This window comes from Bombina bombina, chromosome 1 (genome assembly GCF_027579735.1).
Source record: "Bombina bombina isolate aBomBom1 chromosome 1, aBomBom1.pri, whole genome shotgun sequence".
Lineage (NCBI taxonomy): Eukaryota > Metazoa > Chordata > Amphibia > Anura > Bombinatoridae > Bombina > Bombina bombina.
In genome coordinates this window covers 234,163,634-234,235,722 of record NC_069499.1, presented here as the reverse complement: position 1 = coordinate 234,235,722, position 72,089 = coordinate 234,163,634, and the positions used below count along the sequence as shown (strand labels likewise).

Below are 72,089 nucleotides of genomic sequence, written 5' to 3'. Positions count from 1 at the left end.
CCTTTAATGGACACAAAGCCCAGCTTTTAAGCAAGAGGCAAGTCTGTCCTTTGGGTAAAGTGGAAGTAATTTATTAATACAGCAGTTAAAGGGAGATAACGTGCAAAAAAGGCAGTATATTGTTTAATTTTATTATTGCACAGTCACTTGCATATAGCTGTGTTTAACCCCTGCAAATGTGTTAAACACATAGTTAAAGTCAGTTCAGCAATACACTATTGGGACCTAACTGAACACACCTGGTGAACTAATGACAAGGGACATATATGTGTAGCCACTAACCTACCTAGGTAATAGGTATGCTATTTTAACAAAAGATAGCAAGACAATTAAGTACATTTGCTAATAGAAGTAAATTGAAATGCCTCTTAAAACTGCAGGCTTTATCTGAATCAAGTTTAATTCTGACTTCCACACCCCTTTAACATTACATTCAGTGAATGAACCGATCTGTCCAATTTTTTACTTTGTCTTTATCTTCATTAGTATTATGCAATATCTTGGGAATTATTGCCTCTATATCCTGCCTCTTATATTTTGTATGTTTTGTTCAATTGTATTTTTTTCCTTGGTTCTGTTTTTTCATCGTTACATAAAATATGGATTGTCACATAACTTTCAAAAATACATTAGGAGTGTCATACAAAAAAATAAGAATTAGATCTTAGAATAAAACTTAAAGAGACAGTAAAGTCATAATTCTAAATTCATGATTTAGACAGATCATACAATTTTAAACAACTTTCTAATTTACTTCTATTATTTAATTTGCCTCCTTCTCTCATTATCCTTTGCTGAAAGGTTTATCTAGGTTAGCTCAGGAGCAGCAAAAAACTTAGGCCTAGATTTAGAGTTTGGCGGTAGCCGTCAAAACCAGCGTTAGAGGCTCCTAACGCTGGTTTTTACCGCCCGCTGGTATTTGGAGTCAGTCAGGAAAGGGTCTAACGCTCACTTTGCAGCCGCGACTTTTCCATACCGCAGATCCCCCTACACCATTTGCGTATCCTATATTTTCAATGGGATCTTCCTAACGCCGGTATTTAGAGTCGTGGCTGAAGTGAGCGTTAGAAATCTAACGACAAAACTCCAGCCGCAGAAAAAAGTCAGTAGTTAAGAGCTTTCTGGGCTAACGCCGGTTTATAAAGCTCTTAACTACTGTGCTCTAAAGTACACTAACACCCATAAACTACCTATGTACCCCTAAACCGAGGCCCCCCCACATCGCCGCCACTCTATTAAAAAATTTTAACCCCTAATCTGCCGCTCCGTACACCGCCACCACCTACGTTATCCCTATGTACCCCTAATCTGCTGCCCCTAATACCGCCGACCCCTATATTTATTAACCCCTAATATGCCGCCCCCAACGTCGCCGCCACCTACCTACACTTATTAACCCCTAATCTGCCGACCGGACCGCACCGCTACTATAATAAATGTATTAACCCCTAATACGCCTCACTCCCGCCTCAATAACCCTATAATAAATAGTATTAACCCCTAATCTACCCTCCCTAACATCGCCGACACCTAACTTCAAGCATTAACCCCTAATCTGCCGACCGGCGCTCACCGCTACTCTAATAAATTTTTTAACCCCTAAAGCTAATTCTAACCCTAACCCTAACACCCCCCCTAAGTTAAATATAATTTTTATCTAACGAAATAAATTAACTCTTATTAAATAAATTATTCCTATTTAAAGCTAAATACTTACCTGTAAAATAAACCCTAATATAGCTACAATATAAAAAATAATTATATTGTAGCTATTTTAGGATTAATATTTATTTTACAGGCAACTTTGTATTTATTTTAACCAGGCACAATAGCTATTAAATAGTTAATAACTATTTAATAGTTACCTAGTTAAAATAATTACAAAATTACCTGTAAAATAAATCCTAACTTAAGTTACAATTAAACCTAACACTACACTATCAATAAATTAATTAAATAAAATACCTACAATTATCTACAATTAAACCTAACACTACACTATAAATAAATTAATTAAATACAATACCTACAAATAAATACAATTAAATAAACTAACTAAAGTACAAAAATAAAAAAGAACTAAGTTACAAAAAATAAAAAAATATTTACAAACATTAGAAAAATATTACAACAATTTTAAACTAATTACACCTACTCTAAGCCCCCTAATAAAATAACAAAGACCCCCAAAATAAAAAAAATGCCCTACCCTATTCTAAAATTAAAATAGAAAAGCTCTTTTACCTTACCAGCCTGAAAAGGGGCCTTTGCGGGGCATGCCCCAAAGAATTCAGCTCTTTTGCCTGTAAAAAAAAACATACAATACCCCCCCAACATTACAACCCACCACCCACATACCCCTAATCTAACCCAAACCCCCCTTAAATAAACCTAACACTAAGCCCCTGAAGATCTCCCTACCTTGTCTTCACCACGCCGGGTTCACCGATCGATCCAGAAGAGCTCCTCCGATGTCTTGATCCAAGCCCAAGCGGGGGGCTGAAGATGTCCATGATCCGACTGAAGTCTTCATCCAAGCAGGAGCTGAAGAGGTCCATCATCGGGCTGAAGTCTTCATCCAAGCGGGAGCTGAAGAGGTCCATGATCGGGCTGAAGTCTTCTATCAAGCGGCATCTTCAATCTTCTTTCTTCCGGATCCATGTTCATCCCGCCGACGCGGAACATCCATCTTCACCGACGACCTCCCGACGAATGACGGTTCCTTTAAGGGACGTCATCCAAGATGGCGTCCCTCGAATCCGATTGGCTGATAGGATTCTATCAGCCAATCGGAATTAAGGTAAGAAAATTCTGATTGGCTGATGGAATCAGCCAATCAGAATCAAGTTCAATCCGATTGGCTGATCCGATCAGCCAATCAGATTGAGCTCGCATTCTATTGGCTGATCGGAACTTTTCTATTTTAATTTTAGAATAGGGTAGGTCATTTTTTTATTTTTGGGGTCTTTCTTATTTTATTAGGGGGCTTAGAGTAGGTGTAATTAGTTTAACATTGTTGTAATATTTTTCTAATGTTTGTAAATATTTTTTTATTTTTTGTAACTTAGTTCTTTTTTATTTTTTGTACTTTAGTTAGTTTATTTCATTGTATTTATTTGTAGGTATTGTATTTAATTAATTTATTGATAGTGTAGTGTTAGGTTTAATTGTAGATAATTGTAGGTATTTTATTTAATTTATTTATTGATAGTGTAGTGTTAGGTTTAATTGTAACTTAGGTTAGGATTTATTTTACAGGTAATTTTGTAATTATTTTAACTAGGTAACTATTAAATAGTTATTAACTATTTAATAGCTATTGTACCTGGTTAAAATAATTACAAAGTTGCCTGTAAAATAAATATTAATCCTAAAATAGCTACAATATAATTATAATTTATATTGTAGCTATATTAGGGTTTATTTTACAGGTAAGTATTTAGCTTTAAATAGGAATAATTGATTTAATAAGAGTTAATTTATTTCGTTAGATTTAAATTATATTTAACATAGGGGGGTGTTAGACTTAGCTTTAGGGGTTAATACATTTATTAGAGTAGCGGTGAGATCTGGTCGGCAGATTAGGGGTTAATTATTGTAGGTAGGTGGAGGCGACGTTGGGGGCGGCAGATTAGGGGTTAATAAATATAGGGGTCGGCGGTGTTAGGGGCAGCAGATTAGGGGTACATAGGGATAATGTAGGTTGCGGCGGTGTACGGAGCGGCAGATTAGGGGTTAATAATAATATGCAGGGGTCAGCGATAGCGGGGGCGGCAGATTAGGGGTTAATAAATATAACATAGGGGACGGCGGTGTTAGGGGCAGCAGATTAGGGGTACATAGGGATAACGTAGGTTGCGGCAGTGTACGGAGCGGCAGATTAGGGGTTAATTGTATAATGCAGGTGTCAGCGATAGCGGGGGCTGCAGATTAGGGGTTAATAAGTGTAAGGTTAGGTGTGTTTAGACTCGGGGTTCATGTTAGGGTGTTAGGTGCAGACTTAGGAACAATGGGGCTGCGTTAGGAGCTGAACACTGTTTTTTTGCAGGTGTTAGGTTTTTTTTCAGCTCAAACAGCCCCATTGCTTTCTATGGGGGAATCGTGCACGAGCACGTTTTTGAAGCTGGCCGCGTCCATAAGCAACGCTGGTATTTAGAGTTGCAGTGGCGGTAAATATGCTCTACGCTCCCTTTTTTGGAGCCTAACGCAGCCCTTCTGTGAACTCTAAATACCAGCGGTATTTAAAAGGTGCGGGGGAAAAAAAGCATGCGTAGCTAACGCACCCCTTTTGGCCGCAGAACTCTAAATCTAGCCGTTAGGTTCTAGCTGCTGATTGGTGGCTGCATATATATATGTGTATATATATATATATATATATATATACCGATTTTCATTGGCTCACCCATGTATTCAGTTAGAAACCAGTAGTGCATTGCTTTTCCTTCAACAAATGATACCAAAAGAATAAAGCAAATTTGATAATAGAAGTCAACTAGAAAGTTGTATAAAATTGTATGTTCTGCCTAAATAATGAAAGAAATGTTTTGGGTTTCATGTCCCTTTAAATTATAATTCTAACTGATCTATGACATGGTAAATAAATAATAATGAGTTTTTCTAATGATTTTCCTACATAATTCACTATTATAGTTTATTAGAGTACAGTTTATCTGAATGCATTTAAGAAATTAGAGTCTTCTGGTACTGAAATGGTTAATGATAAAGGAAATAAATGATAGATTGTTAGTTTATGTGCCTAAACTATATATAAATTTGCTAATCATGAGAACATGTACTCTGTATGTTAATATAAGTAATACCAAACAAAAATACCTGCTCCAAAAATATATATAACCAAGCAGTTATATCAATAGCTATTATTGCATGCAGAATTAATGTTAGGTTCTACAACAAACCTGCACAAGTTAAACAGTATGTTTTGTATTACATATTAAAATGAGTTATACACCTGAGACATGATCAAATAATATTTAACTCAGGCAGCAGCAATAGATATAATTGGTTAATTTGGTTAAAATGAACATGAAGGCAGCAGGATATCCAGCTAATCTATTGAGAACTGTTCATACAATCTAAAATCATGAAGTGCTTTAGAACACACTGCTTTACTTTTCATTAGTGAGAGGTGACTAAGAGATATTCAGCTGGTGCAGTGGCATCTGGCGCTAGGAATCTGCACTATTGAGCAGTTACATGAAATTGTAAAATCGATTTATTGAATGGCAGGTGTTATAACTAGAGGCAGATGGGAAGCATCACCGTGTCTAAAAAAATACAATCGATTTACAGTCAAACATTTCATCTGGATCGTTATCTTGTTTGATCACAATGTTATCTCTGTATTGGCTAACTTGTAAATGATTAGTAAGGGTGAATAGCTCCCGGCATGTGGCTATTATACAAACTAAATAGATAACTGCTGTAATTAACCCCTTGCAGCTCTGACCCCTCTAGCACTTTGTTAAGGTTTAGAAGTAAATTGCTGCTTGATTACACTGTTAATGTCGTTAGGATTAACTATTTCCTTTTCATAACCTTTTGCGAGTGAATTTAAAGGGACACTGTACCCAAAAATTTTCTTTTGTGATTCAGATTGAGCATGAAATTTTAAGCAACTTTCCAATTTACTCCTATTATCAAATTTTCTTCATTCTCTTGGTATCTTTATTTGAAATGCAAGAATGTAAGTTTAGATGCCGGCCCATTTTTGGTGAACAACCTGGGTTGTCCTTGCTGATTGGTGGATAAATTCATCCACCAATAAAAAAGTGCTGTCCAGAGTACTGAAACCAAAAAAAAGCTTAGATGCCTTCTTTTTCAAATAATGATAGCAAGAGAACGAAGAAAAATTGATAATAGGAGTAAATTAGAAAGTTGCTTAACATTGCATGCTCTTTCTGAATTACAAAAGAAAAAAATTGGGTTCAGTGTCCCTTTAAGCAATGGTCTCCTCTCCACTATAGCAGCTTTACTTACAGATCGATGCAAGCATTTGATGGTCAGAGGTTATGTCTGCATTGTAAATAGCGCAATGCTTTTGGTATAATATAAATAAATGGGTAGACTAATGAATGTCTAGCAATTCATATCCATGTGATACTGACTTTCACTAGTATGTGATAATGTGTGCAGAGCATGATTACAAGTCCTTATTATGCTAAATGTAATAAAGTGTCGCATTACCCTCTAGCACACAAGCTGTTAATTATCGTTGAAGGTTGCAGAACTGGTTAGCAGAGGTCACCTTATAGACCCAGCTGTGTCCTCACCCTTTTGTGCAAGGTGCCAAGTTCGGCTTCTTTGCAGTGTTATCCTTACAGGCACGTGGCTGTTCTCCCCCCACCACCACTCCTGTGATTGAGGCACACGCCATGCTCATTAAAATATCAATGGGAGAGCCATGTGTCAGCAACAGTTTGCTTAGGCCATCCTTTCCAATTCTCTTCTCCAGTGCAATCAGGAAACATTTCCTAACATTTGTGCCCCAGATCATCCCTGTTATCTTCCTTACCAATAGAGCTTGCTGCATATCAGTAATATCAGTAATTCATTAAAGGGACATTAAACACTTTGATATGGTAATATACAATTATAAATTGTATATATAAGCCAAATTTGCAATATACTTTAATTATTTATTTTGTCCTCTTTTCCTGAAATTCCATTCTGAAATTGTGAGCTTTTCCGTTCCTGTTAGAAATGGAAGTGCAGAACACTGTTATATTTCACATAACCATTGGCTGCACACTCTAGTGACCTATTTATAACTGTCCCTAATTGGCCACAGGAGAGAAGGCAACCTAAGTTACAACATGGCAGCTTCCATTGTTTTATTAGACACTTAAACTTTACACTTATTTTGTCAATATTTAATCAGCTAATGAAACTTTAAAAATACATCTACATGTTATTCTCGGACTAATCTTTTATTTGAATGCATCATTCTATCTAGCATTTATGTAGTGTTTATTGTCCCTTTAAAAAAATCCCTACATCTTCTGGTATGCACAGTTAATGGAAATAATTAATACTTTTAATAGACTACTCTTTTGATGTACCTTATCTTTTTTTGGTGCAATTGTTAGCTGGTTCTGATAACTTATCTATCATTTATTGATCAACATAAAACATTTAGAGATATATGATGGCCATATGCTTAAACTGATCTGAAACACAAATTAACTGACTAAAATGTGCTCTAGTGTCCTGTAAACAGTTATCATAAAGTTACTCTTTTGTTTTCCTGTCATCCACATGCTGAGATTCTGCCAATCTGCATCATCAGTGTTGAGGTCACTTGTGCACATGACACATGCTCACTTCCTTGAAAGATCTGGGAGGAGCATCTTTACTGGATGCTTACAACATGTAGACAAGTATGTTCCTTTTTTTTACATAGGTATGTTTATGTGGTATTTCTAATCAGCTTTTTACAAACATGTTGCCTCATTTTCAAGTGATTCAGCATTTGAATAAGCTGTCCCTTTAATTATTATATTAATACCTATGTTTCTAGCCCATCAGTTTGCATGAACATGGTTCCCATCCGGCAATTTATATGCATTTTAATATTATAGTGTAAATATGGAATATGTTTATATGGAACTAAGTAGTTTATTGTTGTTGTTTTTTTTGGGGGGGTGTTAAAATGCTTTTTCAAATATATAGTAACAATTATGTTTTTTTTTCTAACAAAGGTAGGAATACTCAGAATTAATCAATAACCTTTTTTATATAAATAATTATCAGGGCGGGTCAAGTTCTACTAAAAAAAGTGTGGGAACTCACCAAGACTTCCACCCCCAAAACAAATTATATTGTTTTATACACATACACATACACACACTATATTTATATGTTTATAATCTATACACTTTGGTTAATGAAAGCAAAGCAAATCCAATTAAGAGTTGAATGGTTGCCTTTGGGCCTGAGACTCCTCCCCTGTCACAGAGTCTCACCCACTTAAGGTGCAATAGTCCTATTTCTGCTGAGGGGAGCTAAATAACCCCAGAGCAAGCCACACAGAAATGTAAGCACAGTGCAGGGTGATCACACAGCAGGATTGCTGACAGGCTTGCATTTAGTGTATAGTAGGAAGTTTTACTGCCCATTACTACAGGATCTCACTATCCCTCTAATCCAGCTCCTCCCATCAGCAGCAGCAGTGTTTACTTAAGCATTTCTGTTCTCTGTCCAGGGGAACTTAGTTCAACCTGCAAAAATAGTGCAGGAACTCCGTTCCCATGCGTTCCTGCTCGACTTGACCCCTGATTATCACTAACTTTGACAAAATATCAAAGGTAAGTAATTCATTCAGAATAAAAGACTTAGGTGCTGGGAGAGCAGGGGGTTTGCAATCAAGGATCTTGCTTAGTAAACCTCACATCTCATCAGCTCTTTATTGGTCTCTCTATGGATATGCCAGTAATAGTTCCCTAACTTGTCTCACCACCACTGCTGCTTCCTCAAGTCTAAACCAAGGCAAGAGAACTCAATCACAAAACAGCTACTCAGTGGTGTGAAGGGAAAGGAAACCTAGATGCTGCTGTGAACAAGTGGTTCAGTGTTTAATCAAGGTTGATCTGTATATTTTTGGTCAACAGTAAAGTTTATGTTGTCTTATTGGCAGCCAGAGGATCATCACTGCAATAGGTTGTACAGACAACACACAGTTATGAATGTTAAGTGTTACCAGCAGCCAGAGGATCTATTATCATTTTGCTGTGTATTACTAGTAGACAAGGGATTAATTAAAACTATACTGTATGTTACTGGTTGATCTAGGCTTACTTATAACTATGTTATGAGTTATATTGTTAATTAGGGTCAAATACTATTCAGGATCACATGATAAGATTGGGTGACCAAGAGGGACATTACCAAAGTCATTGCTGGGGGTAGCAGCAGCTAACATCCTAAATCAGAGAGTAAAGACAAGAATATTCATCTATTATGGACCCTTGTGTTGTACTGCCCCCTCCCACAAACACATGCCTTCTCATGGCTCTAGGTCCAATAAGGAAATACATTGCAACAAATCCTTTCACATTTTACATAAAATTAAACAGAGGATGTTTGTAATAAAGTAGTACTTCCATATCTATTGTGATATCTTCTGACATTATCACTGATGACAGGGTAGTACCTTGTGCTTTCCCTATTTTTTAGACGTACAAAGCAGAAGAATTTTAGCTACATAAGTTGGTCACTCATGGAGTAAAACAAAAGAATAACTAAAAATCATATAAATCAGTAGTTAGCATATGGGTCATTCTTGGACCATAATGTGTGTACATATATAAGAAAGAAAGATAACTACATTGTGCCATAAACTAAACATTGATTATTATAGTACATTGTAGACATTGGAAAGATACTACAGACTCAAATTCACACTACACAAGTGGCTTTAAGAAAGGCTATTTTTTATTCTCTCTAGAGGCTAGCATCTTGACTATCTAGCTATATATTTATGCATAATCTACTCCCCAATGCTTGTAACATAACATCATGTGTAACTAAGAATGCACTCTTGGACAGTACATACAACATAAGATCCTTAATAAAGATAACATTGCTCCAACAAATCTCTGACATTACTCATCAGGAGCTTAGGATATGCAACCCAAAATTTTTCTTTCATGATTCAGATAGAACATACAATTTTAAACATTCCATTGTACTTCTATTATTTAATTTGCTTCATTCTTCAGATATCCTTTGATGAAGAAATAGCAATGCACATGGGTTAACCAATCACACGAGGCATGAGCAGGCACCAATCAGCAGCTACTGGGCCTATTTAAATAGGCTTTTTAACAAAGGATATCAAGAGAATGAAGCAAATAAGATTATAGACGTAAACTGGAAATTTGTTAAAAATGACATGCTCTTGCTTAATCATGAAAGAAAAATGTTTGCGTTTCATGTCCCTTTAACCCCTTAAGGACCGTGCATTTCAGACAAAAAACTTCCCCAAAAGACCAGAGCATTTTTAGCATTTTTTGCCATCACTACATTTAAACAGAAATAGAGCCTTTTTATGTATTTATCTATCAAAAATATATATATATATATTTTAGTAGACAACCCAAGGTATTGATCTAGGCCCATTTTGGTATATTTCATTCCACCATTTCACCGCCAAATGCGATCAAATAAAAAAAAAACTTTCACTTTTTCACAAATTTAGGTTTCTCACTGAAATTATTTACAAACAGCTTGTGCAATCATGGCACACATGGTTGTAAATGCTTCTCTGGGATAACCTTTGTTCAGAAATAGCAGACATTTATGGCTTTTGCATTGCTTTTTGGTAATTAGAAGGCCGCTAAGCACCACAGTAAGGGGTTAATTAGGTATCTTGTAGGGTTAATTTTAGCTTTAGTGTAGAGATCAGCCTCCCACCTGACACATCCCATCCCCTGATCCCTCCCCGATCCCCCTCAAACAGCTCTCTTCCCTCCCCCACCTCACAATTGTCACTACCATCTTAAGTACTGGCAGAAGGTCTCAGTTTGCTGCAAATTTGGCTAATTTTCATAAAAAAATAAATACCTATTTTTTCTGTAGTGTAGCTGCCCCCCCCCCTTAATACCCCCCTCCCAGATCCCTTTCCGTTAAGGGATCCCCCTCATCGCCCCTACTCCCTCCTTCCCCCTCAATGACACAGTTTTTAAACAAAAATGTATATTTCCTGTAGCGTAGCCAAGCGGTCCCACCCACTCCTACCCTCCTTCCGCCTCCTCCGGCGATGGGCTGCCCACCCGCCTCCTTCCTTAACCTCCCACCCACCAACGATCGGCATCACTGCTATCCAATTCTGCATTGGTAACTCTGCAAATCTATTTCTGCAGTGCCCTACTTGTGGGTCATGCAGAAATAGCGCGATCTTGCTATTTTGCGCTAGATCGCGGCAGAGAGAAGCCCAGGACTGCAGTGACGTACAGGGTACGTCGCTGGTCCTTAAGGGCATGACAACCAGCGTTGTACAGGATACCGCGCTGGTCGTTAAGTTGTTAAGCCAAGTAGACAACCCCTTTATATGTTAATATAAAATCTTTATGTATAGTAAAACAACTTATACTTCCAATATTTATGTTGGCTCCTTTTAATATAGTTTAACCATGAAAATTGTGAGTTTTTCAATTCTCAGAACTAAAAATGTACCATGCATACTTCACAGTGCTAACCCTGCCACATACCTTTTCCTAATTGGTTTTTAAATATAACTGCAAACCAGATCACTTGATATTAACATTATGACCATGTTGCAGCAGACTCAAGCCCAGATTGTCTCCTCCAAATAAAGCAAGTGGTGGACAGAGTTTGACTACTGAAAAAAAAGTGCAGCAAATAAGAAGGGTTTATTTTTGTGTGTTATTGTGTAGACTTGGCTGATATGATATTCCATAGTAGCATGTACATGAAATAGAAAACTTGAAGATTAAAGGGACATTTAAGTGTTAAAGGAATACTGAACCCAATGCTTCTTAATATTGGTTAAAAATACAGCTTATTGCTAAGCACTTTGTGTCCTTATTGCCAGCAACACAGGGGCAGTGATTTTACCCTCATATTTCCAATAACCCATACAGTGAAATGATCTGATCCTCTTACAGACAGACACTCATACAATACAGCAATGTGACAAACTTATTGCTAATAATAAGTAAGGATAAGGATTTAACCCTGATAAATTGAAGTATTTTAACCTCATTGCTGTCAGTAACACACATAGTAGATTTAACGCTTATATTACCAGTAATACAATGTGTATAGTTATTTAATTTTCTTGTGGACAGTAGCACACACTCAGAAGGAATTTTCCTCTTTACTGCCAAGAATATCCAATTACCCCAATAACCTCTTCAGCAGTTGGCCTCTGGAGATCCCGTGTCTAAAAAATGCAGTGGTTCTTCATCTACCCCTGATGCTTTGCTGGGCTGCTCATATCTAGCTGGCAAATGGATGTCTGTAATGGACATAAGTAAACTGGACCTAGTCTTGAAGTTTAAGCTGAGCATGACGCCAGTTTCCCAGTAACTAGGGCAGCATATTTATGCTGAGGGGCACAAGTCTAAACTGTGGAGTGCTGTTTAGTATTCAGGGGCTCAGAATTTGACACTCTAGGCCTGATTTTCTAGATCAAGGTGCAATTATTTATTCAAATGTATTACATCTTTTAGCATGTTCAGCATAATTGCTTGATATACAATCATGTATTATTTCATATCTACTATTTTAAAACTAAAACAATTAAAAATTAATGTTGATCATGTTTTTTTTTATTTTTGGGTGTGCTGACATTTATAATAGATACATATGTATTAGTAACACACATGCTAAACAGGCAGCTGATACAACAAAATTACAAACCTTGCTTTTGAGTGGTTTGATCAAATTATCAATTTAACCCAAGAGATCTAGTTTGGCTAGAAAAAAAAACACCCTACCAAAATATACCCTAAAATGAAGCTTACTGACACGGGGCACTATGATCTAAAGCTCTCCTCTTTTGCAATATTATCTAAGAAGTCTCATCAGTACTGCGCAGTTCATAAAATAATTTCAGAAAGGCATATGTTACTGTAAGAGCTATTTATCTAGCTATGCAGGGTTCTGAATATGAAGGTGAGACACAGACATTACAATATAATGCTCCAAAAAAAGCCCCCAAAGATTTGGCATGATTACTCTCCATGCCGGAATTTTTTTGGTCAGTCCATATAACTTAAAAACCATCTTGGATTTCTTTGAGTTGGGTCTAGAGCAGTTCAGGTTGGAAAATGACGTTAATATCACGCACAAATCTTCCTTTCAAATGAAGAAAATAGTTTAATATTGTTATGAAAAGATATCTGACCACATCACACTTTAAAAACAAAATAAAATGAATACATTTCTGTTATGCATAATGCAGGGCTGTTAACTTGTTATTTTTGTGGACTAATGAGGCAGAATAAAATTATGTGTGTGTTACATATGCACTTTTTAATACATTGCCAGGGATGGATTTCTCAGAAGAAGAGTTGTTAGCTACCTGGGGCATATTGAAAACAGGGGCCCTATATTCCTCAGGATTCAGAATTTTAATCTGATTAGCTGTCATTTTTCTTACCAATCTACATTGCTTTGCGTTGATGCCAATGTCATGTGGGAAGATGGGCTTCAGGGAAACGTCTGCACAGGTACTCGTACATTATCATGTATATTTTAAGACATTAAATTCACTTTAAGGTATGAAGTTTATATTAGATGCCTGAATATGAGAATGATAATGTCTTTACAATTTGTTCCTCACAGAATGTTGGAGGGATTCTGTGTCACTATTGCTCTCTATTAGTAAAATGGCAAGCAGTATATTTATAAAACACTAGTGACTACATTACAAATAGTCTGACAGTCCATTTAGTTGTCTCATTTAATGAATTATTAGAAATATATATATATATATATATATACATACACAATAATTATAATAATCACATACTGTTTCATGTTTTGTTTGTTTTGTTTACAGAAAACATGTTTCATACATATATGCATCTATACATTTCTTGTCTATATACAATTTGCTCTTTTAGAAAATATGAGCCTAAATGTGCCTCCTCGAATGTAAAATTACAGATGTCTGTGCTATTTTATTGCAAGTATTAGAATGATGTTGTTAACAAATTTTCTGTTTTGTTTTTTTATTAGTTTTAATTTGACTCCACCACACACTCCAGTTAAAGTTAAGTTAAAGGGACACTGAACCCAATTTTTTTCTTTTGTGATTCAGATAGAACATGCAATTTTAAGCAACTTTCTAATTTACTCCTATTATCAAATTTGCTTCATTCTCTTAGTATGTTTATTTGAAAAGCAAGAATGTAAGTTTAGATGCCGGCCCATAATTGGTGAACAACCTGGGTTGTGCTTGATGATTGGACAGCACCAATAAACAAGTGCTATCCATGGTTCTGAATCAAACATTTGCTGGCTCCTTAGCTTAGATGCCTTCTTTTTCAATTAAAGATAACAAGAGAACGAAGAAAATTTGATAATAGGAGTAAATTAGAAAGTTGCTTAAAATTGCATGCTCTTTCTGAATCATGAAAGAAAAAATGTGGGTTTAGTGTCCCCTTAAGTATACAATTGTAGTTAAAGGAACAGTAAAGTCATTAGTCATTCATGATTTAGACAGAGCATACAATTTTAAACTACTTTCTAATTTACTTCTATTATTTAATTAGCTTTATTCTCTTGTTATCCTTTGCTGAAAGGTTTATCTAGGTAATTTTAGGAGCAGCAAAGAACCTAGGTTCTAGCTGCTGATTGGTAGCTGCATATATATACCGATTGTCATTGGCTCACCCATGTGTTCAGTTAGAAACCAGCAGTGCATTGCTGCTCCTTCAACAAAGCATAGCAAGAGAATGAAGCAAATTTGATAATAGAAGTAAACTGGAAAGTTGTTTAAAATTCTATGTTCTGTCTAAATCATGAAAGAAAAATGTTGGGTTTCATGTACCTTTAATGTTGAATACAATAACAATATTCACCATCATCCTTATTATTAGTAAGTATTAATAGGTGATAATATACATATAGTGCACATATATAAACAAGTTATAAATCACCAAGCCAATTTGTTTGCTGCTTATTGTGTTATTTAACCCCTTGCTTGCAACATATTGCAGCCCCCATGGCAGCCAGTGGGTTAAACATGGAAGGCCTTGATAGAATTTCCAACATCACTGCTCGAGTCCATCTGTCTGATATTGTATGTGGTTCTCCAGTACTGAAGCCATACCCCTGATCTCTATGGCTGTGCCAGATGGCGTCTCCGGCTACATCACCCTGCTTGGGGTGGCTTTGCTTAGTGCAGTAAACCTGCAGTACAAGTCAAAAAATCAAAACACACATATATATGAACATCTGTTGAAGTCAATATTACCTAGTTTGTCTCTCAATGGTGAATTAAAGAGCCCCTGACCCTTCTGCTCCATTATATACAGATTTTAAATTATTATGAAGCTCTGATGCTATCTCGCCACTACAGAGAGTGCAGGATATTACAATTGACCATGAATAGCAACTAATGGTTATCTACAATATGTTGGGTCTGCTATGTAAATTTAGTGCAAAATTAGTTTCTTTATTTTATATAGATTGCACTTTTTATAGGTATAGTATATATTCCTGGATTCTTATCAATGATCTGTGATTACTAAATGACCTAATATCCATATTTATGTTTAATTGCAAGCTCCTTTGTCCACCACCATTATTATTCTTTGTCTGCTACAACAAATGCCATTTCTATGATTGATGATACAACATTGTGCAATGGTAGGTTATAGTGTGCTTTGTAAATAAAAATATATAATGCTAAAGGAGATGCTTTGTTGATAGTAGCCTATTGCAAAATATGTATTAAATGTGTACCAATTAGAATAGAATATGTTAAGTCCAAATGTACAGCTGATTTTATACCATTGTCATAAACTAGAGAACAATGTCAGTGCTAGAGTTCTAGAGTGAAAAGGCCAGATTAAAATAAGAACGTTTTTTTATGTTCATGTTCCAGACATATAAAAATGTATTAGATTATAGTAGTAAAAATGACTATTTTTCCCTGTCTGTAAGTCACAATCTTCTCTGCCTGGGTCTTTAGTTTGGTTTCTGTATTATAAAATGCAAATATTAGTCTATATTCATTTAAAACAACAAATATTACCTTTCTGTTTACAGTACTGTACTATCTTTCTGAGGGTGTTATGTATACAAAAGTATTAAACATGATTAAAAAAACTACCTTTAGATTGCATGCATGTGCTGTATATGCCATGTAAATATTGCCTAAATGACTTAAGATACTGTTGTTTACACTTGGTCCCATCCCTTCTCCAAACTGTCCCATTTTACAGATGAACATATTCCAAAAGCCAAACTATTCCGTAATCCAAACTTTTTCAAGTCCCAAGCAGTTTGGATAAAGTGTTTTCTACGTGTAGTACCTGCAGTTCATGGTAAAGATATAAATCCTGTAAACATTACCGTAATATAGGCTTTGTATATTCCATTGCTTGTATAACCATTGTCTTGCTCACATGTTTTGCAAAGGGCTCTTTTAAGAGTTAATCGTGTCTTAAAATCCTACAAAATCAGCAGGTATTTCAGAGAACTTTCACAAAATGTAAAGGTTTTCTGTAGTAGTAGAAGATATACATTAATTAAATATGAAACATATAATTCACACAGATTTTCAAAAACATTCCATAGCTTGTGGACAAAACAATAACATTTATTGTTGATGATTATATACATATAGTTGCTATGCCATAATACATAGAGGCTTAATTCCCTGTATGTGTAAAAAAGAGTTTTCAACATTTGCTAAAATGTGTATTCATTTGCAGCTGAGTTAAAGGGCCACTGTAAGTAAATATTTTCTATGCCTGTTACTAACTACCCCAAATACGCTTTTTATCAATAGCATTTCATTAACATATCTCTACCGTATATCAGAAATCTTGTCTGCAAATTTAATTGTTTTCCAAACCCACTCCATGGGTATCCTTTGCTCTGTACCAATCCGCTTACAATACCTAGGTTTCAAAATGGCGCTTAAACACAAAGTTATTGGTTTAAGTATTTTGAACATGCAGTGCTGAAAATAGTGGGCAGGATAACGTGACATCATCGGCGAATAAGATATAACTTTTAGAACGTTATGAAACTTTGTTTTGGAGAAAATATAGGTCAGTAGGTTTTAATTAATGTTTATTAACTTTAATATGTTAGTTGTTTAGCTTAAAAATTATAACAGAAAGTAATCCTTTAATTTGGTCTACAATAGTAAATGTATAGACTACGTTTGCATTATTTTTATGTAGGACATAATAATAATTTCCAGATAAATACCATTTTTATGTACTTTCTACATTTATTCCCATCACACAAATAGACTGCTGGCACCCCTAGGTTAAATTGACAATACTTTCTGACTGTGCAACCCACTTCCTGTCATGATCATGGCACCACTAACATGCCCACTGACTACTGCAAGACCATAAGCATATCTGTTTAAGAAGACCTTGTATAATGTTTTGTATATAACTAAAATGTTTCTGATTGTCTGTGCTGGACAGCCTAAAGTACAAAACACAGATTGTATGATGCGACAGTATAATGCAGTGTTATCACGACCAACCTGGATGGTTCCCCTTTGAAAGAAAGTGCATTGCATAATAAAAAATCTAACCTTGAATATCCCTACTAATGCATTAGACAGTGAAAGGATGGACATGTTTATTTCCTTTGTAGCATAAGTTAGAAATGTATTAAGCAATGAATATAATTATTTTTTATCATCTTTGATATTAAGAGGGATCAATTTAAGGTGACATATAAAGTGAAATTAAGCATCACTTACAACATAAAGTTAATCAGTGGCTAATAGGCTTGTCATTGCATTAGTAACTCTTACCTAATGTAGGTCCAAGAGTCATGATCCTACTGTTCTACATTAACATCTCCTGGTCTGTTAACTATTTAAAGCTCTGAAGGAATACAAGTCTGGTCATGTGAAGCACACTATACATTAACTGATATATAATTTCTGTGTATTACCATACTTTGGAATATATTTTACTGCACTGTGCTGCACATCAAAAGTCCATACAAATCTAGTGTTTTTTCAGCATATTTCTTTCAAACCTTTGTTTTCTAACCCTGACCCTAGTGTGTTTTAGTTTGTATTTCTCTTACCATTGGGTAGGAAATGAAGGCTGGAAAAAAGCAAGACATATAATAAATGATGAATGATTTTATGGCAGTGTGTAAGGGTGTTTATTTTTCTTGATGGAAATTAAGTGTAAATAAATCAGCAAGTGTAAAACTGTTTAATGGGGCAGAATAATCCCTTAAGGGCTGCCTGAAGTAGAGTGAACACAAATGCTACATGTACTGATTTGAAAACTGTATGACATCATGCTTAATATTTCACATAAACATGCACTGATATGATACATGTCATAAACGCAAAATCTAGTTGAATCAAGCTCTCCAGATAAATGTGTTGTTTTCTGATATGAGACATGGTTTAGTGTAATAGAGGAGTTGCTGTTTTGTACAGGTGAATCAATAGGTTTACTGCTTTATGAGCTAAGGGATAGATAGTAGAAGGCAAGCGTGCACTCATTAACATACAGCTGAAGCTTTATCTGCCCAACTACCCCCTCCTCTCCCCCCTTTTAACAAGCACATGAAAGGCCCTCTATGTGCCTGGATTTAATGAGAGACACGCGACTCAACAATAAGCCCATATTGCAATCAGACAGGAGTTTTACTGGCACACGCCATGCCAGAGTCCTCCTACAGCAATATTAGTACGTGAAAACCTAGATCTACAAAAGTATATGAGGAATTGACATAACCCACTAGTGTAAGATTACATTATTGTTTGTTTGAAACACAAATTTATATATTAAACAACATATACATTTGACTGTTTTTAAGTAAAAGCTCCCTAACGTTTTAATAATATTTATATTTTCATCATGATTAAATATCCTATTACTGGAAAGAACAACATTATGCAATCTGAAAACAGAGACAAATCGTGCAAGTGCAATGGTTGCTGCTTGGAAATATAACTATGATTCTCCCTTTTAGGAAGCAGCTTGCTTTTAGGAAATATTCTCATATGAGTGTTGTAAATATCCCAACAGATGCTTGGCTTTGTCATAATCAGATAGGCTTGTTGGTGGTCGCTGCAGCAGCAGAAGGGTATTAATTCTGGGTATGAGTTCTCTTATGGAAGATGAAAGGGGGCGGGCCGTGTGTGACAGGCGCATAATGAGCTTTCAATAGAAAAGCAACACTATATAAGTAGCTTCTGGGACTACAAGTTCTCCATTTGCTGAGCGCGATACAGTAGTAGATGAACAATATCATAACCTCAGGCTTCAGATTAAAAGCGATTCAGGAGTTTAACATTATTGGTGGGACCTTTACTTCTGAAACAACTCCACAAAGTGGGATACTGTATGTGCTTCCAGAACGGCATGTTTAACCAGCTGGATTACACCTCTCTAGCTTTGTTGGTGCTCCAGACGACGTTTGTTTGCTATTTCATCCGCAAACCGTGATTTCGTTGAATATTTTTGTGGAGTATTATTTTTCTTTATTTTATTTTTTTTTAATATATTTTTTTATTTTTTCATTTTTAACAAATTATCGAAGGATTTCAGGATTAAGCTCCATTGTGGAAAATACTGATCAGTATCTACTGATCTACTGGGTTTGTTGGAAGCAGGGAAGAGATGAAGATGGAACCCAGGAGCATCTTTGGCATGACGTTACTATTAATAATTTTGCATCAGGTAATAGCCGTTGAAAGATTCTTTTTTCTGTACCTTGGTGGTCTGATGGGTTTTGTTGATTGAGTGATGGGAACTTATGTTGCCAGGGAGATCTGATTAGGGGTGTTGTGTATTTTTCCTCCAAGGTGTCTAGCTCCGGCGTCTTCCAGTTGGAGCTTCATGAGTTTATCAATAGCAACGGGATCTTGGCGAATGGCGAGTCGTGTTTGCCAAACTGCAGGACCTACTTCAAGATTTGCTTGAAACATTATCAGTCGGTGCCCTCTCCCGGATCCTGTACCTTCGGCAGTTTGGATACAACGGTTCTTGGATCCAACTCATTCAGCATTAAAAACGTTGACGGGTTTACCAACCCCATCAGGTTACCCTTCAACTTCTCATGGCCGGTGAGACTTTTACTTTTATCAATACTGAACCATTAGATTATTCTGCAGTGATAACAAATGCAACACTCGTTTGTATTAGCAGTGCTGGTCTAAGACTAAACTATGAATCCATTAGCTATTAAAGAGGGCTATGTGATACATTGGAGCCCCCTCTGACAGGGGTGTGCTGACTTCAGATGTCAGATAACATGCGCTGGTGTATTCTATTGAAAGAACGTCTTAATCATTATAATTATAGTAATGGCTTTGTGTGGATCATGTAAGAGGACACTGCACAGCCTATAGGTTAAGGAGCAAATGGTTTGTTATGTTTGCTTGTCTAGTCAAGGATGGGTCCATGAATTAATAACAAGCACGAAATATTTATGGGCAATAGTAAAGTAATCCATCCCTGTATATGTAAGGGAGCATATGTCAACAACTCAGTCTTTATTGTCGTTAACTACATCACCGCATACTATTAATCTTCTGTTAAAATTAACTTAAATAGCTTAATTTTTATTATGATTTGTGAAAAGTAAACAAGCACAGCTGTATTTAAAAAAACACAGTGAACTTGTTAACATTAGACATTTCAAAACTGTGAGTGTATATAAAAAATGTTTTGTGTGATCTGCATATAATACTATACTGCAGTATTATTTCTTTAGCATCATGTATTAAGTATGCTTTATGCTTTCTATTTCAGAAAACTTTTTCCCTGATTATCGAAGCTGTTCATTCTCCTACAGGTAAATACTTAATAACTACTGCAGCCACTAGGGGGCGGCAGTACTCCACAAAAGGAAAGCTAATTGGCAAAATTAAATTGTTAGGAGAAGTCTAAATAAACTGTACTGACCTTATTTTATTTATGTTTGTAAAATGATTTAAATGTTAACTTGAGCCTAAATCAAAAAGTAATTCCTTTAAAGATAGAAATCAGTTACTGCTTTGATATATATACATATTTTTTCATGTCCCCCCTACTTAATCTCCAACACAATTGCGTTTCCTCCAGTTTATTTTTGGCGTGGGAAAGAAATCCGCTCTTTGGTGAGAAAACTAAAAGTCTGCCAAATTGTCCTGACTGCCTTTTCCTGTATTTTACACCTTTTTCAAATTCCGCCCATTGGAAAAGAAATAATGACTTTTGGATGTTTTGCTGACATAAAGGAAGAGAATATTTCAACAAAACAATTCTCACATTCAACATTTTATACAAAGTGCAAGCTTATATGCCTTAATCATTATACGATATATGTGCATCCAATTATTTTATAACTACTTCATATTTTGAATTATTGTTTTTATATTATTTTTCTTATTTTAATATTGGCAGCTCACAGGTTTGCAAAAAAACAAACAAACCATGATCTGGGCTAAAATATACAATCAAAATTCTGAGTACTTTCCTATCAATATATTAAATACATTTTGGTTATATACCTGTGTTGAGCAAATTGTACTTGTGTGTAGCAAATTGCAAGACAATGACAGTCATAATAAACAATGAGAATGCTGTGTTTTGGTTGGTTGGCTCTTTTTAACATTTTTGCTCTTGTAATACTGTAAAGTACAACAGACTTATGTGTAACAGATCCAAGCACACAAAAATATCCCCTTGCATGACTAGTTTCTGTAAAATGAGGTGTTTGCAGCTGGTTCACCCTCAGATCATCACATCTTAAGACTTACTGCAAATATTTGTTATTACAAAATCAGCTGGTACATGAGTAGAAAAATTCCACACTGGAGTTTCGCACACAACTTCCTCAAAATGATTTGTAGTATTCTCTGCAATTTGTATAATTTACAGCGGTTATTTTATTTTCATTTGTTTACATGCTATTAACATTAAACTTTTTTTTATTTTTCAGCCAAAGGACCAAATTCAGAGGACATGCTGATTAGCAAATTTGCAATCCAGACACAGCTTAATGTGGGAGAAGAATGGTTACATGATGTCCAAACGTCAAGGTCACAAACTCAGTTGAGATATTCCTATAGAGTAGTTTGCAGTGAACACTATTACGGAGAAAGCTGCTCAAGGATTTGTAAGAGCCGCGATGATCATTTTGGGCATTATGTCTGTGAATCCGATGGCACGATAACCTGCCTGAAAGGATGGAAAGGAGAATACTGCTCTAAAGGTAAGTGTAAGATTTTGTTTTAATGTATATAAAAAAAAAAGATTACAAAATGTCTTTGAAACTCAAAATTGAACTCGATGAATTTACCTATCACAAAATACATATAAGAGTATTTTTACTTTCAATGAGTATTTAATGATGTGCCACAGTGACAAGTAATACTTACTATAATGATATATTTAATGGCACATACATAGTTATAACTCTGTATTGGGAGTTGTTAAATCGTTTATTTCTTTTTTAACTATAACTAAACAGTAGGTTGCCAAATAAACAATTTTGCTGTATACTCTGGCACCAAAAAGCAAATGTATTTGCCCATTATTTACCTAGCTCCAAATAAACACACACAGTTTAGCATCTTTTATGCTCTGGAACACCTGCCAGTTTGTGAAAATTGTCATTAATCCCATGATACATGTTCAATCTGTGTCTCATTCAGCTGTTCATTAACAAAACCAAACACAAATGAAAGGATGATATCCATAGCACAGAAAAAGAAATAGTTTGTGTGATCACACATTCTGCTCAAGGCTTTACAGTTGTAAGAAAAAAGAGAGCTTCCTAATTAGTCTAATGAAGTAGCAGTAATCATTTTGTGCAGAGTGCGATGTAGCACAATGTTTTATAAAAAGCATTCCTTTTCCACCTTAGCCCCTCTTTTAAGGGGATCATTTATGAGAGACAGACAACGTATAGGAACAAGATGCCCATTGTTTATAGTTCAATGGAAAATCATTTTTTTTTTACATAAAAGTTTGTATACAGCCATGTCCAGCATACTAAACAGAACAATACTGGACGTGAAATCCTGTTTTACAGATATTACAATCTAATCTGGTGTCTAGGGAAAAGGATGTGTCTTGGCAAAGGTCACACGGAGACCGGTCTGGTGGGGGTCTGACTCACACTAGCCATATAATATAGCAACCTCTTGCTTAAAGTGATGGTAAACTCAGAACAATTGCTCAATGAAATCAGATTTCAAATAAAAAAATAATATTAGTTTCATTCATCAAACACTTACTTTTGCATTCTAATGTTTTTTTTCTTTTCTAACTGCTACTATTCTAATGATCGCTCCGGCAGCCCCGACATTTACATTTTTATTTTTTTGGGGCTTGATTTCCGTCAGCCAATCAAATATCTGGCATTTTGGCATGTTTCTTGAAAAAAAAATATATGTTCTTCTGAGCAATCATAACGTCATTCTTAACATTAGCATTAGTTGAACGCATGACGTTATGAACGCTTGCGCAGAAGAATATATCTTTTTTTTTTTTTCAAGAAACATGCCAAAATGACAGATATTTGATTGGCTGAAGGAAAACAAGTCCAAAAAAAAAGATAAAGATTAAATGTCGGGGCTGCTGGAGCAATCATTAGAATAGTAGCAGTTAGAAAAGAAAAACGCTGGAATTCAAAAGTGTTTGATTAATGAAACTAATATTATTCTATTTGAAATCTGATTTGATTGAGCAATCGTTCTAAGTTTACCATCACTGTAAATATAAAGCATTTCTATGAGTCTTTTTAAAGGGACGGTATACTATAAAATTAACATTGTATTACCTTATATCCTCTATAACCCACTGGGAGTGTATTTGCTTCTACTGGCTGTGTTTACACAGCTTGGCTTTTAGGCCAAAAACTTTCATGATGGGTGGGGATACCACAGGCTAAATAAACTATTTCAAATGCCAATATAAGGCTAATGGAGATACCTGTAACCAATTTAATAAACTCAGGTAAAGTGGATCATTGGAAACACAATTAAGGGGAGAACATTTTTGAGTAAACTGTCGCTTTAAATATTTAGGGATCTCCACAATTCTGTCTTAGCCACCTAGGAATTTTCATTTAAATATAATAATTTGTTTAGGCCCCTATGTTACTGCTGGTTACTTAAAGGGACATTAAACACCTTTAGCTTTTATGTAAAAATTGTGCTTGCCCCAATCTTCCCAAAGAGAAAAAAAGTGAAACAGCTGTAAACCAGGTTTTCAAACCAGCTATTTAATTTGCAGAATTTGCTATTGGACTTCCCTAGAAAGCTTGGGACAAGAACAATTTATATGAAAGCAAAGGGTTTAATGTCCTTTTAATATACAGACCTTTCCTAGCTGTCTTTCTTAAAATCTATAACTTTCGAAGTAACCTACAACATACTCTACTTTCTTAATTGATATTCGGGGCTAATTGCTTAAGCTATGTATAACTCAAATCTATGTACAGCGTTTTTAGTAGTTCTTTGTTTGTTGACCAGATACATACCCTGTCCTTGCTAATGTTCATTAAAAAGAGCATGTTTTTATATATAGTGTACTATTATGCTTCATGATGTTTCTTTTAAAATAATTTGGTATCACTTATGAAGCACAAAGAACTTTGCATACGCATGTATCACTTCTGTTAGTGGCTTTTGATTGCTTTGTCGCCAAACACTGGTATAAATTCACATTCTTAGTGTTTGTGCTAGTTTAAACGATCTGTGGGGAAAGCCCACTGGCCTTTACATTATGTATGGAATTAGCTCTGAAACTGGTGTCTAGGATATGTGAATGTGTCTGTGACGTTATACGTAATTATTTATCGAATACTCGTAGTATATTTTTATTTTTTTTCATATAGTTTTCTAGTATTTTCAAGCTGGAAACCACACATGGAGTTGATTGGTTGGTTTATCCCCTCACAGTAAACAAACACACGAGGAATGGCACGCGCGGCTCTAGAAATAGGCGCCAAAATAGAGGCGTGGGCGGTCTTCCAGCGTGCTGCACGAGCTACATTTTGTGACGCGGGTTGTCAATATTATCCACCCCGGGGTCAAGTGCAGCAGCTGCGCGCGATCCTTCTCCACGGTGGCGGACTTGTGCCGCGCGCCACGCGCTGTTATTGTTGTAGTTGGCTTTAGCCCGAGGGGATGAAGCTGCCTAACAGCTGTAGCGATGAGGGGAGGGTTTCGGTGGCTTAAACCAGTAGCAGCTGTTATCTCATTGAGATGGGGTGGGAGGGATAAAATGCCTTGTTCAGAGGCAACCAGGCATTAAACGAGGCCCTTGTAAGCGTGCAAAATCAATGTCACACGAGCACAGTATGGTAAAAGAGTGGTAAATTAACTGGCTGCTTGCTTCAATTTAACAGATTTGCTTTATGTTGGGAGGGGTGAAATAGGACATCCCCTTTACATTTTTTTTCTTGCACAAAAAGAACGTTTTACTACAAATATACCTCGTATGCAGACGGTAGTGATTTTAAGTCTGATTTATACAGAGACAAAAATAGGTATTTAAGAGGGCAAACAAATGAAAATAATGTTAGGACAGTATGTTAAACAGATATAAAAGGAAAGACTGGGCATAAGTAGCATCTGGTCCGTAAAAAGAAAATCCACATTCAAATGCATTTCTGTATTAATGAATAAATGTATTTCCCATGAGACAATATCTAGAGGGCTGGCTAAATCCAAAGTTTAATATGCAATGTGACCATTAAATAGTCAATTTAATGTACAAGTTACATTGGATTTGTGAAACTTGTGGTCCATTTGATATGTGTTGATTTGTTAGCCCTACCTAAAGATAAAGGATGCAGAATTCCGAAAAAGCTGAAATCTCTACATAAGTATGTGCATTGTGTTATAATAATAATAAAAAATCTATAAATAAATGAACACACATTTCCATTTTAAAAGCTTGGCTTCGTTTTCAGCAAATAAGAATTCCATAATGGCAACAGTGTCAATTTTAATGTATGAATCATATTTAGACAATAGTTTTCTATATACATGTACATACTTCAATATTGATCAACAACCTATTTTTTTAAGATCAGTCTATGTAATGTAAATTACACTATTCTCTTTTTGTTTTGTATCTCTATTGAGCAAGTATTGGACAGTATGTACTGAAATGTTAATAAGGATATAAACTTTGATCTTTCATGCAAACACTGATCTCAAAGCTCAGTGAAAAATAGCCTGATGTTATTACCATGCTTCTAGCTGGTTCTTTTAGCAGTTGTCTACATGCAACTAGTTCTGTCCTGTATGAGTTGCTCATGCCTTTGTATATATAACAACACAGAATGGGTCTGTGCAATATTTCCATGAGGCCTAACTAATTATTGTTTTCAACAGCAATCTGTTTAGATGGGTGCAGTGAGGAAAATGGATATTGCAACAACCCAGGAGAGTGCACGTAAGTAGGAATTTAAGCCTTGTTCAATAATAATTTTATTTAAAATTCATCGTTAAGGATAAAAAGTCAGAAGTATTTGCAAGGAAATTAAATTATATAATTTGTTTTAGCATGATCGTAATGTAGTGAAGTGTAAATCAGATTTAGTAAAACCACAAAAGTACAGACTGTTATATTTAATCTTTTGTTTTTTTGTAAATCCTAACAAAGAACTGGCTAAGTAGCAGGAAAGTGACTAACTGCTTTACAGTGTCCAAATAATGCTGAGAAAATTCTATAGCCCCATCAGACATCATCCTGTTGCCTTCCTGATCAGCATTATTTGTACTTTAGTTTATCACAGATACATATATTTCAATGTCAGATGGAGGGTGGGTCATATTCAGTACAGAGGATACAAATTATATTCTTGTGGCAAGTAATTTGTAAATTCATCTTTTCCAGGTGTCGTCCTGGTTGGCAAGGTCGTTTCTGCAATGAGTGCATTCCCCATATCGGGTGCCGACATGGGACATGCCAAGCACAGTGGCAATGTATCTGTGATGAGGGCTGGGGTGGCCTTTTCTGTGACCAAGGTAATTTTGTACATAACTATTTGTCACTGGACATCTGTTTAGTTACAATGTAATAAAACTAGGTTATTTTTTTTTACCAAGCTTATATGATGTCATAATACTTTCAATTTATAAATTATTTAGCAGTATACAAGTTCCACACTCCCTAGACAAGCTTACAAGCAAATTTAGTAACCCGTGTTACTGCAGATCAATAGTTTATTTAGGTAATTTGCAGCATTTTGAAGAAAAACAATTAATTAATTTGCTTTTTGGCCTCTTTAGGGAATGTGAGACACGCACGTTACAAGAAAGAAAGATATGTTTAATATACTATTAATATGACAGATTATTTTATCTGCCTTCTAAATGACAGCCATCAAATAAATATGTATGTCTATGTGTGTATATAGCTAGACATACATAATTATGTAGTTTTAGCATTTATTTATAATAATAACCATGAACAGATTTCCCTATGCAAATACGTTTCTAATTAATCTCTTTTTATCAAAATAACAACATTGTTTTGATTGACCCAAATATTCATTTCATTTAAATGTAAAACTCAATCTTTGCTATCCTTTACAGACTTAAACTATTGCACCCACCATAAACCTTGTAAAAATGGAGCCACTTGCATGAATACAGGACAGGGCAGCTACACTTGCTCGTGCAAGCCTGGTTTTAGTGGAGTCAATTGTGAAGACAAAATCAGCGAATGCGACAGCAACCCTTGTAGAAATGGTGGCAGCTGCACGGTAAGAATAATATTTATACTAAATAAATAAATTAACCCTGCAAGCAATCAATATATTTCCAAAATAAAAATAGATACCTTCCTCTTTTGACTATGTATTCAATAAACTTACATTTCCAAGTTCACAAGGTAGAAGTGTGGCAGCTTTTTTTTTTAGACAACTGCACCCACCCAGTCCTTTTTTTCTGAATGAAGCCACAAAAGGTTATATTGCTTTAGTTTCTAATCATAAGCTGTTTACTATTTTCTGTACACCATATTTGAGTGGTTTGTTATTCTACAGAAGTTCCTGTTTTTCCTGTCCTGCATTGCAAAATTTTCCAAACTAGGTCCCCTCCCTCTTTTAGTTGTTTCCACCATAAACATTTAGATGAATAACTTCTGTGTACATTTTATCTTTTTATCAACCAGTGGGCAACCAATCTTTAAAACCCAGTTTTACTTAGACATGCCCTGAATGTTAGCTTCAAAATAATCAGCTTCAGTTTCACTAGTTTTTACCATGGAAAAGTAAAAAAATATTGTATGTGTGTATATATATATATATATATATATATATATAATGTTCAAAAGGTGCCTCTTTATACGCATGAGATTAATTTTAGAGTTTACTGTTACTTTTATTTTAAAGTTAGTGTTTTTCGCTTCACCGCTTCCTTATATACCCTATCCAGACATTTTGGTTAATCTTTTTTCCCCCCGTTGTTTTTAGGATACAGAAAATGGCTATGTTTGTCAGTGTCCTCAAGGATATTATGGAATCCATTGTGAAAACAGTGTGTTAAATTGTGCTGACTCTCCATGCTTCAATGGTGGTACTTGCAGAGAAAGAGAACCAGGCGGCAGTTATACCTGTCTTTGTACACTTGGTTTTACAGGATCAAACTGCGAGAAGAAAGTAGACAGATGCACTACAAACCCTTGTCTGAATGGTATGTTGTTAATCAAGTCTTATCACCTTTTATGCTACATATTACCAGTATATAAAATAAAATTTGATTTTACCTTTTCATTGTAATTTCCCCATAAGAATAATTCCTAAATAGAACCATCTGTAACAATTAAAGGGACCTCATTTTCTTCAACAATAGAATTTTGTTAAGCAGCTGAGGAGTAAGCTCCAAAAGGCAAAAAGACTCACCTCTCAAAATTAACCTCTCTCTTTGTTTGAGAACGCTAAAGGCACATCTGCCTGTGGCTGTTTCCACTGCAAAACTCCCAATGTTAAACACTTGCTCCAGGCATGAAGGGGTTAAAGCATGTAAATGATAAAAATATAAACATACATACATTGCAAACGTAAAGGGCATTTTTTTTTTAAATGTCTTATTGTCCACAATATATTGTATAGTCAAACTTATCTGAAAGCCATTAAAACGTATTTTTTTAACCTACGAAGCAACTGTTCAATTTCTTATACATTCATTATCTAGACTGACAGGTAACAGCATTATTTGATACATCTTGCAGTGTGTAGGAATAATCGGTTGAATTTGTATTCCCTTTTCCAGGTGGTCAGTGTTTTGACCTTGGTTACACGCAAGTTTGTCGGTGTCGTTCTGGTTTTTCAGGCCCAACTTGTGCGATTAATATAAATGACTGTGCAAGAAACCCATGTTCGAATGGTGGAACATGCTATTATTTAAACAACGACTACTACTGCAAATGTCCCCTGGGTTTCAATGGAAAGAGTTGTGAAGTGAACGCCAGAGACCCACAATGCACATTAAAGCCTTGCAAGAATGGTGGAACATGTAGGATGGGTCCATATGACAGTTTTGTCTGTGAATGTCCCTCTGGATTCTTGGGTGACCAGTGTGAGTCTTACATTGGGACTCAGAAAGGACTATCAATCCCTTGGATAGCTATAATTATGGGTATTGGTTTGGTACTTCTCCTGGTTCTCATCTTTATGATTATAATGATATGGTGTTTGCGGAAAAAGCCTATGCAGGACAGTAAAACAATGAACAATATGTCTGATTTCCAGAAAGATAACCTTATCTCTGCATCACAGCTTAAGAATGTAAACAAGAAAATGGATTTGGAGGTGGACTGTGGTCTGGAGAAATCAAATTATAAACTGAAAAACCACACGATAGACAGTAACCTAACAAATGGTTTAATAAGTGGTGTTAGCTGTGGTATAGGAAAAGACAGTAAATACCACAATCGAGAAAAGTGTTTAGAAGATGAGAAATTTCCTCTTCGTTTACACAGGTAAGACATTACTCACATGCACCATAACTAATGTCTTACAATTTTTTTGCTTGTTCTCAAATCTCTGTGTAGAAATTCATTCACTTCTTTAAAAAAAAAAAAACACAACTGTCAGGGTGTGTTGTAATCCAAACAATACTTTAAAAACAATGGTAACTCACTGCTCTTCATACAAAATATAGTAGTTTATTAAATCAAAATAGTGGTGCTTCATGGTAAAAATAGAAAGTTGTTTTGTATATTTTTACCTCATAAAGTCACTATTTACATTTTTGTTATATTTTGTATGAAGACCAGCAATGAGTACCTGTCCTTTTTTAACCCTTCAAGAACCAGGCATTTCAGACAAAACGTTGCCCAAAAGACTAGAGATTCTTTAGCTTTTTGCCATCACTCCATTTAAACAAAAATATAGCTTTGGTTGTTTTTTTTTTAATTTACCTATAAAAACTATATATATTTTTATATATATATATATATATATATATATATATATATATATATATATATATATATATATATATATTAGACAGTCCAAGGTATTGATCTAGGCCCATTTTGGTATATTTCATGCTACTGTTTCGCTGCCAAGTGTGGTCATATAAAAAAATGTTAACTTTTTCACAAACTTTGGAGTTCTCACTGAAATTATTTACATACCATGTATGCAGTCATAACACAAATGGATGGAAAAGCTACTCTGGCATCCCCTTTGTTCAGAAATAGCAGACATGCATGGCTTTGCCATTGCTTTTTGGTAATAAGAAGGCAGCTAATTGAAGCTGTGCACCACACTTCTGAAATTCCTGGCAGTGAAGGGGTTAATCAGGGGACTTGTATCGTTAAAGGGACACTGTACCCAAAAATTTTCTTTCATGATTCAGATTGAGCATGAAATTTTAAGCAACTTTCTAATTTACTCCTATTATCAAATTTTCTTCATTCTCTTGGTATCTTTATTTGAAATGCAAGAATGTAAGTTTAGATGCCGGCCCATTTTTGGTGAACAACCTGGGTTGTCCTTGCTGATTGGTGAATAAATTCATCCACCAATAAAAAAGTGCTGTCCAGAGGACTGAAACCAAAAAAAAGCTTAGTTGCCTTCTTTTTCAAATAATGATAGCAAGAGAACGAAGAAAAATTGATAATAGGCGTAAATTAGAAAGTTGCTTAAAATTGCATGTTCTTTCTGAATTACAAAATAAAAAAAATTTGGTACAGTGTCCCTTTAAATTTACATGTAGTGTAGAGATTACCCTCCCACCTAATACCTCCCACCACCTATCTGATCTCTGGTAAACAGGTCTCCGTCACTCCCCCGCTGGTCACCACAATTTTAGGTACTGGCTCTCTAACCCTCCCCTCTCTAACTAGTGTCCGCCATCTTAGGTACTGGCAGCTGTCTGTATACATTTATATGTTGTTGTTTTGGTTTTTTCAAATAAACATTTTTCTGTAATGTATCTCTCCTGCTCTCGGTGGAAATAATTTTTCTGCAGTGTAGTAGTTCCACCCCCCTCCAGCAATGGGCTGCCCACCTGCCTTCGTTCTGACCCTCTTACACCACCAATAATCGGCACCACTGCTACCCGATGCAGAGAGGAACACAGAGTGTCTCTCTCTGCATCGGTTTCTCTGTACTGCTATTTCTGCACTGCTTCACTCTTGGGGCATGCAGAAATAGCGCACTCTCGCAACTGTTAGTGAGATTGCGGCAGAAAGAGGCCCAGGATAGCAGCGCTGGTCCTTTAAGGGCTAAACGATGATGCTGGTCAATAAGGGGTTAAAGTAATACACAGATATATTAGCCATTAGATCTTAAAATCTGAAATCCTCTGGCTGACTTCTGTTTTATCCTTCCATACATACATGCACTGCTATTTTTTTTATTAATTTTCGTGTGTCTTTTAATTTGCAGTGAAAAACCTTGCAGTGAAAAACCAGAGTGTAGAATATCAACGATATGTTCCCCAAGAGATTCAATGTACCAGTCAATTTATGTGATAGCAGAGGAACGGAACGAATGTGTGATAGCTACAGAGGTAAGAACATAGTTACTGGAAACAACCTTCTGTATAGGGTTTCCACACAATCTGATACTTTTCCTTGTGCTAGAGATAATGAGAGATTACTGAGCAGACGCTCCTTATGAATAGAAAAACACAGTATATCCTGAAGCCTGTGTAGTGCTGAAAGGGACAGCAGCAGTACATTTCTCTTGAGTGGGAATGTATTTTATTTATTTTTTTAGTACATTTAGGGCCAGATTACGATATCTGGTTTACCTCAGCTGTTTGCGCTCGTCGGATGTAGGGCTCATATTACAAGTTGAAAGTAAACTTGATCGTTTTAGCGCAATTGAAATTAACGAGCGTCAGGATATTGCAACCTCAGAGCTCTGGTTAACTGTTTCCCAAAAGAAGTGTCACAAAACACATCAAAAATAGATTTAAAAGTACGGTTACACTCATAACACTATCTTATAAAAAAATAAATAAAATAAATGTTGCACAAAAAAATGATAAGGTCTCAAAGATACGAGGTCTCAAGGAAAAAAAGTCTGCAAAGGGCTTTAACATAGAGATATATACATGTCTTTTATATATATATATATATATATATTAATATTTCCATATCTGGTTAGCGTATTTAAGAATATGCGATCGGGTTTGCGCACGAGTAGGGTGTTCAGGTTTTCCCCCCCACTTTTCTTGCTTCATTGACTTCTATGGGGAAATACATTAATGCGGTTGCAATATTCTAACTGACTTTTTGCACGCATTGCATTAACTTTTTACTTTCAACTTGTAATACAAGCACTACCCAAAGCGAGCAAAAAGCTTACTTCTAGTGGAGTTAGCACAAGAGCGGTAAATACCGCTCCACTTGTAATCTGGCCCTTAAAGGGATAGTAAACCCCAAAAATTGTCTTTTATGATTCAGATAGAACATACCATTTTAAACAACTTTCCAATTTAATTCTATTATCAAATTTTCTTCATTCTCTTGTTATCCTTTGCTGAAGGGACAGCATTGCACTACTGCCAGTAAGCTGAAAATATCTATTTATCCAATCACAAGAGACAAATGTGTGCAGGCACCAATTAGCAGCAGCTCCCACTAGTGTATATGTGCGTATTTATTTTTTAACAAGGGATTCTAAGAGAACGAAGCACATTTGAAAATAGAAGTGAATTTAAAAGTGTCTTAAAATGACATGCTCTATCTGAATCATGCAAGTTTAATTTTGACTTTCCTATCCCTTTAATGTTTAGTAAAAAGCCAAGTTGTCTTCTCACCAATACATTTAGTTTAGATTGTAAACTACAAATACTTTTAGTTAAAGGGATATGAAACCCAATTTCTTTTCTTTCAAGATTTAGAAAGAGCATACAATTATAAACAACTTTCTAATTTACGTCTATTATCTATTTTGCTTCATTCTCTTGATATTCTTTGCCGAAAAGCATATCTAGATATGCTTAGTAGCTGCTGATTGGTAGCTGCACATAGATGCCTCCTGTGATTGGTTCACTGTGTGCATTGCTATTTCTTCATTAAAGTATATCTAAAGAATAAAGCAAATTAGGTAATAGAAATAAATTGGAATGTTGTTTAAAATTATATTCTCTACCTTAATCATGAAAGAAAATGTTTGGGTCTAGTGTCCCTTTTAATATTGTTTGAATTTGATACATCATTTTATGTTTGACTTCTTTTTCCCCCCACATAGTGTGTTCTAAATAGTTTGTTTCCTGGAATAGTTCAGGGGTTGCAATTATTTTTTATTTATTTATAGGAAATAAAAATGATTGTGAGCAGATTGTAGACTTGGATAACTGTATGTAGAACCCTGCAGGAAGAAATAACAAATTAGGATCCATGAACTTATTATGGGAATTTAACCCTTAACATCGAGTACATAGATATGTTTTGTCAGTGTTTAGCAACCCCTGATGAGTAGTAGATTAGCCAGTCTAGATTAAGACTGATGTAATAAAGACAAAAGTTTAATTGCAAATTGCCTGTTTCTCATATTTTTTTTGTTCTTTCAGGTATAAAACTTTATTTGGTTATCCAGGTGTGCAACTTGCAAGCTATCTCAAACAGCCTAGTCAAGAGGCTCTCACTCCATGTAGCTGTGTTGTTTACAATTCAGGACTTTGCTGGACTGGAGGTGATTAGTATCACGTACAACTTGCTGCTTTCAGAAGATCGAATAAACTGAGCTGAAGGGACAGACTGTGAACTTGCAAAAATCAGATGCAATAGACTTCATTCTTTAGCTCTGCATTTTAGAAACTTGATCAACTGAATGTAACAAAACTGGAAGAAAATCAAAAACGAAGTGAAAATTTCACATTAAAGACTTTTATTATTTTAAGCTACTCTTCAAGTGTCCTTTAAAATTGCATTCCATATTGTTAAGTTGAAGTGTCATGTGCTGACAGCAATGGATGTTCGCAATTAATGCCATGGATCATATGCATCAGGAAGGGGAATTGGATATGTTTGCTATGCAGAATTATTAGCTATCGAGATCTCGGTTTTGTCCTCCTGAGTTTAGAAGTGCCTAAAGCATGTCCAATAGTCTGTAGTAGGTTGGCTGGTGTTCACTGCTTTCCCATGTAATACCTTAACAGTATTAAGCTAAGGATATTTATTGAATCATCATGACCATGTTAGTTTAGTTACAGAGGAAAGGTTGTGGGATAGACTGTTCTAAAGTGACAACTGGACATTATTGCATGTAAAGAGATTGGTAATCGAAATACATGGGCATTATATGCTTGTGATCATCCTTGGCCAGCAACCATTAGTCAAAGCCTTATATTGCGTAATAAGTCAATCAAGTTGGCCACCTTTAATATTTCATTTTGCACTACTGACAATTATCACTAGATATTCATTTTCTACTGAAAAAAACTGGCAACATTTCTGTTAATTACAGCCTTAATATTGGATGAAAGCCTCAAAATAGCTAACATCAACTGAACTGTTATAAACGTTAGAATCCAAAAATCTATGTCTGTTTCTATTTATATGTAATAATGTTCTAATTATTTCCCAGAATGCAATTCTAATGAAGTTATTTTTGATGTATTCATAATAAGGGGTTTTAAGCAATTTCCTGTCCTACAGCACAAGATTCAAAAACTGAAAGATGTCATTATCAGTAATATTTTATATAAAGTGGAATATTCTTGCTGAAACTGAACTTACTACATCCATTGAATGTAAATATTTTTTGGCTTCCTAAATTATTTTATGGTTTTAGAGATGAAGCTAGACATTCCATTTGCCACACAAGGCTTTAAATGACTTTCAGAAATGTTTAAATACTGAAAATAGAGTAGCAATAATGAGTGCTATTTAATCAAATAGAAACAGTGACATGTTCTTACAAAAAGAAAAGCTGGAGTTCTTGTGAATTTAACTTTTATATTATGGCACATTCATTTACTGTCTAAGCAATGGAAAAAAAGAAAAGTTAAATTCTGCCGTTTTATCTAACATTTATATGCCAGGCCTCCCATCAAACAGATTTTTTTAAAAAAAGACTATGAAATTCAATAATAAATGTTATTTTGTTGTTGTTGTGGCTTTTTGTCATTTTGAAACCTTGCATTTCAATAATTTAACTAAAATTCAAGAAGCACTGAACTTTTTACATTTTATAGAGTTGTTTGTATATAGTGTATATTTATAATCAAACAAATGTAAATATGTTTATTTCTTCTTATGTCATGTTTTTACTGTGCTAGCAACACAGTTTGAATTTTATTTTTATTTTCAAACAATGAAAACAAAATCTCCCTCATACCTTGTGTAGTTGTATTTATTTTTTAATGCTGCCAGAAATAATGGTATATGAACAGACTGTGGCATGTTATACACATGGGGGGGGGGGTATTACATTGGAATACGATTGAGTGAAATAGCTGTTGATGGTTTAGGATTATTCTCCTATACCGATAATGCACAAAGTAGCTTTCCAAATCTTTCCAGATTACCTTTGGTGCATTACAATAAAAAGCAATCTGCCAAACGATCAATACAATCTTATAGCATTAATGTGACATTAAACGGCTGAGTACAAATACAGAAGCAAGGTTACTACTCACCATACTATTGGTTTTTCCTTCTGAGCTTGCAACTCTCTTCAAAGCCCTTCTCTTATTTTAACTCATTACAGGTGCCAGTGGGTGAAGCTCTGCTTCTTCATAGTGAATGCCACCATCTTGGAGCATTGCATCCTGTGAGAGAAGCTATATGCATTCACAGATCAGTGTTGATAATGGCTTTTTGACAGCTGTACTGTGCACTTCGGGTGAAGTTGCATAATAGAAAGCTTAATTTTTTTATTTTTTTTTACACAGTTTAAGTTACACAACAACGGAATACATAGAGCAAGGAAGGCACTGCATAAATGTACGGCTCCTGCTTTGTATCATGCAGGCTAAACTGAACTGCACATATCAAAAAGACATCGTCACTGATTTCTGTGCACCACATTTCATAGAGTGCTAGAATACCTAAGCTCCAAGATGGCTGCGCCCAGTGTGAAGATGCAGAGCTTCACTAACCTGCAATAAAATAACCGTTTTAAAGTTCGGCACAGTAATGTCCATGCTACTATAATTGTTCCCAGCAGTTTAATGTCCCTTTAACTGCTAAGTTTTTGTTTTTTTATGTGACAATAATTATATCTAATAATTATAGAAAAGATGACATAAATAGTTGTGCACTTGCTACAAACCAGCTTGATAAATTTAGGTAATAACAAAATAGTACATTGAAGGGAAAAAATAATACAAGCTTGTTTCCTGTTGCTTTTCCTGTGGCCTTTGTCAAAACAGGCAAATAGGAAGCAAAAAATGCATTTCCCACTGATTCTTCTGTAGAAGTTTACAGGAAAGAATTCTCTATCCACTTGCTATGAATGAATGTGCATCCTGAATTTGCATTATATTCAAGAGCCTAAGGACTAAGACTTTGTAAACAAGGTTGGTTCATTTCTAAGTTTAGATATGGGCCTGGGAAGAGTAAATCGGAATATGTTACATTTTCTTCATGCCTTGTTTTATGATTTTGGAGGATTTAAGAAATAAACCTTGCAAGCAAAATCTTCTCAAAACAGGTTAATTTCCAAATAATTTTATAAAAATAAATGCCTTTGCATTACAGTAATCATATCTATACAAAATTATTGAGTATTTATCCCTATATGTTTGTGGCACCGTTTAATTAGTGTAAAACATGGGGTGTAACTCATTTTTTTCATTTGGGATCTTGGTAGTTTTAAGAAAGATAATTAGTACACTATAGTCTCCTCAATGTAACCTATGATTATCCTCTGGTTTGATCTATTGGAGTGTGAGCCTATCAGAAAGTTTGCCCTGTGGTATGATGCTCTCCATCATATCTATTTCACGCTTTCCTCTATTTTTTTTATCATCTCTTCTTTCTTACTGATCTAAATGCATTAAACAGTATCGCTGGAAACTAACAGCTTATATATTTTGCAGAGTTGGTGCTTACTAGGTGCGATAAAAGAAGGGACTGAACTGTAAACACCATTTGAGCTGCTTCCCCTTAAAGTAATGAAGTGTAAAATAAAGCTTTTTTGGGCAATGCAACAATTGGTATACCTCTTTTAGAAGCAAATAATGTGATGATCCTGCAGTGTACATTATTTGCTCTCCTCATCCAATGTTTCTCCTCTCAATTCTTTTCAACTGTCCTCATTTTTTTTTTATCTTTTAGTTAGTCTGCCTCTATCTTCTCTATATGTTGTTTTAGTCGAATAGCCCCAGGTTTTTCTCTCCTCTTTTTTTCTCAGTTGTCATATTTGAATTCAAGCAGCATAAAATAACCATTACAGAACCGGATTACAAGTGGAGCAGTATTTAATGTTCGAGCGCCAACTCTGCAAGAAGTAAGCTTTTTGCGAGCGCCGGGTAGCACTTGTATTACTAGTTGAAAGTAAACCGTTTTCGTTTGCGCGCTAACCCAATGTGTGTAAAAAGCCAAACTTAGAATATCCCGTGTGCGTGATAATGTATTCCCCCATAGAAGTCAATGGAGAAAAAAAACACCCTACTCGCATGCAAACACGATCACATATTCTCAAGTGCACTATCCCGACATGAAAATATTAATATTTCACATTCCAATGTTATTCACATAGAGGAATATGTTCTATTTACACACACACACACATATATATATATATATATATATAATGGTATTTTGGTACAATATATATCTATACTTATATATATATATATATATATATATATATATATATATAAATATATCAGAATATCTACTTGACTGCAAAGGGCTCTAATACACACACACACACACACACATACACATATATGTCTGTAAATGCATATATACACATATAAATATATAAGTATATATATATATATATACTTGACTGCAAAGGGCTCCAATACACACACACAGAGACATATATATATGCATATGTGTTTATATGTGTGTGTACATATATATATATATATATATATATATATATATATATATATATATATATATGTCTGTAAATGCATATATACACACATATAAATAAATACATATGAGCACATATAAATTTATATATATATTGTGACAAAGATACCCCTCTCCTTTGGGTATTTTGTCCCCTGAACAGCTTTGACACAGTCTTCTCAGCATAGAATCACTTCAAACACTCTGGACTAGGTGTAAAAGCCTTGGCCTGTTTATTCACAAGAAGAAAGAGACTGAGGGGCCTAGTTATCAAGCCGTCAACCTCAAATACGCTGGAATTCCGCAGCGTATTTGTGGCGAGGCTGATTCGCCTTAGTTATCAAAGGCTAGAGACCGGCAAAAGTAGAATTTTGTGATGTAAGCTTCGATCCGCCGGACTCAGTCCGACACAGATCGATTCTTACGTCACTCCAGATGTTCCGCACACAAGTGCGGCACAATCTGACTACTTTTGCTAGTTATCAAAAAACTAGCAGGTACGCTCGGCACTTTTCCGGCCCAGCGTACCTGGTTTTCAAACCGCCACCCTGGAGGCGGCGGATCCCATAGGAATCAATGGGAGTCTGACCATAGCGAAAGTACAAGTTCGCTGCTGCCCGACATCCCATTGATTCCTATGGGAAGTGTCTGCACCTAACACCCTAACATGTACCCCGAGTCTAAACACCACTAATCTGTCCCCCCTACACCGCCGCAACTAAATAAAGTTATTACCCCCTAAACCGCCGCTCCCAGAGCCCACCACAAGCTACTCTATACATATTAACCCCTAAACCGCCGCTCCCTGACCCCGCCGCAACTATAATAAATGTATTAACCCCTAAACCGCCGCTGCCGGAGCCCACCGCCACCTACATTATACCTAGTAACCCCTTTCTTCTGTTAAGTGTGATCAGTCCACGGGTCATCATTACTTCTGGGATATTACTCCTCCCCAACAGGAAGTGCAAGAGGATTCACCCAGCAGAGCTGCATATAGCTCCTCCCCTCTACGTCACTCCCAGTCATTCTCTTGCACCCAACGACTAGATAGGATGTGTGAGAGGACTATGGTGATTATACTTAGTTTTATATCTTCAATCAAAAGTTTGTTATTTTAAAATAGCACCGGAGTGTGTTATTATCTCTCTGGCAGAGTTTGAAGAAGAATCTACCAGAGTTTTTGTTATGATTTTAGCCGGAGTAGTTAAGATCATATTGCTGTTTCTCGGCCATCTGAGGAGAGGTAAACTTCAGATCAGGGGACAGCGGGCAGATGAATCTGCATAGAGGTATGTAGCAGTTTTATTTTCTGACAATGGAATTGATGAGAAAATCCTGCCATACCGATATAATGTCATGTATGTATACTTTACACTTCAGTATTCTGGGGAATGGTACTTCACTAGAATTACACTGTAAGAAATACATAAAGCTGTTTAATAACTAGAGATTATGTTTAACGTTTTTGCTGGAATGTAAAATCGTTTTCATTTACTGAGGTACTGAGTGAATAAATGTTTGGGCACTATTTTTCCAGCTTAATCTGTTTTCTGACAGTTTCTGTTCTCCCTCACTGCTGTGTGTGAGGGGGAGGGGCCGTTTTTTGGCGCTTTTACTACACATCAAATATTTCAGTCAGCAACTCATTGTATTCCCTGCATGATCCGGTTCATCTCTACAGAGCTCAGGGGTCTTCAAAACTTATTTTGAGGGAGGTAATTTCTCTCAGCAGAGCTGTGAGAATTATAGTTTGACTGAGATAAAAAACGTTTATTCTGTAATTTGTTTCCTGCTTTCAGAATTTGTTATCTTTGCTAATGGGATTAAACCTTTGCTAAAGTTGTGTTATTTACAAGGATTGAGGCTATAACTGTTTCAATTTATTAATTTTCAACTGTCATAGATCTTCTGTGCTTCTTAAAGGCACAGTACGTTTTAATATTATTCTAATTGAATTGTATTTCCAAGTTACAAGTTTATTTGCTAGTGTGTTAAACATGTCTGATTCAGAGGATGATACCTGTGTCATTTGTTGCAATGCCAAAGTGGAGCCCAATAGAAATTTATGTACTAACTGTATTGATGCTACTTTAAATAAAAGTCAATCTGTACAAATTGAACAAATTTCACCAAACAACGAGGGGAGAGTTATGCCGACTAACTCGCCTCACGTGTCAGTACCTACATCTCCCGCTCAGAGGGAGGTGCGTGATATTGTAGCGCCGAGTACATCTGGGCGGCCATTACAAATCACATTACAGGATATGGCTACTGTTATGACTGAGGTTTTGGCTAAATTACCAGAGCTAAGAGGTAAGCGTGATCACTCTGGGGTGAGAACAGAGTGCGCTGATAATATTAGGGCCATGTCAGACACTGCGTCACAGGTGGCAGAACATGAGGACGGAGAGCTTCATTCTGTGGGTGACGGTTCTGATCCAAACAGACTGGATTCAGATATTTCAAATTTTAAATTTAAACTGGAAAACCTCCGTGTATTACTAGGGGAGGTGTTAGCGGCTCTGAATGATTGTAACACAGTTGCAATACCAGAGAAAATGTGTAGGTTGGATAAATATTTTGCGGTACCGACGAGTACTGAGGTTTTTCCTATACCTAAGAGACTTACTGAAATTGTTACTAAGGAGTGGGATAGACCCGGTGTGCCGTTCTCACCCCCTCCGATATTTAGAAAAATGTTTCCAATAGACGCCACCACAAGGGACTTATGGCAAACGGTCCCTAAGGTGGAGGGAGCAGTTTCTACCTTAGCTAAGCGTACCACTATCCCGGTGGAGGATAGCTGTGCTTTTTCAGATCCAATGGATAAAAAATTAGAGGGTTACCTTAAGAAAATGTTTGTTCAACAAGGTTTTATATTGCAACCCCTTGCATGCATTGCGCCGATCACGGCTGCAGCGGCATTCTGGATTGAGTCTCTGGAAGAGAACATTGGTTCAGCTACTCTGGACGACATTACGGACAGGCTTAGAGTCCTTAAACTAGCTAATTCATTCATTTCGGAGGCCGTAGTACATCTTACTAAACTTACGGCGAAGAATTCAGGATCCGCCATTCAGGCACGCAGGGCGCTGTGGCTAAAATCCTGGTCAGCTGATGTTACTTCTAAGTCTAAATTGCTTAATATACCTTTCAAAGGGCAGACCTTATTCGGGCCCGGGTTGAAAGAGATTATCGCTGACATTACAGGAGGTAAAGGCCATGCCCTGCCTCAGGACAAAGCCAAAGCCAAGACTAGACAGTCTAAATTTCGTAATTTCAAAGCAGGAGCAGCATCAACTTCCTCTGCACCAAAACAGGAAGGAGCTGTTGCTCGCTACAGACAAGGCTGGAAACCTAACCAGTCCTGGAACAAGGGCAAGCAGACTAGGAAACCTGCTGCTGCCCCTAAAACAGCATGAATTGAGGGCCCCCGATCCGGGATCGGATCTAGTGGGGGGCAGACTTTCTCTCTTCGCCCAGGCTTGGGCAAGAGATGTTCAGGATCCCTGGGCGCTAGAGATAATATCTCAGGGATACCTTCTGGACTTCAAATACTCTCCTCCAAGAGAGAGATTTCATCTGTCAAGATTGTCAACAATCCAGACAAAGAAAGAGGCGTTTCTACGCTGCGTACAAGAGCTCTTGTTAATGGGAGTAATCCATCCAGTTCCACGATCGGAACAGGGACAGGGGTTTTACTCAAATCTGTTTGTGGTTCCCAAAAAAGAGGGAACTTTCAGACCAATCCTGGACTTAAAGATCCTAAACAAATTCCTAAGAGTTCCATCGTTCAAGATGGAGACTATTCGGACAATTTTACCTATGATCCAAGAGGGTCAGTACATGACCACTGTAGATTTAAAAGATGCTTACCTTCACATACCGATTCACAAAGATCATTATCGGTACCTAAGGTTTGCCTTCCTAGACAGGCATTACCAGTTTGTGGCTCTTCCATTCGGATTGGCTACAGCTCCAAGAATCTTCACAAAGGTTCTGGGTGCTCTTCTGGCGGTACTAAGACCGCGGGGAATCTCGGTAGCTCCATACCTAGACGACATTCTGATACAAGCTTCAAGCTTTCAAACTGCCAAGTCTCATACAGAGTTAGTGCTGGCATTTCTAAGGTCACATGGATGGAAGGTGAACGAAAAGAAAAGTTCACTCGTTCCACTCACAAGAGTTCCCTTCCTGGGGACTCTTATAGATTCTGTAGAAATGAAGATTTACCTGACAGAGGACAGGCTAACAAGACTTCAAAGTGCTTGCCGCACCCTTCATTCCATTCAACACCCGTCAGTGGCTCAATGCATGGAGGTAATCGGCTTAATGGTAGCGGCAATGGACATAGTACCCTTTGCACGCTTACACCTCAGACCACTGCAACTGTGCATGCTAAGTCAGTGGAATGGGGATTACTCAGACTTATCCCCTTCTCTGAATCTGGATCAAGAGACCAGAAATTCTCTTCTATGGTGGCTTTCTCGGCCACATCTGTCCAGGGGGATGCCATTTAGCAGACCAGACTGGACAATTGTAACAACAGACGCCAGCCTTCTAGGTTGGGGTGCCGTCTGGAATTCTCTGAAGGCTCAGGGACAATGGAGTCAGGAGGAGAGTCTCCTGCCAATAAACATTCTGGAATTGAGAGCAGTTCTCAATGCCCTCCTGGCTTGGCCCCAGTTGACAACTCGGGGGTTCATCAGGTTTCAGTCGGACAACATCACGACTGTAGCTTACATCAACCATCAGGGAGGGACAAGAAGCTCCCTAGCTATGATGGAAGTATCAAAGATAATTCGCTGGGCAGAGTCTCACTCTTGCCACCTGTCAGTAATCCACATCCCGGGAGTGGAGAACTGGGAGGCGGATTTCTTAAGTCGTCAGACTTTTCATCCGGGGGAGTGGGAACTTCATCCGGAGGTCTTTGCCCAAATACTTCGACGTTGGGGCAAACCAGAGATAGATCTCATGGCGTCTCGACAGAACGCCAAGCTTCCTCGTTACGGGTCCAGATCCAGGGATCCAGGAGCAGTCCTGATAGATGCTCTGACAGCACCTTGGGACTTCAGGATGGCTTACGTGTTTCCACCCTTCCCGTTACTTCCTCGATTGATTGCCAGAATCAAACAAGAGAGAGCATCAGTGATTCTAATAGCACCTGCGTGGCCACGCAGGACTTGGTATGCAGACCTGGTGGACTTGTCATCCTGTCCACCTTGGTCTCTACCTCTGAAACAGGACCTTCTGATACAGGGTCCCTTCAAACATCAAAATCTAACTTCTCTGAAGCTGACTGCTTGGAAATTGAACGCTTGATTTTATCAAGACGTGGGTTTTCTGAGTCAGTTATTGATACCTTAATACAGGCTAGGAAACCTGTTACCAGAAAGATTTACCATAAGATATGGCGTAAATACCTATATTGGTGTGAATCCAAAGGTTACTCTTGGAGTAAGGTTAGGATTCCTAGGATATTGTCTTTTCTACAAGAAGGTTTAGAAAAGGGTTTATCTGCTAGTTCATTAAAGGGACAGATCTCAGCTCTGTCCATTCTGTTACACAAACGTCTGTCAGAAGTTCCTGACGTCCAGGCTTTTTGTCAGGCTTTGGCCAGGATTAAGCCTGTGTTTAAAACTGTTGCTCCACCATGGAGTTTAAACCTTGTTCTTAATGTTTTACAGGGCGTTCCGTTTGAACCCCTTCATTCCATTGATATAAAGTTGTTATCTTGGAAAGTTCTATTTTTAATGGCTGTTTCCTCGGCTCGAAGAGTCTCTGAATTATCAGCCTTACATTGTGATTCTCCTTATTTGATTTTTCATTCGGATAAGGTAGTCCTGCGTACTAAACCTGGGTTCTTACCTAAGGTAGTTACTAACAGGAATATCAATCAAGAGATTGTTGTTCCTTCCTTATGCCCAAATCCTTCTTCAAAGAAGGAACGTCTACTGCACAACCTGGATGTAGTCCGTGCTCTAAAATTTTACTTACAGGCAACTAAGGAATTTCGACAAACGTCTTCTCTGTTTGTCATTTACTCTGGGCAGAGGAGAGGTCAAAAAGCTTCCGCTACCTCTCTTTCTTTTTGGCTTCGTAGCATAATTCGTTTAGCTTATGAGACTGCTGGACAGCAGCCTCCTGAAAGAATTACAGCTCATTCTACTAGAGCTGTGGCTTCCACTTGGGCCTTCAAGAATGAGGCCTCTGTTGAACAGATTTGCAAGGCTGCAACTTGGTCTTCGCTTCATACTTTTTCCAAATTTTCCAAATTTGACACTTTTGCTTCATCGGAGGCTATTTTTGGGAGAAAGGTTCTTCAGGCAGTGGTTCCTTCTGTATAAAGAGCCTGCCTATCTCTCCCGTCATCCGTGTACTTTTGCTTTGGTATTGGTATCCCAGAAGTAATGATGACCCGTGGACTGATCACACTTAACAGAAGAAAACATAATTTATGCTTACCTGATAAATTCCTTTCTTCTGTAGTGTGATCAGTCCACGGCCCACCCTGTTTTTAAGGCAGGTAAATATTTTTTAATTTATACTCCAGTCACCACTTCACCCTTGGCTTTTCCTTTCTCGTTGGTCCTTGGTCGAATGACTGGGAGTGACGTAGAGGGGAGGAGCTATATGCAGCTCTGCTGGGTGAATCCTCTTGCACTTCCTGTTGGGGAGGAGTAATATCCCAGAAGTAATGATGACCCGTGGACTGATCACACTACAGAAGAAAGGAATTTATCAGGTAAGCATAAATTATGTTATCCTGCCCCCCCTATACCGCCGCCCTCTATAATAAAGTTATTAACCCCTATCCTGCCGATCCCGCACCTCGCCGCAACTAAATAAATAGTTTAACCCCTAAACCGCCGCTCCCGGACCCTGCCGCAACCTATATTAAATTTATTAACCCCTAATCTGCCCCCCCTACACCGTTGCCACCTATAATACATTTATTAACCCCTATCCTGCCCCCCACTACACCGCCGCCACTGTAATAAATTTATTAACCCCTAAACCTAAGTCTAACACTAACCCTAACACCCCCCTAACTTAAATATTAATTAAATAAATCTAAATAATATTTCTATTATTAACTAAATTAATCCTATTTAAAACTAAATACTTACCTTTAAAATAAACCCTAATATAGCTACAATATAAATAATAATTATATTGTAGCTATCTTAGGATTTATTTTTATTTTACAGGCATCTTTCAATTTATTTTAACTAGGTACAATAGCTATTAAATAGTTATTAACTATTTAATAGCTTACCTAGCTAAAATAAAGAGAAATTTACCTGTAAAATAAAAACTAACCTAAGTTACAATTACACCTAACACTACACTATCATTAACTAAATTATTCCTATTTAAAACTAAATACTTACCTGTAAAATAAACCCTAAGATAGCTACAATGTAATTAATAATTACATTGTAGCTATTTTAGGAATTATATTTATTTTACAGGTAACTTTGTATTTATTTTAGCTAGTTAGAATAGTTATTAAATAGTTATTAACTATTTAATAACTACCTAGCTAAAAGAAATATAAAATTACCTGTAAAATAAATCCTAACCTAAGTTACAATTAAACCTAACACTACACTATCATTAAATAAATTAAATACAAATAACTACAATTAAATACAATTACATAAACTAACTAAAGTACAAAAAATAAAAAAAATAAGTTACAAACATTTTAAAAATATTACAACAATTTTAAGCTACTTACACCTAATCTAAGCCCCCTAATAAAATAACAAACCCCCCAAAATAAAAAAATGCCCTACCCTATTCTAAATTTAAAAAGTTCAAAGCTCTTTTACCTTACCAGCCCTTAAAAGGGCCTTTTGTGGGGCATGCCCCAAAGAATTCAGCTCTTTTGCCTGTAAAAGAAAAATACAACCCCCCCCCAACATTAAAACCCACCACCCACATACCCCTAATCTAACCCAAAGCCCCCTTAAAATAACCTAACACTAATCCCCTGAAGATCATCCTACCTTTAGTCGTCTTCACTCAGCCGAGCAGCCATGGAACCGAAGAGGAGATCCGGAGTGGCAGAAGTTATCCTCCAAGGGGCGCTGAAGAAATCTTCCATCCGATGAAGTGATCCTCCAGTCGGCGCTGCAGAAGTCTTCCATCCGGGCGATGTCATCTTCCAAGAGGCGCTGAAGAAGTCTTCTATCCGGGCGATGTCATCTTCCAAGCGGGGTCTTCAATCTTCATCCCGCCGACGCGGAACATCCTTCTTTACCGACGGACTACCGACGGACTACCGACGAATTAAGGCTCCTTTAAGGGACGTCATCCAAGATGGCGTCCCTTCAATTCCGATTGGCTGATAGGATTCTATCAGCCAATCGGAATTAAGGTAGGAAAAATCTGATTGGCTGATTGAATCAGCCAATCAGATTCAAGTTCAATCCGATTGGCTGATCCAATCAGCCAATCAGATTGAGCTCGCATTCTATTGGCTGTTCCGATCAGCCAATAGAATGCGAGCTCAATCTGATTGGCTGATTGGATCAGCCAATCGGATTGAACTTGAATCTGATTGGCTGATTCAATCAGCCAATCAGATTTTTCCTACCTTAATTCCGATTGGCTGATAGAATCCTATCAGCCAATCGGAATTGAAGGGACGCCATCTTGGATGACGTCCCTTAAAGGAGCCTTCATTAGTCGGTAGTCCGTCGGAAAAGAAGGATGTTCCGCGTCGGCGGGATGAAGATTGAAGACCCCGCTTGGAAGATGACATCGCCCGGATAGAAGACTTCTTCAGCGCCTCTTGGAAGATGACATCGCTCGGATGGAAGACTTCTTCAGCGCCGACTGGAGGATCACTTCATCGGATGGAAGATTTTTTCAGCGCCCCTTGGAGGATAACTTCTGCCGCTCCGGATCTCCTCTTCGGTTCCATCGCTGCTCGGCTGAGTGAAGACGACTAAAGGTAGGATGATCTTCAGGGGATTAGTGTTAGGTTATTTTAAGGGGGGTTTGGGTTAGATTAGGGGTATGTGGGTGGTGGGTTTTAATGTTGGGGGGGGTTGTATTTTTCTTTTACAGGCAAAAGAGCTGAATTATTTGGGGCATGCCCCACAAAAAGGCCCTTTTAAGGGCTGGTAAGGTAAAAGAGCTTTGAACTTTTTTAATTTAGAATAGGGTAGGGCATTTTTTTATTTTGGGGGGTTTGTTATTTTATTAGGGGGCTTAGATTAGGTGTAAGTAGCTTAAAATTGTTGTAATATTTTTAAAATGTTTGTAACTTATTTTTTTTTATTTTTTGTAACTTAGCTTTTTTTATTTTTTGTACTTTAGTAAGTTTATGTAATTGTATTTAATTGTAGTTATTTGTATTTAATTTATTTAATTTATTTAATGATAGTGTAGTGTTAGGTTTAATTGTAACTTAGGTTAGGATTTATTTTACAGGTAATTTTGTATTTCTTTTAGCTAGGTAGTTATTAAATAGTTAATAACTATTTAGTAACTATTCTAACTAGCTAAAATAAATACAAAGTTACCTGTAAAATTAATATAAATCCTAAGATAGCTACAATGTAATTATTAATTACATTGTAGCTATCTTAGGGTTTATTTTACAGGTAAGTATTTAGTTTTAAATAGGAATAATTTATTTAAGTATAGTGTAGTGTTAGGTGTAATTGTAACTTAGGTTAGTTTTTATTTTACAGGTTAATTTCTCTTTATTTTAGCTAGGTAAGCTATTAAATAGTTAATAACTATTTAATAGCTATTGTACCTAGTTAAAATAAATTGAAATTTGCCTGTAAAATAAAAATAAATCCTAAGATAGCTACAATATAATTATTATTTATATTGTAGCTATATTAGGGTTTATTTTAAAGGTAAGTATTTAGTTTTAAATAGGATTAATTTAGTTCATAATAGAAATATTATTTAGATTTATTTAATTAATATTTAAGTTAGGGGGGTGTTAGGGTTAGTGTTAGACTTAGGTTTAGGGGTTAATCATTTTATTACAGTGGCAGCGGTGTAGTGGGGGGCAGGATAGGGGTTAATAAATTTATTATAGGTGGCGACGGTGTAGGGGGGGCAGGATAGGGGTTAATAAATTTATTATAGGTGGCGATGGTGTAGTGGGGGGCAGGATAGGGGTTAATAAATGTATTATAGGTGGTGACGGTGTAGGGGGGGCAGATTAGGGGTTAATAAATTTAATATAGGTTGCGGCAGGGTCCGGGAGCAGCGGTTTAGGGGTTAAACTATTTATTTAGTTGCGGCGAGGTGCGGGATCAGCAGGATAGGGGTTAATAACTTTATTATAGAGGGCGGCGGTATAGGGGGGGCAGGATAGGGGATACTAGGTATAATGTAAGTGGCAGCGGTGTCCGGGAGCGGCGGTTTAGGGGTTAATATATTTATAAGAGTTGCAGCGGGGTCTAGGAGTGGCGGTTTAGGGTTTAGTAACTTTATTTAGTTGCGGGAGGCTCCGGGGGCGCCGGTATAGGGGGTAGAACAGTGTAGTTTAGTGTGGGTGCTTAGTGACAGGCTAGCAAGAAAGCTGTCAAAAAGCCGAAGAGCAGCGAGATCGGATGAGTGATAACTCTCACAGTCCGCTGCTCATCGCCCCGTACTTGGTGCGCGGCTTTTTGACAGCTTTTTTGATAACTTAGGCAAATTTTTGCAGGTCCGCCGCGGCGATGTGAGGCGAGCTTAGGCGGGCGTATTGGGCCGGCGAAGGCAGGAAAAGTAGACACGTTGATAACTACCCCCCTGAGTTCTCAAAATAGTCAGTATAGTCCGAGGTTTATTCAGATAGTAGACATACAACAAGAAGGTAAGATCCCAGCTAACTGACGCGTTTCGGGCATGCCTACATGCGCTTCAATCATCAGAGATCCTGTTTATTCACAGACAATTTTGCATGAATATGGTTTTAACATAAACAAAAGAATAAAATAAAACCTTGCACAATGGTGCTTACTAAACAGAATAAAGTATCTCTAACTAAAGTTGTGTGGCTTTTCCACACAACTGCAACAGATATTAAACCTCTCATAGAGGTTCCAACTAGCAACCTCAGCACTGTTTAACAGGAGTTAATTGACCTTAAAGGGACATAAAACCCAAAATGTTTCATTATTTGGATAATACAGTTGTAAACATTTTTCTAATTTACTTCTATTATCAATTTTGCTTTATTCTCTTGGTATCCTTTCTTAAAGGAGCAGCAATGCACTACTGGTAGGTAACCAAACACATCGGTAAGCCAATCACAAGAGGCATATATGTGCAGACACCAATTAGCAGCTAGCAATGGGCTCCTGAGCCTATCTAGATATGCTTTTCAACAATGGATACCAAGAGAATGATGCAAATTGCACAAAAGAAGGATATTGACATTTTTTTGTTTCATGTCCCTTTAATTAGCTGCAGGTGAGAAAACCTTAGTTTACAGGGAAAACCTGAACTGGATTCCTCGCCTGCAATTTTCTGCCACCTCCAAACTGTGGAGTGCATTACCGGCCCATGATACACAATAAATAGTACATTTTCAATTCTTTCAAGAACATTGTAAAATTTGTGGGAAACATACTGTAGATTCCATTATACACAATCTTATTAGCTCTGTCACAATATATAAATATAAATATAAATATATATATATATATATATATATATATATATATATATATACACTGCTCAAAAAAATAAAGGGAACACTTAAACAACACAATGTATCTCCAAGTCAATCACACTTCTGTGAAATCAAACTGTCCACTTAGGAAGCAACACTGAGTGACAATCAATTTCACATGCTGTTGTGCAAATGGGATAGACAACAGGTGGAAATTATAGGCAATTAGCAAGACACCCCCAATAAAGGAGTGGTTCTGCAGGTGGTGACCACAGACCACTTATCAGTTCCTATGCTTTCTGGCTGATGTTATGGTCACTTTTGAATGCTGGTGGTGCTTGCACTCTAGTGGTAGCATGAGACGGAGTCTACAACCCACACAAGTGGCTCAGGTAGTGCAGCTCATCCAGGATGGCACATCAGTGCGAGCTGTGGCAAGAAGGATTGCTGTGTCTGTCAGCGTAGTGTCCAGAGCATGGAGGCGCTACCAGGAGACAGGCCAGTACATCAGGAGACGTGGAGGAGGCCGTAGGAGGACAACAACCCAGCAGCAGGACCGCTACCTCCGCCTTTGTGCAAGGAGGAACAGGAGGAGCACTGCCAGAGCCCTGCAAAATGACCTCCAGCAGGCCACAAATGTGCATGTGTCTGCTCAAACGGTCAGAAACAGACTCCATGAGGGTGGTATGAGGACCCAACGTCAACAGGTGGGGGTTGTGCTTACAGTCCAACACCGTGCAGGACGTTTGACATTTGCCAGAGAACACCAAGATTGGCAAATTTGCCACTGGCGCCCTGTGCTCTTCACAGATGAAAGCAGGGGCACACTGAGCACATTTGACAGACGTGACAGTCTGGAGACGCCGTGGAGAACGTTCTGCTGCCTGCAACATCCTCCAGCATGGCCAGTTTGGCAGTGGGTCAGTAATGGTGTGGGGTGGCATTTCTTTGAGGGGCCGAACAGCCCTCCATGTGCTCGCCAGAGGTAGCCTGACTGCCATTAGGTATCAAGATGAGATCCTCAGACCCCTTGTGAGACCATATGCTGGTGCGGTTGGCCCTGGGTTCCGCCTAATGCAAGACAATGCTAGACCTCATGTGGCTGGAGTGTGTCAGCAGATCCTGCAAGATGAAGGCATTGATGCTATGGACTGGCCCTCCCGTTCCCCTGACCTGAATCCAATTGAGCACATCTGGGACATCATGTCTCGCTCCATCCACCAACTTCACTTTGCACCACAGACTGTCCAGGAGTTGGTGGATGCTTTAGTCCAGGTCTGGGAGGAGATCCCTCAGGAGACCATCCGCCACCTCATCAGGAGCATGCACAGGCGTTGTAGGGAGGTCATACAGGCACGTGGAGGCCACACACACTACTGAGCCTCATTTTGACTTGTTTTAAGGACATTACATCAAAGTTGGATCTGCCTGTAGTGTGTTTTTCCACTTTAATTTTGAGTGTGACTCCAAATCCAGACCTCCATGGGTTGAAAATTTTGATTTCCATTTTTTAATTTTTGTGTGATTTTGTTGTCAGCACATTCAACTATGTAAAGAACAAAGTATTTCATTAGAATATTTTATTCATTCAGATCTAGGATGTGTTATTTTAGTGTTCCCTTTATTTTTTTGAGCAGTGTATATAAAGAGAGAGAGAAAGAGAGAGAGAAAAAGAGAGAGAAATCACTGATGCCCTTTGCAGGGCACCTTTTTTAGGTTAGTTTTTTTTTTTTTAAAAGATGGTTTTATTGGGGGTGGGGGGGTTACTTTGGTTTTAGTGTAGGGATTTTTTGTGCAAAAGAGCTAATCACTTCAACTAGGACACTGCCTGACAAATAAATCCTTGCACAAAGGCGCTTACTAAACAGAATCAAGTATTTAGTGTAGGTTTTAATGTTAGTTTAGGTTTGTTTTTTTAGGGGTGGGCTTTTTTTAAGGGGACCTTAGTTTTAGGATAGGTCTTACTGGTTGTTGTTTTTTAATTTTGGTAATGGTAGTGTTTTTATTTTTTATATAGCTATTTAAAAATGTGTAGAATATTTTCCCCATATGTGAAGAACATTGGAATGTAAAATATTTACAGTACATACACAGTAAAACACATTATTGAAATTGAATAAAAATATTTTTCTTGGTTTTAGGTATTTGAGAGGAAAGGGCTCTAAAGTGTGTGTGTGTGTATATATATATATATATATATATATATATATATATATATATATATATATATATAATGTGTGTGTGTTTATTTATATATGTATACATATAAACATAATTACACATGTATACACACACACATATATATGTGTGTGTGTATATATATATATATATATATATATATATACACACATTAAAGCCATTTACATTCATATACCAGTGTTTCTCAACCGAGGTCCTCAATTACCCCCCACAGGCCAGGTTTTCATTATAGCTGAAGCAGTGCACAGGTGAAGTAATTAGCTGGTCAGTAATACCATGGTTACTAACGTGCTCTCACCCATCAGCTGATTATTTCACCTGTGCACTAGTTCAGCTATAATGAAAACCAGACCTGTTGGGGGTACCTGAAGACCGTGGTTGAGAAACAATGCCATATATTTTTTAAGGATACAAAGGAAGTGTTCGCCAACCAGTCAGATAAAAATAAAAGTCTCTTTATTAATTGTATATAAAAAACACAATCCGATCGGAACAGCCAATAGAATGCGAGCTCAATCTGATTGGCTGATCCAATCAGCCAATCGGATTGAACTTGAATCTGATTGGCTGATTCAATCAGCCAATCAGATTTTTCCTACCTTAATTCCGATTGGCTGATAGAATCCTATCAGCCAATCGGAATTCGAGGAACGCCATCTTGGATGACGTCATTTAAAGGAACCTTCATTCGTCGTTAGTCCGTCGGTGAAGAAGGATGGCTCCGCGTCGGCTGCTTCCAGATGGTCCCGCTCCGCGCCGGATGGAAGAAGATAGAAGATGCCGCCTGGATGAAGATGTCTGCCGGTCCGGATGTCCTCTTCTGCCCGGATAGGATGAAGACTTCGGACCCTCTTCTGGACGGATCGCTGATACCCGGCTGGGTGAAGATAAGGTAGGAAGATCTTCAGGGGCTTAGTGTTAGGTTTTTTAAGGGGGGTTTGGGTGGGTTAGATTAGGGGTATGTGGGTGGTGGGTTGTAATGTTGGGGGGGTATTGTATGGTTTTTTTACAGGCAAAAGAGCTGATTTCTTTGGGGCATGCCCCGCAAAAGGCCCTTTTAAGGGCTGGTAAGGTAATAGAGCTGTTAACTTTTTATTTTAGAATAGGGTAGGGCATTTTTTTATTTTGGTGGGCTTTTTTATTTTTTTAGGGGGCTTAGAGTAGGTGTAATTAGTTTAAAATTCTTGTAATCTTTTTTTATTTTTTGTAATTTAGTGTTTTGTTTTTTTTGTAATTTAGTTTAGTTGATTTAATTGTAGGTAATTGTAGGTAGTTTAGTTAATTTATTTATTGATAGTGTAGTGTTAGGTTTAATTGTAACAGGTTAGGATTTATTTTACAGGTAATTTTGTAATTATTTTAACTAGGTAGCTATTAAATAGTTATTAACTATTTAATAGCTATTGTACCTAGTTAAAATAAATACAAAGTTGCCTGTAAAATAAATATAAATCCCAAAATAGCTACAATGTAATTATTATTTATATTGTAGCTATATTAGGGTTTATTTTATAGGTAAGTATTTAGCTTTAAATAGGAATAATTTATTTAATAAGAGTTAATTTATTTTGTTAGATAAAAATTATATTTAACTTAGGGGGGTGTTAGGGTTAGACTTAGCTTTAGGGGTTAATACTTGAAGTTAGGTGTCAAAGATGTTAGGGAGGGCAGATTAGGGGTTAATACTATTTATTATAGGGTTTGCGAGGCGGGAGTGGGGCGGTTTAGGGGTTAATACATTTATTAGAGTAGCGGCGAGGTCCGGTCGGCAGATTAGGGGTTAATAAGTGTAGGTAGCGGCGACGTTGGGAGGGGCAGATTAGGGGTTAATAAATATTATGTAGGTGTCGGCGACATTAGGGGCAGCAGAATAGGGGTACATAGGGATAATGTAGGTGGCGGCGGTGTGCGGTCGGCAGGTTAGGGGTTAAAAAAAATTATTAGAGTGGGGGGACCTCGGTTTAGGGGTACATAGGTAGTTTATGGGTGTTAGTGTACTTTAGAGCACAGTAGTTAAGAGCTTTATGAACCGGCGTTAGCCCATAAAGCTCTTAACTCCTGACTTTTTTCTGCGGCTGGAGTTTTGTCGTTAGAGTTCTAACGCTCACTTCAACCAAGACTCTAAATACCGGCGTTAGGAAGATCCCATTGAAAAGATAGGATACGCAATTGGCGTAAGGGGATCTGCGGTATGGAAAAGTCGCGGCTGGAAAGTGAGCGTTAGACCCTTTCCTAACTGACTCTAAATACCAGCGGGCGGCCAAAACCAGCGTTAGGAGCCCTTAACGCTGGTTTTGACGGCTAACGCAGAACTCTAAATCTAGGCGTTAGCTAGTAGGCGATCAATATCACCTCTTTTTTTTGGCTTCTGGATTTTTTCTATGGCACACCAGGAAAAAGTATTAAGGCTGCCATTGTGATGTATACCAAAATGTTGAACTATTGGTGTAGTAGACCTGGTCGTTTTAAAAGATGAAAAATGCTCCCTAATCCTAGTGTTCACATCCCGGGAAGTGAGTCCTACGTACTGTAGGCCACATAGGGTACATTCAATTAGATATACTACATATCTAGAGGTGCAGTTCATGCAGGCACCAATATCATAAGTCCTGTTGGTTACATTACTCCTAAATGTCCTGGTAATATTTACAAATTCACAGGGCTTACATTTTTGGTGTCCACACTTGAACATACCCAAGTGTCTGAGCCATGAACTGTTTGAATTCTTATTACTAGGGAGAAGTGTGGGAGATAGCAAAGACCCCAAAGTGGGGCTCCTTCTATATGTGCACCTGAGACCTTTCTTCACTGTATCAATAAGTTTATCATCTGCATTTAGAACAGGGAAATGTTTACGTATGATGTCACAAATTTGTGCATACTGGGTACTATACAAAAGTAACCCCTTCAAACTTATTTTTGCTGTTATATTGATGTTCTAAAAGAGAATCTCTGGGTTTATTTGAAACCGATAATCTGACTTTGTGTATATCTTTACGTAGATATTTCCTGTTCCAGATCTTTAGATAGTATTCTAAAGTCCTCAGGATCTGAACAGTTTCTTTTAAGTCTTGTGTATTCCCCTTTAGCAATAGCTAAGGGGACATGTTTTGGGTGGCAACTAGTACCATGTAAAACAGTGTTCCCCGAAATGGGCTTGCGATAGACTACAGATTTGACTACCTCATTGGACTGTCCAATAAGAGTGACATCTAAATAGTTGATTTGAACTGGGTTCTGCTCATACGTGAAACTGAGGCCGATATAATTTTTATTCAAATTTTTTAAGAACAAGATAATCTCCTCCTCTGATCCAGTCCAAATGAACAACAGGTCATCAATGTATCGCTTGTACAGCCATACATGATGCCTATATGGGTTACTGTCTCCAAAGATGTGGAAAAATCTCCCAGCAGCCCAAAAAAAGATTTGCATATGAGGGAGCAAATTTAGCTCCCATGGCTGTTCCACATCTTTGGAGATAGTACACCCCTTCAAATAAGAAAAAATTGTGTGTGAGTAGGAAACCTACCACCTTAATGATGAAAATGTTGAACTCATTGGTGAAGTCTGTGAAATTTTCTAGATAGAAACAGATGGCCTCTATGCCCCTGTGATGGGGTATACTTGAGTAAAGCGACACAGCATACACTGTGAGCCATCTTGATTCCTCTGTCCACCTTACGTCCTTCATCAATTGAAGCACGTGTGTGGTGTCCCTAAGATAGGAAGGGAGAGTGGTGACCAGGGGCTGGAGGATTGTGTCAACCCATTCTGAGAGATTCCCAAGAAGAGAATCAATGCCACTAACAATGGGACACCCTTTAATATTCACAAGGGACTTGTGGACTTTGGGGAAATGATGGAAAAGGGGAATTTTGGGATGGTCCGGTAATAAATATTCAGCAGTGGCTGTATCTAGAAAACCTTGTTCAACTCCCTCATCTAGAATATCTTTCAGTTCATGTCGAAAAATATCTGTGGGGTCTGGTTTTAAAATAGAATATTCTTGGGGGTTAGTGAGCTGTCTAATACCCTCTGACACATATTGTTTGCGGTCCATGACCACCACTATCCCTCCTTTATCAGCTCTACGTATGGTAATGTCCATATTGTCCTTCAAATTCTTCAACACCACCCTCTCTTTAGAACTCAAGTTGTGTTTGTGATGTTTTGTGCTCTCTTTAAGAGACACCAGATCTTTCTCTACTCTATTATAAAAGGTTTCTATTATGTTTCCCCTATTCTGAATAGGGTAGAAAGTGGATTTCTTTTTGAAAGTGGGGCCTCTCTTAGTTTCTCCTGTCTCTCTAGTTCCTTCTATCTGGAGTTGTTGTAATGTGATAATATCACGTCTCTTTAAAAGTACTAGGGTCTATTCCCTGTCTACACTCAACCTCTGCTGGCGTTGAAGGGTTATTGTCTGAAAAAAACTTCCTCAATGTGATGTTTCTAATCAGTTTATTTAGATATATCATAGTTTGGAAAACATTAAAGTCATTGGACGGGGAGAAGCTTAAACCTAAACCTAGGACTCTAAATTGGTCCTTAGTTAAAGAAAGGGATGAGATGTTAATTACATTATTATAAGCATTTTTTTGAGTGTTATTAATGCTTCCATTTTCATTTGCACTTATTTTTATTTGGTTTTGGGGTTTTTTCCCCCTCAACTGATATCTCTCTTGGCTCTGTTGTATAGTGGGATTCTTGGGTATACCGCTTGTCCCTCCACCTCTTTGGTTGTCCTGATCCTGGGGAAAAACCTCTTCAAGTAGCAACTGTTCTGATCTGTTTTGAGTAGATATAGAATTAGAATAGGATGTCTGCATATCCTTAGGTCTGACTACCATGTGATGTGTGTTGTTCTCATTGTCTGTATGTATGTGGTTGAGATGTGAAGGAATAGTGCTGTTATAGTTGCCAGAGGCTGATGGGGCTATTTTAGTATTTTTTAAAATCACATGCATTATAGCACTATTGGACTTGTTATCTGAGGTTTTCTCATCGGTAGAGTAGTCTGTATCACTCCCTGAGAAGGTATCATTCTTAGATTGACTGGCTGTATTGTTGCCTTTTTTATTATTACAGTTACCCCTTCTCCTTCTCCCATATCTGGGTTGATTACGTCTATAAGAACCCCTGAGCTTCTTGTTCCATATATAGACCATATTAGAAGAGTAATCATACTTGTCCCTTACAAATTTAGTATGTTTATTTTCCATAATCGAGGCCCTGCCCTTGGCTACTAATCCTCTCAAAATGGTATCAAATTTAGCAAACTCAACAGCAGTACTCCTTTTATTCATTTCTAACTGTAACTCTGCTATATCTCTCCTAATCTGTTCTATTTGTTTGTTTTTATAATGAATCAAAAGAAACATAAGGTTTAATGAACATTCTGTTAAGACACTATTCCAGGACTCTATGAACTCTTTATCTGTTGTGTCAACATCAAAAGTAGGGCATTTAAAAATTCTCAAACCCCTAGGGATCATTTTTAGTGCCCTATATTTCTCAAATGTCCATATGTCCTATTGAACCTTAGATTCCTTCAACAGAAGGTTTTCCATATTCTCAAATAGTGTACTGAGGGTCAATACTCCTTTATCATCCGAAAAAATCAGTTCACAATCTGGTGTGTCAGTGTTTCGAGCAGTAATGGACATTAGTGAATAAAATTGTTGCATGTTTTCCTCCATAATGGCACTGCAGTTAGCGGAGTCTTATGTTAGGAGACTGGGTCAGGTATAGCCAGCATATACCAAATGAGAAAGTTAAGAAAATGAACCCAGGAACTCCTATGAAACTGCTGTATGGCCACTGGCTAAGTTTTGTAGTATACATATATACATTTCTTTAGTGGTATCTCTGACATATTATGAAACAGTGTAGTATGTATATCTTATCTGGATTATTATCCCCATTATTTATTTTCTGGTTTTTTTTGTTCCATTTTTGATGTGCCTTATATCTGCCTTTGCGTTCTGCTGCATATAATAGGTAATCTAGAGGTATTTACTGCCCAGTCTCCAATTGACGAGTATTCTATGCAGTATTTTACAAATGCAGATAGTGTTACAGGTATATATGGGCGTCTATGTATAATATATATTTTTGACTTTCTATTGGACATCGCTTACAAAGGGCGTTGTAATTTTTAACCAATTAGGAACCTCTGAGGTTGTTTTAAACTCGTTAGTGTTTCAGCATATCAGGCTATGATTACGGCTGTGTAAGCCGAAACACGTAAGCCATCCAGTGCTGCGCCAGTTTGTGTGTTTGCATGTCCGGTTGCTGTTGTACTACTCCATCGGATTGTGTTTTTTATATACAATTAATAAAGAGACTTTTATTTTTATCTGACTGGTTGGCGAACACTTCTTTCCTTTGTATCCTGAAACGGACCAGCTGTTTCGCCATACCTACTTGCCTGCAGTGGCGATTGGAGCGGATCGTCCTGACGTTGCCAAACCAATTTGGATTGGACAGGAGCCCACACACCCCCACAGGAAGAGCCAAGAAACAGTTACACAGGGACGCCAGCCCTACGAAGTTACCACAGACACTTGGAGAGGCAGACTACATTGTCTGTGTCGGAAGCATGGTAAGAGGGCGAAGGGCTAGTGGATTCTGAGAGAGGCATTTCTCCGCTCGTGAGGCCGTCTTTTGGTTACAATCCTTGCATATTTGAGACTGTCTCACTGTGAATTGCTTTACTTTTGATATACTTAGCTGCTTACCCTATACAGCAGTTTCATAGGAGTTCCTGGGTTCATTTTCCTAACTTTCTCTCTCATTTGATATATTTTTTAACCCTTATAACTTTTTATATTTATATTATTAATTTGTATTAGATATTGTATGTATGAGTGTAACACTTTATTTTAATGTATTAATGTTGTGTTTCATGCAACTTTTTTTTGTCCTAACCCTTTGGTTGTGCTAACCCAACAAGTGCAAATTTAGTTTAGTTTGTAATATGCGCACAAGTTAACGCAGGCGTAATATCTCAATATCAAGCAAGCTAAGATTCAGGATCCACAATTGCATATTGTAGTGTCCCAGGGCCCCAGGGTTATTGTGTGTGTGTGCTGATTCTGTGTCACCCTTAGATACTGGTGGGTTGCTGTAAATGTCCCTTTAGTGTATCACACACAGACAGGATGTTATGGTGAACAAGGTAGAGTTTATTACTCACTCAGTACAGGCAGATTTAATCACACAAGATAAACATGTAGTCCCTTAGGCAGACTTCTCTAGAAGACCTCTGAAGTAACAGGGTCCTGTCCTTGATGTTTCCAGGAGCAGTTTTATGGCAGTCTGACTGCCCTATACTTATCACAGATCCTCTGAGGCTGGCTGCATGGTTAGTACTCTGCACTCTACTAACTTAGTCTGCTTGCCAGACTAGACTGTTGCAGGCGGATAGGTTCCACCCTCAATCTATGAAGCAAAGGAAAACTGTGCCTGAACAGCAAACATATTGTATTCTATTGTAAAAAAAGGAAGAAAAAAATCACATGAGATCACAGACCTTAACTGTCTCATACATGTAGTCACATATATGGATGCATTGTGCTGACAATGCAGAATATTCCAAAGCCATGTTAATAATATGCTTAGAATTTCACTAATTCTCATATATGTACACTTAAAGTGAAAGTCAATCCTAGCGTTTTACAAATGCTAGGATTGACTATTGAAACAAATAAAGGGGACTTTCATTCATGAAGTATAAGATACTTCATGTAGAAAGCTCCTTTATTTGTTTCAATCGATTGCCGTTCTTACATGCTACAGCAGCCCACGGCTAAAAAATTTTTTTGCTAAGAGGTGACGTTTTCACCTCTTAGCCAATAGCCGTGCGGTAAATCCAGCTTGGCCCCCATTGGAGCTGGATTTACTGCAAGGCTATTGGCTAAGAGGTGAAAAGATAACCTTTTAGCAAAACATTTTTTTTTAACCGTGGGCTGCTGTAGCATCTAAGAACGGCGATTGATTGAAACTGTAACGTTAAGTAACGTAATAATGACTTGTAGGAACGCAACTTCATATACCGTATGAAATGTATATAGATATCTGTATCACCCCCCTGTATGATATCACTATGGATAGGAAAGTGAAATCAATATCCAGGAAGAGGAATGATTTTAATAGCGGTATATAACCTAGAGATTAGGTATCTCACAGGCAAGAGTGTGAATGGTATTCAGCCAAAACTCGTTTCTGAATATAATACTGGCAAGATGCTGGAAATGGTTAACAGCAGTAAGAGCAGGCCAAAGTTACAGTGTTAGTTGGAGCTGTATGCGACCACTCTAAATACCCAGGTAATATAGTGAGAGCTTCACGGAGAGGACGTAATATGTCACTGTGATCTTGCGAGACAGACAAAGGATCTCTCAGAGTAGAAGTGAGGAGCAGGAGCTAGTCTTTACCTTACCGTGATTAGCCAATGCAGAGTAGCAGAGTTCGAGACAGTCCCGAGTGCAAAGGGAGAAAGGGGGCAGAGTTTTACTCCACAAGCCGGAGCGGATGTTTGGCGGCAGAGAAGTTTCCTTAGAACAGCTGAGAGATATGCTCTGAGTAAATCCGTTATGTTGAAGACTTCTGCTAACACAGGTTAGATCCGACAAGCTGTAGGGAGGAGATTCAGTTCAGCCGAGACTTTGAATAAACAGCCAGTGGCTGAGGTAGCGAGGTTCAGAGTAACTGACAATCCGGGAGAAATGTTTCCTTTGTTATTGCAACACTGTAGCAGCTAGGCTGAAAGGTTACTTGGCAAAACTTGCAGGCAACAAACTTAAGTAGAAGCTTTAATCCGGTTTAGTTTATGAGCTCAGTAGGAGCAGCTGAATGGACAACTACAAACAAAATACTAAGCACCAATGGTTGTAAAGGAGGTGTACTTAAAGGTTTTGTGGGCAGGGCAGGGCAGGGCAGGATGAGTCATAGAGCTTAGATGTTAAAGGTACACGCACATAAGGCAGGACTCTGACATCACCCCCTCCTCAAGCAAGCTGTCCCACAGCTTGAGGCCTAGGACGGTCGGGGTGCCTTCTATAGAAAAGTGAAATGAGTCTTGGTGCATCAGTATTAGAGGCAGCTTCCCAAGAATCCTCCTCCGAAGAATAATTCTTCCAGTGAATGAGATACTGTAGCTCCGATGCCCGGTAGTGGGAGTCTAGGATGGACTGAACCTCATACATGTCTGTATCGCTGGTGGTTATCATATTTGAAGGGATAGGGTCCTGTAGTCTTGTACTACTATATGGTTTGATGAGGGAGACGTGGAAGGTAGGATGCACTTTCATCGTAGATGGTAGGTCTAAAGTAGGTCTTCAATGCAGCTCGCTCCTGCTGTTAGACAGAGCAGGAGCGAGCTGCATTGAATGTTATGGCGCGGTCGGGCCGGGCTGTAACTAAACAGCTGGCCCGATGCGCTCTGAAGAAAAACCAGACCCGCTCAGTAGAGCACAGAGGGCGGGTCTGGAAAACCCTCTTATTTTTATTAAAAATACCGGAGATGTTATATAATATAAAACTTGCACTAATATAATGTTATATAATTCTGCACTATGTGCAGAATTATATAACATTATTTTTTAGGTTTACTGGCCCTTTAAGATGATTTATAACACATAAAGATACACAAATGTAGAAACAATCATACAAGTCTATCTAAATAGTGTCAAACATGAAAACTTAATGCATGCATACAGTGTACTGTAGCACACATTGAGCAAGATTACAAGTCATGCAGAAAATCAGTTGCGAAAACACTGCATGCATTATGGCTTTTTCACATTTGGGGTTGCGCAGCTATTACAAGTTGAAATATAACTTATTTTGCGTGCACGTTAAGCCGCGTAATGCAAACTGCTAAATTGCGCGTGCGTTCACGTATTCCCCATAGAAGACAATGGAGAAGACAAATAGAAAAAAAACACACAAAAAACATAATATGTTGAGCAAAGCCCTTGATGTATTCTCCTCGAAAAGTGTACATGAAAATGCGATTATTTCATATTGCGAAAATGTTTTCGTAACGGAATATTTTCTATTTATAAATAAATATTTATCTATATATGTGACGATTTTTGGACAGATATATCTATTTATAGCGAGATATGTACAGTATCTCACAAAAGTGAGTACACCCCTCACATTTTTATAAATATTTTATTATATCTTTTCATGTGACGACACTGAAGAAATGGCACTTTGCTACAATGTAAAGTAGTGAGTGTACAGCCTGTATAACAGTGTACATTTGCTGTACCCTCAAAATAACTCAACACACAGCCATTAATGTCTAAACCGTTGGCAACAAAAGTGAGTACACCTGTACTGTCCTCATTAACTGATAACTAGACAGCTAGTTAACAAACCAGACAGAAATAGCTTTGTGTTTATTCCAAACTGATTTTACTTCTGAATAGTTATTTTGTAAAACTGCAATACAATAAGAAAAGTTGAAATTACAATATGTAGTTACACGTGGTGCTTGCAATACATACAATAATACATGTTTCTAACACAGAGAGCTTACATTTAATCCTTACAGCAAATAGCAATGCAATTCAAATGTACAATGAACTCTTAGCAAACAATAACTTACAGGCATATGTATGTTTAGAGGCAAATATTAAGAGCTGATTTCCATGCTTCTTGAAGCTAAGATGGCTGCTGAGAAACTGAAAGTAAACTTTTTATTAACAAACTTTATTAACACTTCCTGTTTTATTCTTGAGAGGAACCAAGCTGTAATTGTAACATGAAACCACCAGATGTCATCAACATGAACATAATAAGCATATAATAGACAGAACACTCCCCGCCTGGTATAAAAATATACCACTATTACATGATCTATAAATTATTATTAAATTCAACCAGATAACTTTTTACTTTGAAAAAGAACAATTAAATCTGACACAGGTCTGAGGTATACTTTAGCAGTCCCTTGTTTAATGATTTTGACCTCTACTTTGCGAATTTTACCATCACCACTAGGAATGGTTTTTACAATAAGACCCATTGGCCATTCATTGCGCTTTACTTGAGAGTCTTTCAACAATACAAGATCTCCTTCTTGAACATTTGGTTTCTCCTCATTCCATTTTCTTCTTGTTTGGAGTGATGACAGGTACTCTTGCCTCCAATGTTTCCAAAAGGTTTCAGCAAGATTCTGAACTTGCTTCCACTGGCACTTGTAAAGTTCCTTCAAGGTAAACTCACCAGGTGGAGCTGATGTTGCACAAACCTTTTGAGTCAAGAGCATTGCTGGTGTAAGAATTTCAGGTCTCTCAGGGTCTGTTGAAATAGAAACCAATGGTCTAGCGTTCATTATAGCTGTAACTTCAGCCATCAATGTAGTAAGCACTTCATGGGACAGTCGAGTGTTTTTGCTTTGCATCAACATTGAGTCTAGAATACGTCTAGCCACACCAATCATTCTCTCCCACACTCCTCCCATATGAGATGAGTGGAGGGCATTGAAAGTCCAGGTGCATCCCTGATCCAGTAGATAGTTTTGAATCTCAGGATCATCTGAGTTAATTTGTAGTTCCTTACAGGTTCCTACAAAGTTTGTTCCTTTGTCAGATCGGAATTGCTTAACTGGTCCACGAAGGGAGAGAAATCTTCTCAGAGCATTAATGAAGCTTGAAGATGACATAGATTCAATCAGCTCCAAATGAACTGCTCTAGTGCTTAAACAAGTGAACATCACAGCCCATCTCTTACTCTCTGCAGAGTGTCCTCTAGTATAGCGAGATACTACATTCCAAGGACCAAAAACATCAAGCCCTACATGCGAAAATGGAGGAGCTACAGTAAGTCTGTCTGTCGGGAGATCTGACATTTTCTGTTCCTGCAGCCTTCCTCTCAGCTTCTTACAGGTGACACACTTGTGAACAACACTGGAAATTAGTTTTTTAGCTCTAATGATCCACAAGCCTGCTGAACGTAGAGCACCTTCAGTGAAATGACGACCTTGATGTGCTACCTTTTCATGATAATGTTTAACTAAGAGTATAGCTATGTGATGGTTGGCAGGAATTATAAGAGGATGTTTCTCATTTTCAGTCATGTCTGCATTAAGCAAACGCCCTCCTACTCTAATCAATCCGTCTTTGTCGATTATAGGATTCAAACATTTGATTGGGCTTTGATCAGGGATTTTCTTTTCTTTTAATAAAGACCTTTTCTCTACCGAAAACACCTCTTGTTGGATACATTTGATAATCACTGTTTCAGCTTGCAAGAAATCTAAGGAATGGCATAACCCTTTGCAGCAATGCCAGCCTGTACACGACTCCTTTTGACTGCTGCTGGAAAATGACTTAGCAATGTGAATAAGTGTTGCTATACCTCTCACAAGGGACTTCCACTTTGAGAATCTGAGAAATCTATGTGAGTCTAACTGGCATTCATACACTTCAGTTATTAAAGCTGTCACTTCAGGTCTGATCTCACTGTCAGAATCTGGTTCAATGAGGTCAAATACTTTAGCTTCAGATTGATCGCTTGTATCTGCCTGGTGTAAGAAATATGGGCCTGAGAACCAGTTGGTATGTTTTAGGTGAGCTGCCTGAATTGTTCTAGTACCATGATCTGCTGGATTCTGACTGGTGTTAATATAATGCCACTGATCTGGATTAGTAGATTTTCTAATACGAATTATTCTGTTTGAGACATATACATGAAATCTCCTACAAGTATTGTGAATATAACCTAACACAATTTTGCTATCAGTGTAATATTTAACTGCATAAAGTTCAATGTCCATTTCTTCAGTAATAAGTTCAGCTAGCTCAACTGACAAAACAGCGGCACATAATTCTAGACGTGGCACTGTATGGGCTGGTCTTGGAGCTAGTTTAGATTTGCCCATAATAAAGCCTACATGACATTGACCACTACTGTCTATGACTCTGAGATATGCCACAGCTGCTATCGCTACAGTAGAAGCATCAGAAAAAACACATACCTCCTTTCTCACGGTAGACAATAGTGACACCGGCACATAGGGTCTGGGAATACTGAGATCTTCAAGATGGATCAAGTCTTCTGTCCATGCTCTCCATTAAGCTTCTCTATCTGGTGAGAGTGGGGAATCCCAGTCACATTGGTCTGTTGAGAGTTCTCTGACTAAAGATTTACCTTGCATAGTGATTGGAGATGCAAACCCAAGTGGGTCATAAAAACTGTTTACTGTAGCCAGGATACCTCTCCGTGTGAAAGGTTTTACCTCTTTGGACACTTGAAAAGTGAAACTGTCGGTCTGTAAGTTCCAACTTACTCCTAAGCTCCTTTAGAGGGGTATAGGATCGACACCTAAAACAAGGTCCTTTAGATCTTTAGCTCTGTCATCTGCAGGAAATGCTTCCATTACTGGACTTCTGTTGGATGCCACTTTGTGTAACTTGAGATTTGATCCTGCGAGCATGTCCTTAGCTCTCTGCAGGAGACTGACTGCTTCAGCTTCAGTAGGCACAGATGCGAGTCCATCATCTACATAGAAATTCCTCAAGATAAACTGTTCTACATCTTCGCCATACTCACTTTTTCCTTGCTTTGCTATTTGTCTTAGACCATAAATGGCTATGGCTGGGGAAGGGCTGTTCCCAAAGACATGTACCTTCATCCTGAACTCTGTAATTTCTTTGTTAAGGTCATTGTCACGAAACCAAAGAAATCTCAAATAGTTACGGTGATCTTCTCTAACCATGAAACAGTAAAACATTTGTTGTACATCAGTGGTAATTGCAACTTGCTCTTTGCGGAAACGTAAAAGGACACCTAGTAGTGTATTATTTAAATCAGGCCCACTGAGGAGTGTGTCATTCAGTGAGATGCCTTCAAACTGAGCACTTGAGTCAAAAACTACTCTGATCTGTCCTGGCTTCTGAGGGTGATAAACACCAAAGATTGGTAGGTACCAACACTCCTCACCTGGTTCCAATGGTGGGGCAGGTTCTGCTTGGTCATGGTCAAAGATCTTTTGCATAAAGTTAACAAAATGTTCCTTCATTTCAGGTTTTTTCACAAAGGAACGATGTAGAGCAAGGAGTCTTTTCTGGGCTTGCTCTATGTTGTTTGGTAGTCTAAGCCGAGGTAAGCGAAATGGTAGGGGTGCTACCCAGTAATTTGCTTCATCAATAAACATCTCTTTTTCAACTACATCAAGGAACATACCATCTTGAATAGACATAGCAGGTTTGTCATCGTTTGGAGTAGTAACAAACACATTATCATCTAAACTGCCCACATTGTGAGTTGCAGTTCCTAAATAACACAATGAGGGGGTGTATGACTGTTGTTTACAAGCATTAAAAGTCTCTTTTACCTGTATATAGCTAGTGCATGGGCTGAACAGAGACGTGCGCCCACTAGGCAGCACATTTGTCTTGAAAGAGTTCACATCTGCTGGTCTATGAGCTCCTCCTAAGCATACTTCCCCAACTATGACCCAACCTAAGTCTAAATGTTGTGCATAAGGACTGTTGTGAGGCCCATTAATCTGCTCACGTACTTTGTGCACCTTCAGAATGTCTCTTCCTAACAAGAGAAGTATTTGTGCGTTAGGGTCAAGTGCTGGGATCTTGTCTGTTAAGGATTTCAGATGAGGGAAATGCTGTGTAATCTCAGGTGTTGGAATTTCTGACCTGTCATCAGGTATCATGTCACATTCAATGAGTGTGGGGAGTTTTATGTGTGTTTTCCCATCAATAGACTGAACAGTGAAGTTGGATACCCTACGCCCTGTTTTTTCTGTAATGCCTGAGCATGTTCTTAGAGTGTAGGAAAATGTTTCACCACTAATGTTAAACACATAAAAAAAACTCTGATTTGGCTAAAGAACGGTTACTTTGATCATCTAACACTGCATACATTTTTACAGAACAGTCAGGTTTGTTAGAGGGATATACAGTCACTAAACAAATCTTGGAACATGATCTGGGCCTTGTCCCTTTCCCGCATACCTCTGTACACTTGGATACAATAGTGGGTGGAGTAGCTTCCTCTTGCTCCCCGCCTTGCTCTCCCTTTGGTAAAGGAGTCTCTACTGCCCAGGAGCTGGACCTGGATGCAAAGCTGAAGTATGCTGGTCACTGTTGCATTCTCTGCATCTTATGTTATTTTTGCAGTCTTTGGCAATGTGTCTGGTGGATGCACAACATCTAAAGCAGATAGAATGCTCCTTCAGGTAAGCTTTACGTTCATCAATGTGCTTGCTTCTGAACCCACGACACTTTGACAGTGGGTGTGGTTTATTATGAATTGGACATGGACTGTCTGATTCCATGGATTTCCACGAAGGGCTTTTCACTTGTGGAGTTGCATTAGTAGCTGACACTTCTGTCTTTCTTACTGACACCGTTGGTCTGTTGCTGTACCTTGTTCCTGTCTTCTCTGTATTTACTGGAAATTGGTTGCTGCATGTTGAGAATATGAAGCTTGGATCATTTCTGGTCTTTGCTTGGTTGACAATAAATCTGGTGAAGAAACTGAATGGTGGAAAGGAGACATGATGGTCTTCTTTGTACTTGGAACCTTGAAAAATCCACTTTTCTTGCAGGCTATATGGCAGTTTTTCAATAATTGGTTTGATGCCACAAGCTGTGTCTAGGTATGCCAGTCCTGGCAAAAAGCCTCCTGCCTTAGCTGCATTCACCTCCAACAACATGTCACCAAGTTCTCTTAACTTTATGTTGTCTTTGTTTGAGATTTTGGGGAAGTTTTCTAGCTTCTTTAACAGTGCATTCTCAATAGCTTCAGGGCTGCCATAACATTCTTCTAGTCTCTGCCATACCATTTTAACTCCATCAATTGGGTTATGAACATGCACTGATTTGAGTCTCTTAGCCTGTTGAGATGACTCTGGTCCAAGCCACTTAGTCAAAAGATCTAGCTCCTCTCTGGCTGTAAGATTAAGATCTCTGGTGAGACCTTGGAATGATGTATTCCATGCCCAGTAGTTCTCTGGTCGATCATCAAATGTTAGTTGCCCTGTACTCACTAACTCTCGACGAATCAGGTGCTTTGCTAGGTCAGTAGTCTCTGAAGTTCCTAATGTACTATTTCTGAGAGGGGATATGTGAGAGTCCATATAATGTGATGGATGTTGTGGATCAGCATAGCCTCTGTTTTCTTGAAAGCGCACCCTTGGTGTTGAGACATTTGCAGTTTTAGTCTGGGAAGGAGGGTGCAAGTCAGGAATACTTGGAGTGGACTGTAAATATGTTGAGTCAGGAAACTGTGGTATTATGCTGGACATAGGTTGGATAGGAGCATGCTCTGTTTTATCTTGGTCCAGAGCATGGTTCTGTACATACTCACAAGTCCTTTGTACTGAATCATGGGTAGTTATTTCTGAAAAATCTTGGAGTGGTTCCTCATCTAGTTCAGCTGCTGCTTCATAGACTGCTGCTTCTGCAGATGCTGCAACTGCTGCCCTTTGAATCTTTAGCACATGCATATTAGCCTCTAACTCTGCCTTGCGTTGCACTGTTTCAGCTTCACACCTTGCTGTCTCTGCTTTGCACCTAGCTGCCTCTGCTTCCATATCTGCTTTGCGCCTAGCTGCCTCTGCTTCTAATGATGCTTTTTGCTTTATCATGTCTGCTTCTTTTTCAGCATAAGAAATTTGTGCCTGGGCTGCTTGCGCTTTAGCACGGGCTCTGAGTCCTGCAGAACTGGCTGATGATCTGCTGGAGCGCATGGAATATTTAGAGCCAGAGGCATAGGATCTGGTCTCTAAAGTTTGCTGCGTCATATCAACACTCTTATCTTGGTTCATAGTGATCAGGTTAAAGTAGTGCAATATTTTAAATGCAGTTCTTGTGCAAATTATTTTTACTGCCTTTCACTTTAAATTGCAGGTCTTGTATGTTTGCTTGTTATTTACTGCTTTTTACTTTAAAATACAGCCTTTGTATCTTGCTTGTTATTGCTTCTCACTTTACAATTCAGCTCCTATATCTTCCCTTGATATAGCATGCTTTTTACTTTACAATGCAGCTCTGTATCTTCCCCTGATATAGCCTGCCTTTTTACTGTACTGTCCTCATTAACTGATAACTAGACAGCTAGTTAACAAACCAGACAGAAATAGCTTTGTGTTTATTCCAAACTGATTTTACTTCTGAATAGTTATTTTGTAAAACTGCAATACAATAAGAAAAGTTTAAATTACAATATGTAGTTACACGTGGTGCTTGCAATACATACAATAATACATGTTTCTAACACAGAGAGCTTACATTTAATCCTTACAGCAAATAGCAATGCAATTCAAATGTACAATGAACAAATAATGGCAAACAATAACTTACAGGCATATGTATGTTTAGAGGCAAATATTAAGAGCTGATTTCCATGCTTCTTGAAGCTAAGATGGCTGCTGAGAAACTGAAAGTAAACTTTTTATTAACAAACTTTATTAACACTTCCTGTTTTATTCTTGAGAGGAACCAAGCTGTAATTGTAACATGAAAGCACCAGATGTCATCAACATGAACATAATAAGCATATAATAGACAGAACAACACCCCTAAGTGGAAATGTCCAAATTGGGTCCAAAGTGTCAATATTTTGTGTGGTCACCATTATTTTCCAGCACTGCCTTAACCCTCTTGGGCATGGAGTTCACCAGAACTTCACAGGTTGCTACTGGAGTCCTCTTCCACTCCTCCATGATGACATCACAAAGCTGGTGGATTTTAAAGACCTTGCGCTCCCCCACCTTCCCTTTAATGATGCCCCACAGATGATCAATAGGGTTTATGTCTGGAGAAATGCTTGGCCAGTCCATCACCTTTACCCTCAGCTACTTTAGCAAGGCAGTGGTCATCTTGGAGGTGTGTTTGGAGTCGTTATCATGTTGGAATACTGCCCTGTGACCCAGTCTCCGAAAGGAGGGGATCATGCTCTGCTTCAGTATGTCACAGTACAAGTTGGCATTCATGGTTCCCTCAATGAACTGTAGCTCCCCAGTGCCGGCAGCACTCATGCAGGCCCAGACCATGACACTCCCACCACCATGCTTGACTGTAGACAAGACACACTTGACTTTGTACTCCTCACCTGGTTGCAGTTACAAAGGCTTGACACCATCTGAACCAAATAAGTTTATCTTGGTCTCATCGGACCACAGGACATGGCTCCAGTAATCCATGTCCTTAGTCTGCTTGTCTTCAGCAAACTGTTTGCGGGCTTTCTTGTTCATCATCTTTAGAAGAGTCTTACTTCTGGGACTAAAGCCATGCAGACAAATTTGATGCAGTGTGCGGCGTATGGTCCGAGCACTGACAGGTTGACCCCCCACCCTTTCAACCTTTCAACCTCTGCAGCAATGCTGGCAGCACATATACATGCTATATATGTTTTTTAAACAGAGTTTGATTCTGCATACAGAGTTTGATTTTCGGTAATAACATATAGTTATATTCCAGCCCCCTGTTGCTGCTAGCGCACTTTCACCAACTGTTACACTTTTTCTTTGGCAGCACATATACGTCTATTTCCCAAAGACAACCTCTGGATAGGACGCTGAGTACGTGCCCTCACTTTCTTTGGTCGACCATGGCGAGGCCTGTTCTGAGCAAAACCTGTCCTGTGAAACCTCTGTATGGTCTTGCCCACAGTGCTGCAGCTCAGTTTCAGGGTCTTGGCAATCTTCTTATAACCTAGGCCATCTTTATGTAGAGCATAAAGTGCCATGTTAAACTTCCAGTGACCAGTATGAGAGAGTATGAGAGCGATAACACCAAATTTAACACACCTGCTCCTCATTCACACCTGAGACCTTGTAACACTAACGAGTCACATGACACCGGGGAGGGAAAATGGCTAATTGGGCCCAATTTGGACATTTCCACTTAGGGGTGTACTTACTTTGGTTGCCAACGATTTAGACATTAATGGCTGTGTGTCGTGTTATTTTGAGGGGACAGCAAATTTACACTGTTATACAGGCTGTACACTCACTGTATGGTCTTGCCCACAGTGCTGCAGCTCAGTTTCAGGGTCTTGGCAATCTTCTTATAACCTAGGCCATCTTTATGTAGAGCATAAAGTGCCATGTTAAACTTCCAGTGACCAGTATGAGAGAGTATGAGAGCGATAACACCAAATTTAACACACCTGCTCCTCATTCACACCTGAGACCTTGTAACACTAACGAGTCACATGACACCGGGGAGGGAAAATGGCTAATTGGGCCCAATTTGGACATTTCCACTTAGGGGTGTACTTACTTTGGTTGCCAACGATTTAGATATTAATGGCTGTGTGTCGTGTTATTTTGAGGGGACAGCAAATTTACACTGTTTTTTTTTTTTTTAAATAATTGTTTTTTATTATTATTAAAGGTAAAAAAAAAGAATATACAAAGAAAGGGGAGAAAAAAGAGATACACAATCAATGTTACAATTATGTCATTTGGAACCAAAAAGCAAAAAGCAAAACACAAAGATTAAATATACATTAAAAAAAATAAAAAAATAAAATGTTCCGGCATTTAGACACAAATCATAACCTTTTCAAGTATTAGATATTTAACTTTTCTCCCTTTACCGCAATAATCATTAACACAAAACTTACCCTAACTCATTATTATAAACCTACAAAAAGGCAAATCATTACAGCAACAGATAACAAATTCTAATAATCCAGTGTTAACTTTTTAGTAATTTCAACCTTTAAATTATTAAGGAAGGTGGAGCCCCCTACAAATCAATTGTCAAATTCCTGACCAAATTAGAAGAAAGCTTTTTAACTTTTTAGGGGGGGGGCAAAGGAGGAGAGAAAAAAAATAAAAAAAAATAAGGGGGGGAGGTTTGTATCTTAACTCAAATTCTCTAATGGTGATAGTAACTGATTCTGTATATTGGTATTTTTATAATGTCTAACAAAATCTAACCACTTTAAAATAAATCTATTTTGTTGCCGTTCAGAATTAATTACATTATCAAATTGTTCTATTGTATATTGCCTTTGTAATAAAAATGTTAAATTGTTTATAGTAGGTGTATTTTTTTGGTGCCAATTTTTAAGAATGAGGTATCTTCCACCCA

At 37.7% G+C, this 72,089-nt stretch overlaps 1 protein-coding gene across 1 annotated transcript; it reads left to right on the top strand.

Moving 5' to 3' along the window:
- The first annotated feature begins 18,946 nt into the window (after nucleotides 1–18,946).
- On the top strand, nucleotides 18,947–35,469 carry DLL4 (delta like canonical Notch ligand 4). The gene is made up of 11 exons (XM_053697874.1): nucleotides 18,947–19,397; nucleotides 19,523–19,783; nucleotides 20,472–20,514; nucleotides 21,643–21,915; nucleotides 26,054–26,114; nucleotides 26,559–26,689; nucleotides 27,260–27,429; nucleotides 28,141–28,360; nucleotides 28,940–29,648; nucleotides 31,567–31,690; nucleotides 33,704–35,469. Exons 1-11 carry the CDS (start codon nucleotides 19,338–19,340, stop codon nucleotides 33,707–33,709), a joined length of 2,058 nt encoding a protein of 685 aa, XP_053553849.1. The 5' UTR covers nucleotides 18,947–19,337; the 3' UTR covers nucleotides 33,710–35,469.
- The last annotated feature ends 36,620 nt before the right edge of the window (nucleotides 35,470–72,089 follow it).

What these genes read in the sequence shown, in the direction of transcription:
- DLL4 (XM_053697874.1), top strand. Translation starts at nt 19,338, where the DNA reads ATGAAGATGGAACCCAGGAGCATCTTTGGCATGACGTTACTATTAATA. An exon ending in TACAAACCCTTGTCTGAATG is followed by an intron (nt 28,361 to 28,939) that starts GTATGTTGTTAA and finishes TCCCTTTTCCAG; the next exon opens with GTGGTCAGTGTTTTGACCTT. An exon ending in TTTCCTCTTCGTTTACACAG is followed by an intron (nt 29,649 to 31,566) that starts GTAAGACATTAC and finishes TTTAATTTGCAG; the next exon opens with TGAAAAACCTTGCAGTGAAA.